The sequence below is a fragment of the Borostomias antarcticus genome, assembly GCF_949987555.1.
Source record: "Borostomias antarcticus genome assembly, chromosome: 11".
Lineage (NCBI taxonomy): Eukaryota > Metazoa > Chordata > Actinopteri > Stomiiformes > Stomiidae > Borostomias > Borostomias antarcticus.
Genome location: NC_140244.1, coordinates 12,715,103 through 12,787,191, shown reverse-complemented (window position 1 = coordinate 12,787,191; position 72,089 = coordinate 12,715,103). Strand labels below are relative to the sequence as shown.

At 44.8% G+C, this 72,089-nt stretch overlaps 2 protein-coding genes across 3 annotated transcripts; both read right to left on the bottom strand.

Annotated features, from left to right (window-relative positions):
• Window positions 1–2,492: 2,492 nt before the first annotated feature.
• LOC311315408 (alpha-1,3-galactosyltransferase 2-like) lies at window positions 2,493–11,022 on the bottom strand (the record flags this gene model as incomplete). The annotated part of the gene is made up of 4 exons (XM_084446077.1): window positions 2,493–3,189; window positions 3,469–3,606; window positions 9,814–9,912; window positions 10,973–11,022. 4 exons carry the CDS (start codon window positions 11,020–11,022, stop codon window positions 2,493–2,495), a joined length of 984 nt encoding a protein of 327 aa, XP_084302203.1.
• A 35,036-nt stretch (window positions 11,023–46,058) lies between these two features.
• On the bottom strand, window positions 46,059–59,770 carry tmcc1b (transmembrane and coiled-coil domain family 1b). Of its 2 annotated transcripts, XM_084445576.1 has the most exons (8): window positions 59,726–59,770; window positions 57,449–57,625; window positions 54,954–54,995; window positions 52,368–53,162; window positions 50,475–50,894; window positions 49,627–50,114; window positions 49,036–49,171; window positions 46,059–46,402 (listed from the first exon to the last, which is right to left on the bottom strand). In XM_084445576.1, the coding sequence occupies exons 4-8, from the start codon at window positions 52,962–52,964 to the stop codon at window positions 46,088–46,090; spliced, it is 1,956 nt and encodes a 651-aa protein (XP_084301702.1). In that variant the 5' UTR covers window positions 52,965–53,162; window positions 54,954–54,995; window positions 57,449–57,625; window positions 59,726–59,770; the 3' UTR covers window positions 46,059–46,087. The 2 variants fall into 2 exon arrangements, with proteins under 2 accessions (XP_084301702.1, XP_084301701.1); XM_084445575.1 differs by lacking the exons at window positions 54,954–54,995; window positions 57,449–57,625; window positions 59,726–59,770 and adding an exon at window positions 53,898–54,672 and having other exon boundaries at window positions 52,368–53,829.
• Window positions 59,771–72,089: the final 12,319 nt, after the last annotated feature.

Here is a 72,089-nt window from a genome sequence, read left to right as displayed (position 1 = left end):
TGATCTGGAGCTCAGAGTCAGTTCAGTAACCTGCTGTCTTGTTGAATTCAGAAACCCAGGACTTGAAACGAACAATGTTAATCATGGAGTAAATGTATTATACAGTACTGTAATGTCAATGTAATTTTATTTATATAGCACAATTCATACAAATCAATGTAATTTTATTTATATAGCACAATTCATACAAATCAATGTAATTTTATTGATATAGCACAATTCATACAAATCAATGTAATTTTATTTATATAGCACAATTCATACAAATCAATGTAGCATGGTACTTTACATAAAAGGAGATGGATAAAAACATAAATCATGTAAACACAACATGCAGCAAAGTTGTCCTAGCTAGCTAATGTTCTCTTCAGGCTATGGCAGTTAATAATTTAAGATGAGCTTACTATTCATCTATGGCAGTTACTAACTTTAGATAAGTTAGTAACGGTGTGATGATGAAGGAGAGATGCACATCTTCATATGTCACATGCAAGTATACAGTACAGTATTCAATCACAGTACAGTGTACAATCACAGTACAGTGTTCAATCAGTGCAGTGTACAATCACAGTACATTATTCTGTCTATCTATCTATCTATCTATCTATCTATCTATCTATCTATCTATCTATCTATCTATCTAGCCTACAGTAGATGCAGGGAACTAGCTCTACCCGAAACGTTATGTCAGTACATAACATTTATTTCCCAAAATACAGATAGTCATAGAAACTCTCTGGTGAAATCTTCTCATCTTTTCACAATAGATCAATATAATTACTATGCCAGTCAAGAATGCCTTCATCCAAGCCAGTTGGGCACATTGCATATGATCTTAGTATACAGTAATATCTGATGAGGTACTTGATCCATAGGTATGATCCCTACTGCGAGACCCTACCAGGACCACTCAACACTCACTGTATCCATCCTTGTGGAACTTGAGGCCCAGACGCTGAAAAGCGAAATTTTGCACTTAAATAGCACATATCCACCAATATCCACTCAGTTATTATGTTATCCACTAGCCTGGCTTCAACACCCTGATCACGTGATCTCACATGCTGTTTGTCTAGTGGAGAGAAATCACATGATCAGTGTTGCCATGCTAGGCTAGTGGATATCAGTGGATATGTGCTATTTAAGTGCATAGTGTTGCTTTTTATATAAAAGATGGGCTGGTACAACTGGTACACAGAGAAAACGCTTTCATCTTTTGAAAAATGTCTTCACTGAAAGTAACGAAATAATATTGTCTGTAGATGCAGTAATGTAGACAGAGTGACAAAAGTCTAAGGCACAATGAATGGTTCCTGGCAGGGCAGTGTACCGGGGTATAGCGCCGAATAGTATACCCACCTGGACCAGGGCTAGTTCATTACAATGGCTCCTGAACTACAAATGCTAGTCCAGAGCCATTTTTTCACAATTGAAACTGTTCCTCAGGAGCTACAAGGGATGAAAATGCTGAGTTTGAGATAAGAAACTGTGGCGAATGTGGAGTATCTCAATATTGCTCTTATGATCGTGGGAGAACTTCTCACTGCGGATAAAACATACAGGCAAACCACTTGCATTAGCTATGACTGCGTTAGCTATGACTGCATTAGTTATAACTGCGTTAACTATGACTGTGTTAGCTATGACTGCGTTAGCTATGACTGTGTTAGCTATGACTGCATTAGTTATAATTGCGTTAACTATGACTGTGTTAGCTATGACTGTGTTAGCTATGACTGTGTTAGCTATGACTGCATTAGTTATAACTGCGTTAACTATAACTGTGTTAGCTATGATTGCGTCACAGTCGGTCCATTCTTATTTTTTCTTGTGGATATTGTATTCCTGAATCGCACCTCTTATAATTCACTCAAATCTTGAATTGTCAAATCTTTACAAGTTGGCGCTGGGCCTCGTAGAGAAGAAAATTTCCAGTGGCAGCCTGCTAACCTTCACTAACCTCTTTATTCCACCAGCATGTTTGTGTCGGACAGGCTATTTTAATGACAACAATTTAGACTTAATTCAGCTGGTCTCAGATCTGTTTATTCAAACCGATGTTATCAGTGGTTTTGTATTATTCGGCTACTAATTGTAAATTGGTATCACTTATTTCTAAATTTGCATGGGAGGCACCAACCATGAGTAGTCAAGGAGCCAAATGTGGCTCCAGAGTAGGGGTTTCACAGACTAGTCGATAGTCAAATAGTCGACTATCAAACCACTAGTTGACCTTGTGCATTGCCGGTCATTTTCTAAAATAAAATTTAAAAATCCCCCTAATTATGTTTATAGTTTTTTGTGCCATTGGGCACTGCTGTGGATAGTTCATCTTCGTCGTTTCAGCGTTTTTTAATTCTACATTTAAAAAAAGGTTATGACTGTTGTTATTGGGTTAAAAAAACAATCGTGGTAAACCCCCAATTAATCGACTAGTCGACTACTTTGGCGGAGTAGTCGATGACTAGTAGAATTCAGTAGTCCTGAATGCCCTACTCCAGATTATCCCTGAGGCTGTCATACTTCTTCTCTGCCCAGAGCAGACGTGTGACCCGGATGTCGCTGCGCTGGCCGATCTCGCTGGCCCAGCAGTACTCGGGCGACAGCAGCTTGCTGGGCTTGTTGAGCCATAGGTACTTGTTGAGGTGACTCTCGTCATGCCACAGCGCCTCCACCCCTCTGCTCTTGTCCTCCATGATGGCCTGGTGGCAGCTCTCCGCCAGCCATCGTACGCTCCGCCACGTGCCCCCGAACACGGCCGCGTGGTAGTAGAAGTCCCCGTCCTCGTTCTTCATGTAGGCCCTGGAGCCGGGGTTGCGGTCGTAAGTGAACGCCGTCCGTGGCTCGTGGTAGTAGTAGGCATGGAGCAACGCCACCGACGTCCCCAGCGCCTCCGAGCCGAACCTCCCCACAAACAACTGGTCGACGTCCAAGCAGAAGACATGGCTGCTGCTGTGTTGGATGTGGGAGTCGATGGCGTCGGCGATGGCCCTCATGCGCATCATGGAGACGTCCTGCCAGCGGGCGTGCCTCTGGATGTTCATAACCTTCAGCATGCGTCCCAGGGCCAGCGGGAAGACAGGCACTTTGGAGGGGGTGTCGGTGAACACGTAGTAGGTCACAGGAAGACCCACCATGAAATGTTTCTCGGCAGAGAGCAGGAAGTCCTTCAGGTACGTGTCCAGATACCTGGGAGGTTTGAGATTGAGAGATCAGATTGAGCTGGTTTTGTTACAGTATCGCTATAACTGGACTGTGTAGAATGTTTGAGGCAATGGAAGTTGTATTCATTGGTGACTGGTATTCACAAGCCTGAGCTGAAAGGCATGATGAACACCTACCAGTTCCCTGATAACCAAACACTGAATTGTACTGAAAAGGTACAGGTCATGACCTGAAAGCCACTAAAGATCTTAGTCATCCAGAATAGCTTCTGTAAAGGAATGAAGGTCACACAGGAGACCCGACCTGCCCACAGCGAAGACGGTGAGAGCCACGGAGGAGTTTCTCCTCCTGTGTTCCCGGTCGTAGAGGTCGGGGTCAAACACGCCCTCCCAGATGATAGGCGCCCCCCAGTCAGTGCATGTCTGGATGTCCAGTCTTGACCTGCAGTGAGGAATGCACACAGTGACCCGGGGGTCACAACTAGCCCACAGGTGCTACACGGCTTTCATTGTACAGGTCATTTCATTGTTTTCATGGGGGCCTTTCATTTGACATGGCACATAATGACAATAAGCCATCCTTGAATCCTTCAGAAGCAGGTTAATAATTAATTATTTTGGAAAGTATACTGTATATAGAGAGAAAAAGTAAGGAAACAGTAATTCATATAGAAAGGTGGCTAGTGAAAGAATCTGATCTGAATCTAGTGTACACACCTCCAAGCAAATCAGAAAGCTGCAGGGTAAGAAAGCAGAGTATGAAATAGAAAACACAAACAACGCTTCATTTCACTCATTTTCTCTGTACCACTTTCACATTAGTTTCAAATGTAAAGTGCATTACAAATACTCACTCATTCTTGAAACATAATGATTCACAAATGATTCAAACAGAAAAGGGTGTGGCAAACTGGAACTGGCCTATGTTAAGATCATTAATGCTGAATACAATATTAAGATCATCAATTTAAATACGCTATAGAAATGGCTGTTATGGCTTCTTATATAGGCCAACTAAACAGACCCGTCGCTAGAGCTCAGTCGTAAGTAGGGCATATGAACTGCATAATTATTAACTATTTTTGATAATACGATATGCTGTTGTCAGACACATGGGTTAAAGCAACAACTAAAATCCTGCGACAGAAAGACTGCCCGAGCAAGCGAAGCCGTCCCTCCCGAGCAAGCGAAGCCGTCCCTCCCGATTTGCGGGGTTTTTTCAAAGCATGCCCTGACGGGAGGTTTCTAGGCACCAACAGGGCTCTTGAGCAGTGGCATTTTATGTTTAAAAAACAACAACAACAAACAAAAACATACAGGAAAACTACAGTAGCCTAAATGGGAGCAGGGTTAGGGTTAGTGCAATACTGTGCACTGCACGATCGGCAATTACACCCGCACAGGAAAACTCGTCCTACTGGCTGCTGACTAGCTAGCTAACTAGATTAGCCTCAGGTCACCAGTCTCTCCTCGGGGAGAAGAGCCGTCTATTTACTTCACTGCCTTAAGCCCGCCCCTTCTTCCGGCTCGAGCCTGTAGAGCCCGCCTCCTACTTCCGCTTGCTTTATTTTTCCTTAACCGGTAACTTTACGCATCTCTTAGTTCTCCTTGCATCTTATTTTACAGTTTTCTTCGGTGTTATGCCTGGTGATGCCATCGCGAATGTTATCTACTTGAAACTTCACCATGTGCAGCCTACAGTAAAAACATTACAGACCGGAAGATTATGCGATGCGTCATCATAGGCGCTTCCACTCTAGACCATGGATGTACTGTATTAAAGGAGTAGTAAAGGGAAAATGCATGTTTAACCCTAACCTGCATTACAGCTAGAAAAATAATATCTCACTAGACCAATTTTTTCCTACCATAGAGTGCCTGAAAAGTATTCACCCACCCTTGGACTTTTTCCACATTTCAGCGTGAATACAACATGGAATGAAAATTGATTTAACACTAATATTTTTCTTAATTAGAAAAAAAGTACATAATTGAGTATTCTCCCCCTTTGCGACTAATAATGATGATATATTTTAATGACCAGAATTTCTCCCGTTTGTAAACTGACACATACTAATTATAGCATACTGAGCTCTCTCGTTCTCCCTCCGACTGATACTGGTTTCCACACATTGTGGTAGATGTCCTCTGCAGCACAGCTCAGCTTGACTCCCAACTGAAATCATACTTGAGTAACTTCCTTTTTCAGTAAAGAGAAAAAAACGCACCATTGTTTCTTAATGGCTTCATTTATAAGGAAACTAAAGTTTGTATTTTTAATTAAACAGAAAAATACTATGATTAATAAATAAATGTAATTTCCTATAGGAACATACATGTCATCTGCAACAGCGTATGCCTTAACCCACGTCAAATGACTGTATGTGTGAACTATATATATGGCTAATAAACATCTTGAATCTGTGGGTGCCTGTTTGGGGTGGGCCAGGCCACCTATGGCCCACCCATAGTGACAGCCATAGGTGGTGTGGGGTAGCCTTTGTCAGCTCGTTACACTGCGTTGAAATCTTCATGAATCAGTCAACTTCGGTGGAGTGGGCGTATTTTAAAGTCTAGACCCAGGCTTAGGGTGGATTTTCCAAAATATGCCAGGGGTACAGAGCTCAAAAAAGGTTGAGAGCCTTTGTTCTAGAGCATCCAGGAGCTAGCCTGGGTTTAAGGACACCTGTGCTACGCCGCGATCCTCACTGCGTCTGAAGCACGTCTCTAAGCGCATGGCCAATCAGTGATCCCAGAAGTAGAGAGCACAGATCTGCATTCTATGACCAATTCCACCACAGACTCCCTACGGCATGACCAACTGTGTCAGAGTTGGACATATGACCTATAGCCACCATTCAGTTGGGACTTATAATAAAAACACCTGACTTAGGCTCAGGAGTGAAATAAATATCCCCACTCATCCACTATGGCAGCCGGTTCTATACCTGTATCTCGAGTACGAACTGAGGAACTGAGTGAATCTACCCCCTCCCCCTCCCCCCGCCCCCTCCACCTTCCCCCGCTTCTCTTGATTTTGAACAGTTACACTGTGGTTTCCGGGGTTAGAGGCAGTTGAATTAGTCAAGTAGAAAAACACCTCAACAGCAGATAGAGAGGAGTAGAAGTTGGAGATTAGAGAAGTTATTTTCAGGTCATTTCATTATTACATTATTTCCTGAATATTTATTGAGAATGGCCTACTGCAATTTCAGGGAGGCATCTATATGGTTCTCCTGCTTTAATGGAGGTGCCACAGTGGTCACTGGACATATTTTCATAGGCTGGAGCCCCTTCAAGTACCTGAAACACAAGGAAACATACAGTACTGCAATACAAAATGCAACCTACAGTACAGTTTAGACTGTATCAACAGCACACAGTTTACAAAAAAACCTTTCTGTGTTCAGGGGAAAAGTTAGCAATACAGTATGTAGAAAAATGGTTTCGCAACCAAGTATACTGACAGTGTCCTTTTCTACTCTTACTTCACAGAAACCCTGCATACCGGTATAAATCACATGTTTATTGAAGTCTAAAACAGCCCTACAGGTGGTGGTGTTGGTGGTGTTAACAGGGTTAGGGTTAAGTGGTGTTGACAGGGTTAGGTTTAGATGGTGTTGACAGGGTTGGGGTTAGATGGTGGTGTTGACAGGGTTAGGGTTAAGTGGTGTTGACAGGGTTAGGGTTAGATGGTGTTGACAGGGTTGGGGTTAGATGGTGGTGTTGACAGGGTTAGGGTTAAGTGGTGTTGACAGGGTTAGGGTTAGATGGTGGTGTTGACAGGGTTGGGGTTAGATGGTGTTGACAGGGTTAGGGTTAAGTGGTGTTGACAGGGTTAGGGTTAGATGGTGTTGACAGGGTTGGGGATAGATGGTGGTGTTGACAGGGTTAGGGTTAAGTGGTGTTGACAGGGTTAGGGTTAGATAGTGGTGTTGACAGGGTTGGGGTTAGATGGTGTTGACAGGGTTAGGGTTAAGGGGTGTTGACAGGGTTGGGGTTAGATGGTGGTGTTGACAGGGTTAGGGTTAAGTGGTGTTGACAGGGTTAGGGTTGGCTGACCTGACAGATGGAGGGAGATACTTGACCAGGAGGAGCACAAGGCCAAGGAGGACAAACGTTCCAAAACACTTTGCCTTGTGCCTACTGGAGCGGAGAGAAGATGGTTCAGGTCATGTAGGCTACTGCAAACATGAACATTAAAACCTCCTGTCTTTAAATCCTACGGGTTATACCTCATGGTTGTAAGGAAAGTCGATTTGTGGCGTGTCTTGTTGGTTTACGGAGATGAAGATGTCAGACTTGGTTTCGGCACCCTGGAGTGAGATGAAGGTACGGAGCAGGAGGGCCTGGAACATCATGATGATCACATTCTGACTATGCAGTGGATTACAGTCAATTACAGTTAGAAAAATAATATCTCACTAGACCAATTTTTTCCTACCATAGAGTGCCTAAAAAGTATTCACCCACCCTTGGACTTTTTCCACATTTCAGCGTGAATACAACATGGAATGAAAATTGATTTAACACTAAGTATTGTACTTTATAATGTCAAAGTGAAAAAAATATTTTTCTTAATTAGAAAAAAAAGTACATAATTGAGTATTCTCCCCCTTTGCGACACAACTAAATAAGATCTTTAATACATTTTCAGAAGTGACATAATTACTTTTCCACCTGTATGCAATTGATCTATTTCACATGATTTCAGAATAAATGCACATGTCCTTGGGTGATCTCACGTTGGTTAGTGCGTCCCAAACTAAGATGAATGGAGCAATACAGAGACATTCTGAAGGAACATGCTGCAGTCTGCAAGAGACCTGGGATTTTGGAGAAGATTCGTCTTCCAGCAGGACAATAACCACAACACTATTGACTGTCTCGGACATCAAGTTTGTACAGTAAGATTTATTCCCTCAGCTTGCCCTATTGAACCATATCAACTGTAAGCCTATGTATGCTATTATATTAATTGTATGTCTATGTTAAATGTGTATCATGCTCTGTATGCACTGTATGTATTGTATAGGAACCTGCCGGAAACCAGTTTGTAAACTGTCAGGCCAGTCTGTTTGTGACTGTAATGTTACTATTGGACTTTTCCTATTAACATTTTTGACAAATTTGAGAAAACAAAGCCACTAGTTTAAAAACAATAAAGTCAATATCCTGGAATGACCCAGTCAAAGCCCAGACGTCTATCCAATTGAGAATCTGTAGCAAGACGTAAAAATTGCTGTTCACCAACGGCACCCATCCAACTTCATGGAGCATGAGAGCAATTTAGCAAAGAAGAACGTGAAGATACTTGCAACCAGATGTTCTACCCCTGCTGACACGCACGATGAATACTTTTTATAGGCAATACGCAGTTCACATTACATTTAATTGCGCCGATTTAAAATCCAAACGTTGCTGAAATAATGTTTTATCGTTTGACAAAACTGAAAAACAGTAGCCGCAATCAAATCAGAAAGACGGAATGCATAGACCTATGCATTGTAACACAGCTGCCAAAAACAAAAGTTGTCCTCACCTCACATGCAGCTGAAGTTATCCAGTGATTTATATAAATTATGATTGTTTCAATAAATAAGATATGCCAGCTTTAATTCCAATTAAATCCATCGTGGTGCCCCAATGACCATTTCCGCACGGACTTGTGAGCGCATCTACACTACATGACAAGACAGTAGCCTACTGGCGAGTCACACTGCCAACCCAAGTTAGAGAAATTAGGTGAAGAAGAGCCGCGCCGTGTTGGGAAATAATTGTGCGTTCGTTTGTGGTCGGAGGTGGCAAGTCGCAAGTGGCAAAATACCTACCTCCGACCTGTGTGCATTCGAGCTATAGCGAATGATATGATTGATATCGATAGGCAGCCACAGAAAAATAGCGAATAGTTCCGGCCGAGAGGAAAGGGCAGGTGCACACCCTTGTTACGCTCACGGCGGAAATGTTTGGTAAGACAATATATCTTAATCCACAATATTTAATGGTTGGCAAATCATCCAGCCATGCAATAAGGTTTTCTGTTTTGTATGTAGTCGAAGCTGTTCTACGGCGTCGTTGTGGAGTCTGTTTGATGCCGATTATTGGTATTGTATACCGTTGAGTCCAGCATAGCAGGTATGCAAGTTTTAATATTTAATTAATGATGGAAGATGAATGTTAATGATTTTATAATCAAGTAGATTATTAAAGAGATGTTTTGTATGTTTCAGGAAGCTACAGATTCATTCTGCTGCTCTTACTGTTGAGTCCCTTATTAAGCATTAAAGTTTATTTTTCTGGTATATTGTGTTCTAGTCCGCCTGGCATCTGTGGCTGGTATTGAGGCAAAATATCTGGGGTTGCCTCTGTGGGCGGACTAGTTTATTTTCTTTATTTTTGTTGTTTGTTTTTGTGTTGTTAGTCGCCACTTCCCCCAGAGCCGTAGGCCTACAGGGTGAGCTGTGCGCGAGGAGAGCTGGATGGCTGGATAGACTCAAGAGAATCTTGACACTGTGTGTGTGCATACTAGCCTTTGTGGCATCTGATTTCCAGTGTGTTTTGTTCCAGTGTGGATTGCTCACGTGTGACAAGTGTGAAACAGTTTGGAGTGGTGTGCGGTGAACTAAATAGTAAATTTCTCTTGTTATACCTCTGAAACGCATCCCTCAGCTCCTCGGTCCACACGATGGCCCCCGAGGAAGTGCGCCCAGCTGCAGCGGCCTCGAGAGGGGTCAGGTATGCAGAGCACCTTGGGAGTACACGGGAGAGAACCTTATATGCGCCGACAAAGGATCTCATGCGGCCGACTGTGTCCGGTGTGGGGCAGGAGGCCAGAGTGTTTACACGGTGAGGACTAGCAGCGAGGGTGCCAGAGCTTCCAATTTTCGAAGCTATTTATAGTCTCAGTCTTTGACAGGCACCACTGCTTCGGTGCTCGGTGACTAGACATTTCCTGTTGTGTTTGGGCGAACGTGCTGTCATAATGACGGACCACACTATGTCGGCATCAGTAACGTCCTCGATGTAGTAGGGAGACTTCACGTGAAGGGGAAAGCATGAGTAGGCTATAACTCCCGACGCTGTCACCACGCCAGTTGAGGCTGTATTATAATAACTGAGCCGAGACACGAACAGAGACAGTTCAATGGCGTTTATATAGAACATGGACCAGAGAGTTACTAATGGAGGTCAACCCAGGACAACCCGCACGAGAATCGCGCGATAACCTAACAACATGTACCATACGGTATTGGCGCTACATTTGGCGTTGTCGACAGGGATACATACAGATTTTTTTTCTTCTCTTTTTTTATGTGCCAAGGTGAGTTGAGTATAGAGTAGCCTAATAATATGGTGGGAAGTGGTTGATATTGATTGTGAATAATTAGAATGTGGAAAGGGACAGTAAGAGCAGTGGGGGGATTGGTGGGACGGCTGTTGAGTGTATCCAAGTGTCTTGTCTTCTGTTCAAGCCTATTCTACAGGCAAAGACAATGGCAGAGCCCACACGCGAAGCAATGGAGGAACGCATTCGTGAACTGGAACAACAACAACTACAGAGACTGCAACCTACACCTGGAACTTCCAATACTGAGGTTGTGTCCTCTTCGGCTGGAGCTGAGAGAAGGGAGGTGGTTTATGTCCAACAGGACCGTAAGGTACCTAAATTCTCAGGGAAGTTGGACAAGCCAGACTCTTTCACAGTAGAAGAATGGATTGATGAAATGAACCATTTTGTTGTTAATAAACCGATAAGTGAAAAAGAGAAGGCTCATATAGTGTATAATCATCTAGAGGGTGCAGCTCACATTGAGATAAAGTTTCTGCCCTCAGAGGCCAAAGAGAGTGCGAAAGCCATATTTGATGTGTTGAGGGAAGTTTATGGTTGTTTACATTCCCATGTGTCCCTACAACGTAGGTTCTTTAATCGTAAGAAACAAGAAGGGGAGTCCCTCCTTGATTATTCACATGCGTTAATGGGTTTGATGGATCAGATTGTAAAAACTGATGAGCAGGCTAATGCTAAATCACAGAAAGATCTGCGTGATCAATTCTGTGATGGAGTGAGAGACCTCAGTCTACGTACCAGGCTACAGGATTTAGTGCAACTAAACCCCCGATGGACCATCCGTGAGGCCAGAAAAGAGGCTATTCACTGGACGGCTCAGTGTGAGAGTCAACCTTTCAAACATAAGTACAGCAACCCCCGTCCAGTGTCTAGTGAGGTCCAGGCTCAATCAGCTGGTACAGCCTCAGGTGTAAGCCAGTCTGAGTATGCAGAACTAAAAGCTCTAATGCAAGCGCAGCTAGAGTTGGTGACTAAAGCGCTAGGGCCCTTAAAAGGAAATCCCAGCAGTAACTCACTTTCTAGACCCAAGAGAACCCCAGGCAGTTAACCTGTGTGTTTAAGTTGTGACCAGGTAGGTCACATAGCACGCTACTGCCCCAATCCAGTCCCTCCTAAGCAGACACAGGTAGTCCGAGAAGAGGAAGGGGTCCAATCGCAGACATCTATGCCTTCGGAAAACTTCCAGCATGCAGAGCCACATGCTGGAAGGAAGGTTGTTAGGCTCGGACTCGAGTAACCTGTCTAAACTTGTGGGTAACTGTCCAGTAGTAGAAGTTACCATGGGAGGAGTGAAAGTGAAGTGTTTATTAGATACAGGGTCTATGGTCACGACCATAACTGAGAGTTGCTTTAATAATCATTTTGCAAATGTGCTCAAGGGTTCTTTACAAGACTGTGGGTGGTTGGGGCTCAAGGCAGCCAATGGTTTAGACATCCCTTATCTGGGTTACCTTGAATTGGACATTACTATTATGGGGAAAAGTATGCCACGCCGGGGTGTTCTTGTTGTTAATGATTCAGCTGATCCTCATATGAAGAACCAGAAAACTGTTACCCCTGGTGTGTTGGGGATGAATGTGATCACTGGTTTTTATCATGAATTGTTTGAACTGCATGGCCCTAATCTCTTTGAAGCCCCCTCCGTGCAGTCTGCTGCCCCGGGATGGAGACGAGCCCTCAGACATTGCCAGATGGCTCAGGCTGTAGCAAATCCATCCGAAGCCCACAAAGTCAGGGTACAGGGTAAGACTCCGATTTGTGTTGCAGCTGGCACATTAACCCTGGTTCCTGTCACCTGCCCAAAAGTTCCTTCACAAAAACAGGTTGAATTTTTGGTAGAACCACTAGGGTTTGATGAGGGTGTTCTTCCGGATGGGCTGCTAATTTCCCCTGCCCTAGTGTTAGCAGAAAGAGGAGTAGCTTACATTCCAGTCACCAACATACATCACTCTGATGTCTGGTTAACCCCTCGTAGGGTCATGACAACAGTACAGGTTGTAGACTTGGTGGTCAAAAGTGACCCTCAAGTAGAAATTCTGGTAGATGGGGATTCTCAAGAGTGTACAGCCTATGTGTCTTCTCAAATAGCGAACCCTTGTGGGAATTTAGACTTTGACACCCTTCCTTTGGGAGGCCTGAGTAGCATGGAGCAGCTCCAAGCCAAGGCCCTTCTATTAAAATACAGCTCATTGTTTGCTAAGAGTGAGACTGATGTTGGGTGTACTAATTTGATCACACATGAGATTCCCCTCCTAGATGAGGCCCTAGTGCGCCAGCCTTACCGCCGGATCCCTCCTTCCCAGTATGAGATAGTTAGAGCCCATATAAAACAGCTATTGGAAAGCCAAATAATTAGGGAAAGTATTAGTCCCTACTCATCCCCCATTGTACTGGTGCAGAAGAAAGATGGAAGTATGAGGATGTGCGTTGACTTTCGGCAACTAAATGCAAGAACCAGAAAGGATGCTTATCCCTTGCAGAGAATTGAAGAGTCCCTGGATGCACTCACCGGGGCTAAGTGGTTCAGTACCATTGATTTGGTCAGTGGGTATAGCCAAGTAAAGATGGCAGAAAAAGACAAAGCAAAGACTGCATTCTGTACACCCTTTGGCTTGTTTGAGTTTAACCGTATGCCCTTTGGATTATGTAATGCTCCCAGTACATTTCAACGTCTCATGGAGCGCATGTTTGGAGACTGTCGTTATCAGTCTGTGCTGTTGTACTTGGATGATGTTATTGTGTTCTCAAATTTAGTACGACAGCACCGTGAGAGATTGGAAGAGGTATTCTCCAGATTACAGCAGCAGGGGCTGAAGATTAAACTCTCTAAGTGTCAGTTCTTTCAGAAACGAGTGAAGTATCTGGGTCATGTCTCCCCTGAAGGCGTTGCCACTGATCCAGATAAAGTGGCGGCTGTGAGAGAGAAGAAGACCCCGACCAACCTAGCAGAGCTCCGATCATTTCTAGGATTTTCTAGTTATTATCGGCGATTTATTGCAGGCTTTGCCAAAATGGCTGCCCCGCTTCATTGGGTGGTGGCCCAGCTAAGCAGTCCCGGTAGGAAGGGCAAGACTCCCAAGAAACCACTGATGTCCGCCTGGACCCCAGAGTGTGAGACATGTTTTCACCAGCTTAGGGAAGCATTGATTTCAGCGCCTGTGTTGGCATATGCAGACTTTCAGAAACCTTTTGAAATTGATGCAAGCCATGGAGGTCTAGGGGCAGTGCTCTCCCAAGAGCAGGGAGGGAAACTCAGACCTGTAGCTTTTGCTAGTAGAGGGCTTAAACCTAGAGGAACATGGATAAGTATAGCTCTATGAAGCTTGAGTTCCTTGCCCTTAAGTGGGCTGTTACAGAAAAGTTTAGAGAGCACTTGTTAGGGGTCCCAATACGGTATACACTGATAACAACCCCCTATGTCACCTAAACACAGCAAAACTGGGTGCCCTCACTCTGAAGTACCGTCCAGGATCTAGGAATGGGAATGCGGATGCCCTATCCCGACAGTACGTGGAACCAAGGGTGTCAGAGGAGGAGATGCCCAGTGGAAATGAAGAACGGGGGGAAGGATCTGGGTACTCAGTGCAAAATCTCTGCTCTCCCTGGCTGCTCGCAGGCTGACTTGACCAAATTGCAGAGGTTAGATGCAGTCATTGGGCCGCTGCTGACTCATTGGAAGAGTGCGCGGGCCCCAGAACCTTCAGAGAGAGAGCACTTGAGTGGGGAGACAAGGGAGCTTATTCGCCAATGGGGGCGTTTGGAGGAGAGGGAGTCTGTGCTTTACAGACGGATCTATGCCCCTGATGGAGGCAAGGAGATTCACCAAGTCCTATTGCCCCAGTGTCTCAAACAAAACATCTTATCTAATCTCCACGACCACCATGGGCACCCAGGGGTAGAACGCACCTTACAACTGGTACGGGCCCGCTGCTATTGGCCAAACATGTCCAAAGATGTGGAGAAGTGGTGTCGGGACTGTGAAAGGTGCATTTTTGCTAAGGCAGTGCAGCCGAAGGTTGTAGTGGAGATCGGTGGGTGGGTTTTGGTGTCCTTCCAGTCCCTGTGGGTTGGGTTTATAATATGGGTTGGGGTTGGGACAGGATCTGATCTATAAGGCAAGGGGTCAAGGTTGGAGTGAAAGGATGAACATGTGGAGATTTGGGGTATAGTCCCATAAAGTCATCCCCACCCGGTCTTCAATCCCAGTCTCCAGGGTGGGAGTCCAATGCTCTCACCACTACTCTACTTGTGCAGTGGAGATCAGCGGGTTGATTTTGGTATCCTTCTTGATTTTGGTGTGCTGGGACTACTGCCTCTTGTGGCGCCAACAGAGAAATGCAGGCTAACATAACATCCGCAATAACGGAGGGAGTGATAACCGGACGAACGCTATACTAGGTGCGCTGGCTTACAGCCACGCACAAAAAACATCAATACATTAAGCTCATTCCTCCATCACCATCTAAAGCTGTGCCAGTCAACAGTCAGTCTAATCACCGAAAATAAACCACATGTAAGCGTAGAGCGACTGGTGCATCACATCCCATACAAAAATGAATTACTATAGGATTTGAAGTGTCCTACTCCTATTGTAATGAGGACTGTCTGTCTATAATGCAGTAGCATACCGTGGGGTCTTGCACAGGGTCTTCTCCGACATTGTTATTACTCCCAATGCCCCCCAACCCCCCCGCACACCCCGTACACACACACGCAGATAGGGAGAGAAACTATGCATGGACCACATCGTTGACACCAAACCTGTACTAGATTATCAAGTAGACATCAGGGGCTCATTATGATGCAGTTTCAGATTTGTGAAACCTTCATCCTATTTGTGGAAGCCAGAAAAAGGGCGATTTCACTCTTTTTTCCCCCCCTTTTAAACCACAGATCGACCAGGTCCAAATTTTTTTTCCAAATCAAAAACCACATGACTTACACCTGTCAAACCTGTGCTAGATTATCAAGTAGACACCAGACACTCATTGAAATGCAGTTTCAGATTTGTGAAATCTTTGTCCTATTTGTGAAAGCCAGAAAAAGGGCAATTTCACTCTTCTTTTTTTACCCATTTAGACCACATTAGACTAGGTCCAGATCAAAAACTACATGACTTACACCTGTCAAACCTGTACTAGACACCAGACACTTATGAATGAAAAATCTTACTTGGTTTAGTTTAGATTTCAAGAACACGCTGAGTGGTCGATCAAGCTGGTTTCAAACAAAGACAACAGGTTTATTCTGATGTTACGATTTGCAAAGCAGACTCTGCACAGGAAGTGAATCCTAGCAAGAGTGGGGGACTCTGGATCGAAAGTGATAGCTTATATCGAGAAAAAGGAAGTGACATCCAGTTTCAGGATGAAGAGGACAGGGAAGTGATGTCACACAGGAACAATTTGTAGTTTTAACAGACTGATTCTAGGGGAACGAACTACAAAGTTAGAACAACAGTCAGGTAGGAAAACAAAGAAAAGAACAAATTGGGGGGTAACACATTGGTGAACAATTTCCCCGGTTTTGTGGATTAAACATCCACAACTATATATATATATATATATATATATATATATATAAAGAATCAACAATGTGGATAATCAAATTAAGAAATATCATAAAAATAATCAAACAAATTTAGTAAAAACCTAATGCTACACATTTCAGTTGAAAAACCCTTAATTTCAAATTAGAAATACATCAGATTAAGTCTCAAAATATTCCAAATCCTCATTTCCAATGGCACAGACTTGACTAAGGTCTCGAGTTGAATGAAGATCTAATTTAACTTTTTCTTTTAACATTAATGCAGCAATGGGCATATCTGCAACAGTATTCAAACACTTTCCAATACACTTAAGAACAATTCCAAAAATAATAATGATCAAAATAATAACCATAAAATGATACCCATAGATCTGAGAGTATTTCCAGAACTTGAAAAAGCATTATCAAAAATTCCCCAAGCATTCCATTTATGAATAGTATTTAAGATTTGAATACCTTTCTTGTTTGCTTCATGGAACTCTGTTGATGTAGCATTTGGATCTGCATTTGGGTGTGATCAACCTTCTTAATCATGGGAATTAAATGAGCAAGATAACATCCATATTACACTGTTGCAATTTAAAGTTGAATAAGCCGTTTCCCTACATATCAAAAATATGCCTCTTGGAATGGCTCTCTGAACCTGGATATAACATCTAATAAATAAGATTAGATCATTAATTTGTCCTAATCTGTGTGTTTATCTGAAAATCTCAATACATGCTGTAGCATATTGAAGAGGTCACTTTGAATTGTCTAACTCGCTTTTGAAGTTCAGATTCCTGTGGGTGCAATTCTGTTAGGCTTTAACGATGCAATCGACAATTTTATTTTTGAATCCAGAAGTGATAATAGAATTCCTCTAAGGAACTTTGGTACAAGCTAACCTAGTACTCAGTGCATGATTGTCTGCTTGGCTTGAATATTGTGGATTAATTTTGGTCCGGCTATTTCAGAAAACTGTGTACCCTTGAATAGAACAAGGTGAGATTATGGTTCTCATTAACCTCTAGTGTCAACCCTGTTTAGAATAGTCTCTTCTATATCTGTATAGGAGTTACTCAGTCCATCTACTTTTTACATGAAAATGACAAGCAAAGGATTGTCCAGGAGTGGATGAAATATGAGTAGCTAAACCTTGCCAATCATAATGTGATTATCTGCTTGGGTTAAAGGAATTTGGTAAAATATGGGTGCAGAGGTACTAAGAGGTAGATCATTTTCAAATCCAATAGTTAGAGTAGTTAGAGCAGAGTAGCAAAATCTCTGACTATACTAATAGCTTCATTAGGATGTGTCTTTTCATGTGCAATTGACTTAGTTGATGTAGTTACAGTAGGTGCAGAGCAGTTAAACATGGTACCCTGAGGATAGTCTGGAACAGATCTACAAATGTCAACTCCATAATTATGAATTTTCAATACCCGCATAACATCTCTAGTCAAAACACACCAATAAGGCAACTTATTCAGTCAGTTACAACAGTAGAACCTGGAAATTGATTGTTGCTTTCGAATCTTATATAAACAAAATGTAGTGTCGTCCATCCATCTTCGTCCATCGAATAGACCCAACAGTTAAGTGGAGTGTAGTGTTCAACCAGACAAACACATATTTCTGTGGTGTGATCATCATGTCTTCTTCATTCGCTCCATTACTTCAGTTTCAGGAGAAAAATGAATTGAGTTACTTTGGTGTCCTAGTGAGTGGGGTGTATTTTATGAGACCATGGCTGTGGAGCTTGTCCACGTTGCCATAACAACGATCATGGGAGGGAGGTGACAGGCAAGGTCACTTCTTTCAATAGCTCCTCCTCAGAGGAAGCCACAGTGTGGTGGCCCATGGCGTTGGCCCTTGAACTTGCATCTGTGGTGGCCCACTGCTCCTTCGTCTGCGACGCCCCGGCAACGGCTCTCATGGACCCATGAAGTCCTCTCAGCTACTCTGACAGCCATCTGCGTGGTGAGTAGAATCTGGTACGGCCCGAGGTCACTGATCAGGACCCAATCCCCAGGCTTGATGTGATGCAGGAACTCCTCTTTCGCGTCAGGAATGGTTCGCTTCTGTTGAAAATATCTTGAGAACATCGTTAAGTGCAAACCAATATTCTATCATACCTTTCTTCATGGCATGAGACTGATCCTGCTTTGGGGAAACGGTGTTAGTCATTTTCATAGGTCGTCCAGTAAGGATGCATACATCTGTGTTGTTTGGTATTTTCTGTGTTCTCATGTTGTTTTTATTTTGTATCGCTTGTTGTGTTTAATGTACTCTGACCTGCCAAGGGGACTGCAAATGCAAATTAGCTTGAAGGTAGAATCTGGTACAGTGCATTATATGTTGTCATAGTAGGCTATGCGTAATGGATATGTTTTAACTGTACGCTGTCCCTTTAATAAATTAAAAAAAAAAAAAAAAAAGCCAGTGTAGTGATTTTAAGGCTGGTGTGATGTGTGCCCTTCGTCTAGTCTTAGTGAGGACTCGTGCTGCAGCATTCTGTATCATTTGTAGCTTAGAGATTGCTTTCTTTGGTAGGCCTGATAGTAGAGCATTGCAGTAGTCCAGCCTGCTTGTGATGAAAGCATGCATTAGGCTTTCGGTGTCAGCCTGAGAGAGAAAGGGTTGCACTTTGGCAATGTTCCTTAGGTGGTAAAAAGATGTCTTTGTAATATTCTTGATGTGGTTTTCGAAATTAAGATCTGAGTCAAGTATGACACCTAGGTTTTGTATTCATTCCACTAGGTTTTGTATTCCAGTATGCCACTATAAACTAGATTCAAGCGAAGTACCAGATTTCAGCAAACCTCAGACCGAGCAGGGCCTCAGGGTAAAATTCTACCAGCTACGATAGCATCTCCAAGGTTGAACCATCGTGACTTCGAAGTCACCACGCGTCTGTGTGCTCGGCCCAAAACATGCTGAAACCAAGAAGTCGCCCCAAACATGCACGTCGCCAAATTAAAAAGAAAAATCTTACTTGGTTTAGTTTAGATTTCAAGAACACGCTGAGTGGTCGATCAAGCTGGTTTCAAACAAAGACAATAGGTTTATTCGGATGTTACGATTTGCAAAGCGGACTCTGCACAGGAAGTGAATCCTAGCAAGAGTGGGGGACTCTGGATCGAAAGTGACAGGCCCTTTTCGAATCCAGCTCCTCTTCCCTCGCCCTATGCACTCCCCCTCGGTTTGCGCGTCCACGCGGAGGCCACGCCATATTAAGTGCCATCCGAAACCAATTAGCACCGAGTGGAAGTGGCCTATAACACCCTCGGTAGCGAGTCTGCACCGATGCAGGCTCGATTCACATGTGCAGCTGTGTTTATTGTCCGAAATGGAAGACGCGCCGTACAAATGTAAGTTCCTCACAAATTATACGACATTAGCATTGTATTTCGCATCAAATACCGTTCTCCAGTTCAGAAAACAGTAGATTATGTTTATTTGATTGTAATGTAAAGTGGTGGATATTTACCGGGACTGTTGTTCAGACTAAACAGCTGATCAAACTGAGAATGGAAAATGAAAAGTTGTCCACAAAAAAACGAAACAGCACTAAAGAAGCTTGGGAGTTAGTATTATTTATTTTCATAGGTTTAGTCTATGAATGCCACTCACCACAAAACACATCTTTTTACACGTAATATAGACACCCAACAAGCAACATTTCGGTGAGATATAGGCCAAGTGACTTGTTTTTAGATAAATGCATCTTCTTCCAAACATTAAGCAAAGTTTCACTTGTTCCATTGGCAGATTTCACTGATTAGGCCTACAACCAAAAACACCTTAATGTTTAAGATTCCTTGAAAGAAGATTAATTGGGTGATTGTATCCCATAGGACTTGACAAATAATATGTAGGCCTACTTGGTAAGATGTGGAGTGATTGGATCGGCCACACAGCACTCATTCTGACCAAAACATTTAAACCATCTTCCCGGACATATTCTTAACAGCTTCATCATAAAAGAAATGAACCTGGAGGGTCAGGCAAGTCCAAAACAGGCCTCAAATAAAATTAAAAAAAATACACAGTAAATTTGTTTCACATAACATGAATATAGCCTTCTAGATGCTGCAGAGATCTCATGCCACTGTTTGTTTTAGGAGCTGAGAGCTCCACCAACTGGCTCTGGGACTGACCAGGGAGAGGAAACCCCTGCTACTTGGAGCTTCTATGATGGCATACATGAGGCAGTGGGGTCACATGCCTCATGCATGTCGAACCCCACCATCAAGGCCAGTCCAGATCCATCTTCCCTCCCGGGCACATCCAGGTCCAATCCACCGTCCCTCCCAGGCACATCCACGTCTGATCAACCATCCCTCGCAGGCACATCCACGTCCTGAACCCCCCCTCCCCTGCCAAAAAAGACGGGGGTCCATTGATGGGGGTTAATAATTTTCAGTTGTGATCGGTGATGCCCAATTTGCAGTTTTCAATATTATTTTATTTTCAATAAATAAGAATTGTGGCAATCCCTGTGTATCATTTATACAGAATCTGGAGACAAATATGTGCAATCTCTGGTTGTCATATTAGTGGTATGGTGTGCAATCTAAACTAGCCTATACTTCAGACCACAGGTGAACACAGCTCTGGAAAGGATGAGATCACAGCAAAATCCTGGTTTGCTAAGTATGGTTTACTATTTATAGATGTTTTTGACTAAGTGCACTTTCTATATACTACTCTTCCCCAAAATTTAGAATGTCAGACATTATTTGCAGAAAATAATGAGGACAAAGACAGGTTCATACGGCCAGCTTGTGCAGTTTTTATGGGCTTGTTTTAATAAACTGTAGGCTATAGCAACTTTCATTACAAGAATTGCAGCCCAAAGTGCTTCATAACAGTGAAGATGAAATGAGCATAAAATGGGCTTGTTTTAAATCAGGACAAACAAAATCACACCTGGGGCCTCATTTATCATTGAGGTACGCCTTCTTTTACACGGTCTTTTCCGCGATTTCAGGCGTACGCCATTCCCCCCCCCCCACAGCGCGATCTATCAAGCCGAAAGGGCGAAAATTTAGTCGCCTTTCTACGCGCTTTTGTAGGACACCTCTCAAGTAGCCGTACCGATTAACACGGTTTTCTACACCCCTTTTGAACACAGGGGGAACTGGCGACGCAGGTGGTGCGTCGGTGAATTACAATGTTTGATGGAGAGAATAAGAGCGACACTTCATGAACGCACAATCATGTAGGCTAATAGCCCAATTCAGCACCAACATATATCGCAATGCAAGATTAGACGTGTCCTCTAATCGGCTCATTCATGGTCCGATGTGGATTTGTTCCCCAAACTGAACCTATGCGCTGTCCCAAACCTTTCCGCGCTATATGTCACACACCTAATGCAGGCACTCCATCAAACGGCAATAATTGACCAATTAGATTGTCATTAATATGTGATCATGTGGACCTGTTTGCTGTTTGGTAAGCATATAAATGACAGTCCTCCTGTGCGTAATGCGAGCCTAAATGAATCCGGCGCTACTCGGCCTACTGGCCGAGATAGAACTCCAAAGAGGTGACGGCGATGGCGACTGCACCCACATAAGGGCACCATCAGTGAATGAATACGTCTATGTGAATCGCTAAAATGTGCACACTATAAATACCCAAATCATATGTGACATGCTCATCACAAGTGTAGCGGCACGGTGGCCTGGCTCCACGCATGACTCATTCATCCTGGCGCACAGCAGGGTAGGGGCTAGACTGGAGGCAGGCGCTGCGCGTGACGGCTGGCTTGTTGGTGTGTGCATAGCCAAGATACATATTCTTTGTCTTTTTTACTTTAATCTTTATTAGCATTTTCCATCCATACAACGCCAATACAATAAAACATAAAAACTTACAATAACAGCTTATGGGTACTTCCATCCATGCAGCTTTTTTTTCTTACTCAAATATGACAATTTTAATATTAGTGGTATCATCACACTTTCTTCTATAATCCATCCATTTTTCCCATCTCCCTTCAAACTTTCCTTCCTGCATCCTCAATGCATAAATAAATCTCATAAATCTCATCCACAACACCCACCACTGCTCCTTGGTTGGGGGTTCCACCTTATACCAAGCCCTCATTATTGTCTTTTTACTAGCAACCAATAGTACTTTCACTAGGTAACTGTCCCCTCCTTGTACATCATTCTGTTATGTTTGCCAAGATGTATATTCAAAGCTGATAAGAATGAGAACCAGTCAAGACCCCACCACAAAATGAGGACCCAAGCCCTCAGCCCCCTCCCCGTCATGAGGTTTACCAGCGGGGCCAAAGGGCCCACACTGAGGTCATGCGCCAGCTATGAAGACACAAACAAGTAAGGTTCACATTACTACCATTTTATTGTCTGTTGGTGGGTGACTGTGTGAGGTGTGTGAGTGCGTTTGTGAGTGAATGTGTGAGGTCCGTGAGTGTGGTAGTGAGTGACTGTGTGAGGTCCTTGAGTGTGGTAGTGAGTGACTGTGTGAGGTCCGTGAGTGTGGTAGTGAGTGACAGTGTGAGGTCCGTGACAGCATGTGTGAGGGAATGAAGTGCAGTGAGGATGTCCTGTTGGCTCTGGTGGTGTAGTGTGGTGACCTACACCAACTGCTGCACAACTGCCCCACAACTGCCCCAATCCCTTCTGCCATGTCCCTCTGGGCCTCTAGGGTCATGAGCCTCCAGCACAGCGTCTGAGAGGAAGCCCAGCCCTCAGGGACCCTTGAGGCAGGGACGCTGGCAGCCGGAGGTGGAGGCGTGGGCGGTGGAGATGGAGACGGAGGCGCTGGAGATGGCACTGGAGGTGGAGGCCGGTGCGCTGGAGGTGGAGGCACTGGAGGTCGTGGCGCTGGATGTAGAGGCTGCAACCGGCGGGGGCACGACCATCAGGTCAAGGACCACTGCAGACTCCCCCTCCTCTGAGTCCCACCCCACGTCAGAGTCTGGAGAAACAATTTCAGTCATTTTCTTTGAGTTTGTCTGTTAACTTGATTATGCATTAAACATTTCATTGTGTAGCCATATTCAATTGATATGTTTTTCTGTTGGCAGCCAAATTAATGCTTAAGTGTGATTTACCGGGTGATTTGGATGAGAGTCTTAATTTCCCAGAGGGGAAAATGTTTAATGTGGTCTAACATTATGAAGTGGTCATCTGTGTTATCGTTCCCTGTTTTTGGTCCTAAATCAATCATAGCCTACCACAGAATGTGTGGAATGTTTGCTTTCCTCACAGCCACATAATACAGAATGTCCGTGTAGCCTACGCCACATACAGGATGCACGAAACGTACAGTAGGCTACCTAAACTGTAGGAGCAATCAGACAAATGTAGGCTCGTACAAATAGCTTACCTTCCGAAGATGATTTTCTTTCCTCGCGTGGACCTCACCAACAAGCACATGCACCTCCGTCTCCGAAAAGTTTCTCTTCTTTCCGCGTTTTTCCATAAACGTATTTGTCTTTCCTATGCTCCACGCTATATTATGTCGGTTCCTTCCGGGGTATCCACGTTGTGCGCTGTCATAGTTTTGACCATGGCCCAGTCCCAATGTCCCCCCTAAACCCTCAAGCCCTGAGCCCTCACAGACTTATTGACGTCACCTGGTAAAGTGGTTGAGTGCGAGAGGCTGCAAGGGCTCGAATTGGTATAAAAGGGAATGGGACAGCACTTGTGACATCACATTACGTTGACGTGAAAACATATTTCTTACTATTGTGGGCGTGGGGCTTTTTTTAAATCAATTTTTAAATTGTACATGTTTTTCTTGTAGGCCTTCGTGTAAATTAATTTTGGCTGAGTCAAATCCCCTTTACATTATCAGAACTCTCTGTGTTACCCTCAAAACATTTGTTCAACTTGAAATCATTTCATTTTGTGGTCATATGCGAACTACATTACTGCCTGTGATTCTCGTTTGTGATGAATCCAAAAGTATAAACTTAAGAATGATAATATATTATGTATACACATTCCTGCACCTCACAACTCTTTCCATAGGCCTATTCATGTTGGAAATCTCAATTCAAAGAACACTGCACCGAAATGGGTAATTAATGTCATACTGCTTTTAACAGGGCAATCATATGATTTAGAGCAACAGAAATCGATGTAAATTATAACCATAGCCTACATATTTTTAATCAAATCACATTATACAAACCCATGGGGTTAATAACCCATACTTAAAAATAATGAAACCAAAATAATTATAAGGCTACTTGTGCAGATAAGCAAGTCCAGCTGAAAACATGAAAACATATTTTGTTCTGTAACGTGAACGTTACGGTTGGTTGATCTGTCCGTGCTTGTTTATTGGCTGTTCTTCAGGTAACCCCGTGTTTCACGTCACGACGCTATGAACTGTGGGTAATTCCCTTGGGCTAAGTCTGCAGAAATGCAGACTTACGGAAGGGGCCATAAAGGGCTCAAAATGGCTGCCGGAGAGCCCTCACGCACTTGCCGAGTTGACATTGGGACACCCCTAAGCCCTCGCGGACTTCGCGGGAGCGCGCTCTTAAGTCTGCGAGTCTGCAAGGGTGGACATTGGGACTGGGCCCATATATGGTTGAATTGGGGCGTGGAGAGGGCGGAACACGAGGCGCGTGCACGTCCGCTCTCTTCTACGACAACGTCGGATTTTTCCATGGATGTATTAATAGAACTGGATACAGCCACTCCATTCACTGACCACTATCAACAATGAAGCCCTATTGAACCGCGCCATCTTGGCAAATTTGTAGTCATTTGACCATTTCCGGTGACTTTTGTACTTGCGCAGTTGTGCTTTTCTGGCCTTCCGGTGACTTTTGTACTTGCGCAGTTGTGCTTTTCTGTCCTACGCGCGTCCACGTCCGCTTCTAGCTATCGAATGGCCGACTGGTGTAAGATGGATAGCCTAACGTTAGAGAGATAAATGTAGTCTATGGTTATGTTAATAAAGCTAACAATGATGTTGTAACATGCATGCAGCACTGCCGATCTGAACGATTGATTCATTATTACCATGGATCGGTATTGGGATTGATCAAGGGGGGGTGTGAAATAGCAGCCACGAACTCAGCGGGTTATCCGAGATGCGGTAGCAGCGGCCAAAGCTCCTGCTGGCGGGGAGTGAAGCTTTTCAACTCGCTTGTCACTGGCTCCCTGGAGGAATTTAGCCTGGCTGCAATAACGTTATCGCGAACGGAATGAATACTATCTACTAGCAAACAAAACATGTTCAGATATAATTAACCTGTTAAAACTAAGATGCCTGGATGAAAAAATAATTTCTCCAATGGATATATTTTACAAAAACAGGTTAATATGCAAGCCGGTTTTCATTGCTAAATCAAAGCGGGGAGAGCCGGGAACGTGCGTGGACGCGCGTAGGACAGAAAAGCACAACTGCGCAAGTACAAAGGTCACCGGAAATAGCAAAATGACTACAAATCTAGCCAAGATGGCGCGGTTCAATAGGCCTTCACTTTAGATTTCGAATCCTGGGGGCTTGGATTTTTCATTGGGGAATCGGCGCAGCAGCGTGTACGCCATGTTTGATAGATCCGAAAAGCGTGTAAATATTCTCGTCGTACGCGACATTTCGCCTTTTCCTCGTTTTCGTCGTACGCCCTCTTTTACACCTGAATTTACACGCTCTTTGATAAATGAGGCCCCTGCTTTGTTTCTGATGCAAATAAAAACAAAAATACAAACAAAGAATACACTATTACAAATAATCATGCTGAAGCAGTGGAAAAATGACAAATATTTTATTGACAATAGGCCTTATAGCCTAATAATAATGAATTAGGGTAAAGGTGAAATGAATAGGTAAGAGTTCTTAAAATGATGTATAACTATAATTTAATGCCTTGCCTTGGCCATATTGTCATTTGGATATTTCCACTTAGGACCTAGGTAGGCTATCTGATATAGGCAATCCTCATAAGCTGTAACAAGGAAGATGCAGTACTAACGATGCCTCATCCATGCGATGCCTCTACCACTGCAAAGTGCTGTTGACGCGAAACCATGGTAACCATTGTGGTTTGTGTTTCCTGTTTCCGTTGGAGTGAGGGGAGTGCGTCCCTAAGGTTTTTATACCCTACACCCTAATCAAGGGAACTACATTCAGCTGTGAGGGGACTACAAAACGGAGTGCACTCGGTGACTGAGTGGGGAGTGGGGATTCAGAAAGGGCCATGCTGTGAACGAGCCTCGGGGACGCTGGGCGCGCATTCATGAGTCCTGCGAACTTGGCGGAAAATACATCACCATAGGAAGACCCGCCCTACTCTGACTCTGATTGGATAGTTTTAAGGAAGTCATATGTAATGACGTTGGCTAATATTTGCTATGCTTTTTTAGCAATGAAGCTGCTATCATCTTGCATGATTCCATGCCCGCATTATTTCACATCAAGTTTTAAAAATGTTGCATGTTAATTTGACATGGGACGTAGCCTAGCCTGTGATGCGCAACGCATATCTCCTCAGTAGGCTACCCAAAGCAGCTCTGACTATAATGTAGGCTATTCTAGATTGTAAGGCTAGCCTACTATTGGTTTTATGTCAATGAATTGAGAAGCTGCTTGATGCCTTCGTGAAGTTTACAGTGTCCCAGTCCAAACCCATCCTGCTGTGAGTTGGGATATGGCTCATGAGAGGCGCAAATCCGTTGGGGGAAAAATCTCCGTGGAGAGAGGATCCGCTCGCAGTAGAAATGATAGTCACTCAACCACTATGTGCTTGAAATAACTGAAGTTTAATAAATAGGCCATCACACACATAGGCCTATGAAAAAATATATACAACAGTTATCTTATTTGGTGATAGGCTAATTTCAGAAAATAAAAAAATAATAAAAAATAAAAAAGAGGAACTAAAACATTCAACCCCGCATATTCCATTGCATAATCATTGCATTTTTTGTATGTAAGAAAACAAGAAACGGCACACTCGGCCTCCAGTAGAGTAGCCTACTGAGGCGATAGGCTAGGCTACGTCTGATCCATGTCAAGTTTATGCAACATTTTTTAAACTTGATGTGAAAAAATGTGCGCATATTATTTTGCCCTTTTGGCATTAAATCATGCTATGGCATAATCACATTTATCTTTCGCGTTTCGCGGGGAACATAGGACCCGGGGAACATAGAACCCTTTTTTGGGGGGAACATAGGACCCGGGGAATATAGGGATGATCCCTATATGGGCTAGGTAGCTATGCTAACGGTAGCTAATGCTAACGGCTTAGGGTTAACTAAGTTAACGCTAGTTAGTTAATGCTAACGTTGCGTTCGGAGGTTTCAGATGTATTTCAATTTTAACTTAATGTTGAGCATGCTCAATGTGCATTGCTCATACATTCATTAGTCTGTAATCTTGTCTGGCGTTATTTAGCTATAGTGGGCTGATGCTTGCTGCTGCTACTATAGCATTTGCCACAGTATAAATCAAATTAATCAAGCATGGTTATTGTTATTACCTGAAGGCATTATTACCATTGCAAGTAAGCATGCCATGTATATGCCATGCCTGAAAATCAAAATTAATATTGTAATTCTTCCCCATCATAGCTCATTGTACACTGATATAATCATTCTCCTTGCTTTTGCTAATACTCATCTCTTTTATCAAACTTTATGCTTGGAAAGAAATCTGGGTGTCATTCGGCACTAGTGCTCATCCAGGCTGTTGCCATCTCCCGCCTGGACTCCTGCAACTCTCTACTTGCTGCCATCCTGCAGCGTTGGCCATCAGACTCCTGGAGAAAGCTACTGCTCACCTGGTGTTCAACAGCCCCATGCTCTTCCACACAACTTCCCTACTCCATTCTCTGCACTGGCTCCCTGTAGCAGCTCCCATCCATTTTGGACTCTGGTGCAAGCCTACAGGGCAAATGAACAGCTCCCTCCTACCTCCAGGCTGTGGTCAAGCTCTGCTGCCTTGAGGTGATTGGTTCCCCAGTTGCTCCAAGCCCCCCTGTGGCAGATTGTTGCGGCCATGGCTCTTTTCTGTCCTGGCCTCACAGTGGTGGAATGAACTGTCCACTAACGTCAGAACAGAGGCAAGAATACATACTGTTCATAGCGAGCCTAGTTATTATTGATTAACTTGGACTGTTTCCTCTCTCCTTGTCAGTCATTAAAATATGACTGACAAGGATAAATTATGTGTTTCACAATACTTATGTATAACATTTCATGATTTTGTCTCAGACCATTTCTGAAACAATCATCGGTGTCGGTATACATTTCCCTTCAATGTTATTTCTTGCCCATTTGTAACCATTTAACTACCAGACTACAAAAGAATTGCACACCTATAGTATTTTCTAATGGTGAATATTATTATTAGGGGCCAGGCAGCGTAGCTGCCGGAACCCTATTGTATTTGCCTATATTATTATTATTATTATTATTATTGGGGGCCAAGCAGCGAAGCTGCGTAGGCCACCACTAAGTTTCTACCTTTTCTTATTTCTTTATTCCTCTGCCATTGTAGTCTATGGCAGCCCATAGAAGCTTATGGTAGAAAGTTATGAAAATTGGCACACTCATTCGGGACAGTGCCCTGACCCTCCTCACCAAGTCTCATGTCCACACCTCACCCTCTCTAGCGCCACCAACGTGTCAAAGTTGGAGGTGCATTTATGCATGCAGCTTTTCTTCAGCAAGTCCAATTTTCAAACTTCAGGTGTCTTTCAATTCCTTGGCTTAAGCCGGATTCAACGCACTCTATGACGTCATTGTGGCCATCTTGGCTTCTCCGCCATTTTGAATGATGTGCAAAACCCTTAAAATGTATCTCCTCCTAGGAACTTTCACCAATCTGCACGGACATCGGTGGATGTCATCTATACACCAATGTCTACAAAGGATGTACAGGGATTTTTGATTATCTATTGCGTTCGCTCGTGACAGCCAATCAAAATTGGCAGAAAAGCTGCAAAACAGGAACTGGGGTCATATCTCAGTAATGTTTTAATCTATCAAAACCACATTTGGCACACTCATTCGGGACATATTCATGACATCTGTCACCAAGCCTCATGTTGACATCTCGTGCACTCTAGCGCCACCAGCGTGTCAAAGTTGGAGTTGCGTTTATGCCAGTTACTTTTGAACTGTATGTCCAATCTTCAAAATTATGGTAGCAATGGATTCCCTGGCTCATGCTGAGTTCAAAACACCCCATGGTTTTATTATTACTTCATTTGTTTGATTGCAGAATGAAAGGAACACTTTTTGTCTTCTGCACAATTTCACCAGTTTCAGAGTGCTGAAAGGCGCATTTTGGAAAAAGTCACACATTTTCTAAACTGCCATCCCTCTTCCAATTCTCACAGCTCATACACATTTTACATATCAAAACGTTCACACGACTCTTGGGATTAATAAAATCAAAAAAGCTAAGCTCTTCGATGTATATTTTTCACTCTGTGACAGTTCGAATAATGACTCCCCCCCCTCCATTGAAATCAATGGAGCCACGCTCTAGAAAATCTCTCTTCGCTCTAGAATCTCTAACTGTTTCTAACTCTTCACCTCTCCTACACGTCTGAAGACCGAAGGACATTTTATACATGGAAATGTTCGCGTGATTGTCTGGATTCTGAAGAAGTAAATAGTTGAGCTATGCTATGTATACTTTTCGCTGTGTGCCAATTTAAACAACGACACCCCCCCTCTCACTCTACCGAGAGGAAGCAACCCTACCAGGTGATATTAATTAAGTGCTCAGGACTCAGACACACGGGGTTAGGGAAGGCTCACATGCCTTGTGGACTAGGGTGGTTCACCTTCGCAACAGCCTGCGTAGCACAGTGGTTAGCGTGTCGGCCTTGCAAGCAGCAGGTACAGAGATCGAATCCCGTTCAACCATGTCTGACTTCCGAAAATCTCGGGCCCATCCTTGACCCTTGTCAAACATGTCACCACGTCAGTCTAGCTGATTCCTTGTCTGCTTGCAGTTAAACAGCTTGGCCCCCACATTCCTGCTTGCAGGTATATTTATGATTATTATTATTCTCCATCTTCCACTGAAGTCTAACTTCCCATGGACAAAAAATCACCAAAATGTGCACATAGCTCCAGTACTATATCCAAAGTCCTCAACCTGCATTGTAGGTCAATAAACCTGAAGGTGGCGCTACAGCAACAGTCTAAAGTTTAAAACTTAAAAAAATCATAACAAATCAGCCATAGGTGCTATCACTGTAAAACCACCACGTGAATGTAGTCCCAAGTGAGACAAAACTTTCATACACTTTGACCTTGCAGGAATTTTGAAGTCCATCACTCTGATTTATTCATAAACTGTAAAACCTATCAAACATATCTCCTCCCACATTTTTTGTTCAATTGACACCAAAATTAATATACTGTATCTACAGACTGTCCTTACCAAAGGATCCTCACAGATTTTTGAAATATGAAAAATTGAGCCCACAGCACATCAAAAAGTTTCACTGTTAACAGTTTTGTATACAGTTCCTATTAATTCTCGCCAAATCAATGTCTGATCATCCTCATAAAAAGTGACAACATTGGCCACATATCCAAGATGTAGTATGATTTCTTTCAGAATTTTATCTCAAAAATTGAATTTTTTAAAATATGTTTAATTCTGTCCTCTGAAACCAACACTTCATACAGAGAAAACTACGTTACCCACAATCCAACGCAAGCTCCACGAATCTGAGACATCGCTGTTGGCAACCCTACCCCACCCCCGCCGAGGATTACAATGACTAAATCGATTGATTGGCAACTGACTGAGTACACAGCTGCTGAAGTTAATGTTCAATTATGAAAAAAAAGCTAACAAAACCTGTAACCCACATTTTTCAATCAATTAACACTAAAGTTGCTACACTGGATCTTCAAACTGTCATTCACAAACTCATTGACCAGATTATTGAATTATCAAAATTGATCTTACAATGCATCAAAATGTTTTACTTATTATTATTATTCTCCATCTTCCACTGAAGTCTAACTTCCCGTGGACAAAAAATCACCAAAATTTGCACAAAGCTCCAGTACTATACCCAAAGTCCTCAACCTGCATTGTAGGTCAATAAACCTGAAGGTGGCGCTACAGCAACAGTCTAAAGTTTAAAACTTTAAAAAAATCATAACAAATCAGCCATAGGTGCTATCACTGTAAAACCACCACGTGAATGTAGTCCCAAGTGAGACAAAACTTTCATATGCTTTGACCTTGCAGGAATTTTGAAGTCCATCACTCTGATTTCTTCATAAACTGTAAAACCTATCAAACCTATCTCCTCCCACATTTTTTGTTCAATTGACACCAAAATTGATATACTGTATCTACAGACGGTCTGTACCAAACGATCCTCACAGATTATTGAAATATGAAAAATTGAGCCCACAGCACATCAAAAGGTTTTACTGTAAACAGTTCTGTATACAGTTCCTATTAATTCTCGCCAAATCAATGTCTGATCATCCTCATAAAAAGTGACAACATTGACCACATATCGAAGATGTAGTGTGATTTATTTCAGAATTTTATCTCAAAAATTGAATTTTTAAAAATATGTTTAATTCTGTCCTCTGAAACCAACACTACATACAGAGAAAACGACATTACCCACAATCCAACGCAAGCTCCGGAGACATCGCTGTTGGCAACCCTACCCAGCCCCCGCCGAGGATTACAATGACTAAATCGATTGATTGGCAACTGACTGAGTACACAGCTGCTGAAGTTAATGTTCAATTATGAAGAAAAGCAAACAAAACCTGTAAAAATGAATAAACATATCTCATCCCACATTTTTCAATCAATTAACACCACACAACTTGCTCCACTGGATGTTCAGACTGTAATTCACAAACTCATTGACCAGATTGTTGAATTATCAAAATCGAGCTTACAATGCATCAAAATGTTTTACAAATGTTTTACGATACGATACGAATGTACAAAATTAACATTGGAATGTCAACTTTCTTGATGTCCTCCTATTCGCTCGCTTATTGCTCCTAAACTTGTCGGAAATTGCCTGGCCCCGCCTCATCGCTGCGAAGCAGCTTTAATTATTATTATTTTTTTTACAAGGTATAGCCTACTTCTCCACTTTCTCATAATGTTGGTATGAAATGGCAGTCAAACTATGCAATGATGTTCCACACTGTTTCCACCCAAATTCCCAACAAATGTGGCCACCACACTGTTCAGGACATTCACAGGTCTTGCTTTCAGGGATCGGTAAAAGAAAGGGACATGGTTCCTCCATAATGTGCTAAGGCTCTGCTTAGATAAAAGACTTGGTCATCAGAAAGTATCACAAAGACAAAGTGATCGCAAAACGACAATTAAAAACATGTCACTAACTGACCAACTTGACATGCAAGAAAACTGTCATGCCTTTGCACTGTCCTGTCCTGCTCCCTGTCCTGTGTCTACAACAGTGTATGCCTTAACCCTAGTCAAATTTCTAGTATATGTAAACTATATACATGGCAGATGCTTGACTCATACAAACTACTTTAACTCAATTTCAATAAACAACTCCAAAATATGGCAGACAGAAGAGCTGAACAGACTAGGTACATCACTGGATGATCTTACAGAGAACCAAGGGAAATTGACTGGTATTAATGCTAAGGGTAATGAGGGATGAGGTGCAGCTGGGCAGGGCGGAGACAGGTGGCAGGGGATGCAGGAGATGGGAAGGTGAGAAGGCAACAACCAAGCATGAACTGGAACTGGACCACTGGCTCCCCTTGACTGTCCAACCCATCTATCAGTGCCAGCAGAGTGGAAACGATAGAGCCAGAGAGTGAGAGAGAGAGAGACAAATGCAACGCAAGGTTAGTTTAGTTCCAATCGCCCATGAGCAACATCAATCAAGTACGCAGCCAAGCTGAAGAACCGAGTTACACCGGAGGCGGAGCGAGGCGGTGGCTCCGTGACAGACAGACCTCACCTGTGTATCTGGTCCTGTCTGCTGGAGCGTACTGGGGCCAGCCGGTCTATCTTGTGGAAGAAGATGAAGGAGGGTCTCATTAGGTTGGCCTAATACATAGGCGCATAGTTTAAGCTGGGCTAGACAGGCATGTTATCCTCCCCTACCGATCAGATAACTTTCCACCAGCTTACCCCTACTGTCCACAGATAGCCTACTGTCATCTTTAAGATCTCTATAAAATCCTACAAAGAACTAAACCTATACAAACAGGGATGAGAACAATAGACGGGACATCAACACTAATTTGTGCCTAATTAAAAGGACCACTTAACTGTCCAATGGTCAGTTATGGTTACTGCTAGAATGGATCATCCAGAGGGAGGGGGGCCTGAACTCTGCTACACGTCACCAAATGCTCACAGCAGAATTGTTTGGCAGCCAGAATACACATGGGCATCGAGTATTGAGCGTTCGCCTGTGAGCCTCCAGGAGAGCGTGCCTGAGCAGGGGTATTGTGATATGTGGACGGCACCCACTCAGCACCATCCCAGCAGCTCCACTGGAATAAGACGCCCCACCCAGAGCAGGGAAGCAGTAGAGCACTCCTAGTTCCCCGGTCCCGAACTTCTCCCCTAGGCTGGCTGTCTTCGCCACAGCCTGGATGAGCACAAGCGCCGAATGACACCCAGATTTCTTTCCTAGCATAAAGTTTGATAAAAGAGATGAGTATTAGCAAAAGCAAGGAGAATGAAATGGTTATATCAGGGTACAATGAGCTATGAAGGGGAAGAATTACAATATTAATTTAGATTTTCAGGCATGGCATATACATGGCATGCTTACTTGCAATGGTAATAATGCCTACAGGTAATAACAATAACCATGCTTGATTAATTTGATGTATAATGTGGCAAATGCTATAGTAGCAGCAGCAAGCATCAGCCCACTATAGCTAAATAACGCCAGACACAAGATTACAGACTGTAATCAATGTATGAACAATGTTACATTGAGCATGCTCAACATTAAGTTAAAATTGAAATACATCTGAAACCTCCAAACGTAACGTTATCATTAACTAACTAATGTTAACTTGGTTAACCCTAAGCCGTTAGCATTAGCTACCGTTAGCATAGCTACCTAGCCTATACAGTATCAATATAGTTGGCCGATTCTCTGAATTCGGTGCACATTGGATTGTCTGGGTTTTGAAAAAAATACCACAAATAATTGTGTTTCTGAACATTGCATCTGATAAAGGACTATTTAAACCTCTGAGAAAATACTTTTCCCCACCTTAGGCATGAAATCCCAAACATTATTAGGCATTTCTTCGTCACCTAAGTTGTTTTGAATTCAACCCCGTAACGGACAACTTGATCCCTGTGTGAATATAATTCAAAAACATATTCAAACTAATTTGTGCAGAATATTGGTAATCATCTCTCCCTTGTTTAAAATAACTTATTATAATTAGATTTTATTTTATTTTAAATATTAACAATTTGACCGTCAAGTAGGATATGGCAACTTTATGTAGAAACGGTCTTCATATATTATGAAAATATGCATTAACTTTAAGATCCGATTAGGCTTTCATATATTTTCTGGTTGTCCTCTACATTCTACATACAGTTCAACAAACATTTATCTAATATTTCTTATTATTATCCAAAAATGTATGAAAAACTATCAAATAACAGTGTTGAACTCACTGTAACAGGGTTGAACTCACTGTAACAGGGTTGAAGTGACAATCAATATTTCAATTCTGTATGCATTTATTTGCCTAAGAAATTAATGACACCATTTAATCAAATTGAAATTGATTTTAATGAATTCATTAAAACAGACAACAGGAAAAAACTGACTACACTATAGTATTTACATAGTATGCATAGTATTTACATAGTAATTAATTGTAACTACTATGTAATAAATGCATTCATTACTATGTAATTACACAGTAGTTAAAAACACTTAATTTAAAGTGTTACCCAGTTCACATATATCTTTCCAACTGAATTGACTTAAGAACTGTCCAACTTTCAACCACGTAACAATAATTCAACCCCATAACAATGTTTTTTGTTATGGGTTTGAATGTTACGGGGTTGAAGATTTTAGCTAAAAGTAGCCATAAGTCCATAATTAGCTAGGGTATGTTGCACCACTTGGCATTAGGAAATCATGAAATTAATATATTTTTCAACACTATTGTTTGTTTTTTCCTAAACAATAGTTAACTATCATTTATTTATGTAATAGTGTTGAAAGGTTGAGCTTGACGATGTCAATCTGACAGTAAAAACAATGAAATATAGGTAAGAAATATGCTTACACTTAACTCTCTTTACAGCATGACCTTGAAAAGACTTGAGTGATGTCACTTCCTGAATGCTGAGGATGTTGGACTGAAGCATTATTTTTTAAAAGGGGGGAAATTGGTATGCTGTTATGGGGTTGAACTAAACTGGGGGACATGATTAAATAGTGCTATTTCATAAAGAGTTAATGTATTTTTTTCTGATTTCTTTTATTTTGGTTAAAGTAGACAGCCAAGTGATTATATTAGCAGAAAAAACTTGGGTTTAATTACAATTTTTATTAGTTTTAGATTCAATGAAAAAGTAGCTTTGGTCAGTGGGGGCAGCACATTTGGCTGTCATCTACTCCTAAGCAACCCATAAAAATTTTTAAAACATATTTTATTTTTATTTTGTGTGTGTGTTATAATCTAAAGACACGTGGATCTATCCATTTATTGCTTTAAAATGCCTTTTATGGGTTACATTATTTTAAAATCTTTGAGGTAAATCTGTGGGACGTAAAGTGCACCGAATTCAGAGAATCCTATAGGAAATGTACATTAGGTATATGTTAGCTAAGTTATTCAACATTGACCCACTTACCCTCTAGATCTTTTCCAACAATTTCCTAAAGTAACCACATGTCATGATCATTTGCATCATAGACATAAGCTGAATCCCAATCTGTGTGCGCAAACCACCCTTGCGGGCCCTCGCACTTGCGGCCTGAGGCCTGAGCACTTAATTGACGTCATCTGGAAGGGCCAGAGAGTGCAGAGCCGTGAATTAAATGGGACAGCACTTCCAGCGGCGTGCCAACGATTCCCAAGCCAGTTTAGCTCAATGCCCCTCCCACTTCGTTTTCATTGGCTGCCGCGCCCCTCCGACGCAGAGGCTGCTCTGACGCTCCCCTCAGCTCTCCGCTCGGCTCTGCAAATTGACCGATTGACGTCTGTTTTAATTTAATAATAATTACAAAATTATGTTGGGTGGGATATGTTTGCAGCATGTGGATTTCAAGATAAATGTTGTGTTATCTGCAAATGTCATCATTTATGTGTGATGCACTCGGATCATGACTCGGATGCACTCAAGCACTGTGTCACATGAGATGTGGTGGGCTGTGGATATTTTCTCCTCCTAATGCCGCATTCCAGATAGGATTTTGAGCCCGTAAGTTACGACTTCAAGTCACGACTCACGACTTCATAGCGTTCCAGGCAAACTGTCTGAATGCGTGGCATTCTGGATAAATGTAAACAAGCCGATATGGTAAAAGCTTGAAATTTGGCACATTGTCAGAGCTGGCAAGCTAAACATTGTATGCCTAATTTTGCTATGCTAAGAAATCGTACGTTACATTTTATTTATTGACATCATCGACTTTTCGCCGTTTGCATGGTCACGTTTAGGTTTACCTTAATGTTAGCTAGCTAGCACTAGCTATCTCTTGTCAACATATTTGGGCATCATTACAAACAAATAGCAGATTGTAGTGCTTAATCGTTTGTATTATTTTGATTACAACGTACAAATTTACTTTACGTTGCCCTAAAGTTATCTTTGTCGCCATACCCATGGGGGCTGCCATCTTGCTTAGAGGGCTGTGTGACGTCAGAGAGCGCAACTGGGAGTACATCGATCTGGTACGAGTTCACGGGTGGGAAGTTACGGGTTTGACTGCCATTCCAGTGCATTTTCACGTGTAGAAGGTCGGAAAAACACAAGTTAGGGGTTGCCTGGAACGTGCCATAAGTCCGCAAAATTGCGGACTTTCGGTAAGTGCGGTTAAAGTGCGCAAAATGGCGGCAGTGGCGCACTTGTGGACCTAGCAATTACGTTTTGGGACTACCCTGAGCCCTTGTGGACTTAGCGGGAATGCGCATGTAAGGCCGCGAGTGCTCTGCACTTGTGCGCGATTTGGGATTCAGCGATTTGGGATTCAGCTAATATATACGTTCATATCTATGATTTGCATGATCAGAGCAGCTTCATTGCTAAAAGCATAGCAAATGTTAGCCGACGTCATTACATATGACTTCCTTAAAACTATCCAATCAGAGGCAGAGTAGGGCGGGTCTTCCTATGGTGACGTGTTTTCCACCAATTCGCAGGACTCATGAATGCGCGCCCAGCGTCCCCGAGGCACGTTCACAGCATGTTTCTCAAATGGGCTCGATACAGGTATTGGTGGCTTCAAAAACAAAGAAAATGCATTGATTTAAAAGTTTATACTGATTAGATTGGTCTCTTATGCTGAATGATAACAACATGTTGTTTTCCTTTTCTAGCCCTATCTATCATAATCCACAAATCATGGGAAATAAAGGTCTTGGGCCGCATGCCATCACGTGACTTGCAATACCGAGCTTTAGCCACTACGTCAAATGGCTTCATGCGCCAGTGAGCAACATTCATTGAAATGAATAGGCAGCCATTTTCAATGTCGTCTCCAGTTTATATTATATCTCCATGGGCTTCACTCTTTCGAGCAGTCAGTAAATGGAGTGAGCCTATCCAGTTCTATTAATACATCCATGGTGTACATGCAGCGCCGTTGTTTAGCGGTGAAAGGTGATGATGATTATAAGCAGGGCCCACAAAAAAAAAACAAGAGGTCCCTCTTTCTATGGCGAAATTATTCTGTATGTAGATCAGTCACACTAATGCTGCATCAGAATTCAAATTAAGCCACAAATAATGCAATACAGATGAAAAAATGTTACCTTCCTGAGCAATATCCCTTCTTAAATGGTTTTGTCCATGCCATGGTTCATGCTTGGCCAGTCTCACCTCTTTTGACATTAACGTCACTATACGGCTGGCTGTCAAATACTAGCAAGTATTTGGCTAATTGTAGTGGAATTGCTGAATGACAGTTTATCATTTAATCTTTATGCTTACACATCAACTCATTTCCATGTATGTGAATAAAGTTAATTCCAGTTATTTACAAAATATCACGTCTCTGTCCATTTTTGGAAAAGGCTAATCATTTCTGTCAAATGATCACTCAAGTTTTATCACCCCACAACTATTTTGAGTGACTATTGTGAAAAGCGCTATATACATAAAATGCATTATTATTATGCATAGGATGTTGTGCTATGGTCATTTTCATTAATACATTTGATTAATCAAATTTGCAGTAATTCGCCGTTTTTTTCGCGTTTGGAAAAACAGTATATGGAAGTGAATGAGCCAGTTAGCCATCAGCTGCATTCACTCCGATGTATTTCCAAACGCGAAAAAAACGGCAGTGAAAAACAATCGGAGTCTGGTAATTATGAGTTTGTAACCCCGATAGTGTATTCAGCCTGTTATTTTGACTATTTTGGTTCTTGAAGTGGTGTTTTTACAGCGAACTTTTAACATTGAAGGCAACGGGCACTTACGCATCCGCACCCCTCATTACGTCAGACTGACCAATATGGCAGCTGAGGTGAATAAGGCAAATAGGGCTCAAGCCCCCAGGATTCGAAATCTAAAGTGAAGGCCTATTGAACCGCGCCATCTTGGCTAGATTTGTAGTCATTTTGCTATTTCCGGTGACTTTTGTACCTTCGCAGTTGTGCTTTTCTGTCCTACGCGCGTCCACGACAAAGTTCACGTTTATGTGAAATGTAGACGCACGTTCCCGGCTCTCCCCGCTTTGATTTAGCAATGAAAACCGGCTTGCATATTAACCTGTTTTTGTAAAATATATCCATTGGAGAAATTATTTTTTCATCCAGGCATCTTAGTTTAACAGGTTAATTATAGCTGAAGATGTTTTGTTTGCTAGTAGATGGTATTCATTCCGTTCGCGATAACGTTATTGCAGCCAGGCTAAATTCCTCCAGGGAGCCAGTGACAAGCGAGTTGAAAAGCTTCACTCCCCGCCAGCAGGAGCTTTGGCCGCTGCTACCGCATCTCGGATAACCCGCTGAGTTCGTGGCTGCTATTTCACATTCGCCCTTGATCAATCCCAATACCGATCCATGGTAATAATGAATCAATCGTTCAGATAGGCAGTGCTGCATGCATGTTACAACATCATTGTTAGCTTTATTAACATAACCATAGACTACATTTATCTCTCTAACATTAGGCTATCCATCTTACACCAGTCGGCCATTCGATAGCTAGAAGCAGTCAACGCCAACGTTGACCGTGGACGTGGACGCGCATAGGACAGAAAAGCACAACTGCGCAAGTACAAAAGTCACCGGAAGGCCAGAAAAAAACCAACTGCGCAAGTACAAAAGTCACCGGAAATAGTCAAATGACTACAAATTTGCCAAGATGGCGCGGTTCAATAGGGCTTCATTGTTGATAGCGGTCAGTGAATGGAGTGGCTGTATCCAGTTCTATTAATACATCCATGATAGGGCTTCACTTTAGATTTCGAATCCTGGGGGCCTGGTCGCGCCACTATTTGCTAACGTTAGCCCATAAAACGGTCCCATGGATGGCATCCAACGAGGAAACCCCAACTGACGGGGCAAAGTGCGAATATTTAAGTGAGTTGCTCAGATCCTCAGCCTTCATTACAGTTCTCGCCTGTGTTTTGTAATTTGTTGTATTTTTGAACTGCTGATGCACAAAGGTTCAGGCAGTATAAATAAATGTTGCATCTACAGTGTGCCTTTGCTATATCTCTTGTTTCACTATCTACTGAAACATACTTTCAGCCGTAATGTCTATTATTCTGTAATGGGCTGTAGCAATTCTGGTGTATGCTATGTATAGCCTAATGGATTAATAAGAGGCGGTTATATTTCAAAAATCATAATGGGATCAGAGCAGCACATTCAAATAACAAGACCAGGAGACCTGGCTCCTGCCAGACCCAGAAGACCATTTAAAGACCTTCAGGCCTTTGATGTACCAGCTGTGGGTCATGTTCAGAACATGTGACCTCTCCTCAATTTTCTCCCTCAAGCTCTACTTTTCTGGGTTGTTATCCACAAAGCATCAGCCATGAGCTGATCTTTAATGTTGATCACCTCTCTGGCCTGAGCTCCCGTCAGCACAGGTGAAGTCATCTGTTCTCAACAAATTCCACCCAGGGGCCTCATTTATCATTGTGCATACACCCTTTTTCATTTACATCTGATTTTTGTACTTGCTTTTCTCCGCAAATAATGTGATGTATCATGCCAAAACTCAATGGGAAATATTGTGAGATATATACACAATATTTCCCATCGAGTTTTGTCATGATACATCACATTATTTGCGGAGAAAAGCAAGTACAAAAATCAGGTTTAAATGAAATAGGGTGTATCCACAATGATAAATGAGGCCCCAGGTGCGTAGACTATGGTAGAAACACCTCGCAAAAGACAGACACAGACCGACAAAGCCTCCTGGCTGACCGGAAAAAAAAAGAACTAAAAAAAGAACTATGAATTTTTTTATTTTTTGGGAATGAACTTAGTTCATAATTTGACATTTTGAACTTGAACTTGAACTAGTTCGTTTTGAAAATTGTGAACTGAACCTGAACTAGTTCGTTTTAAAATGTTTAGAACTAATAGAAGTCTGCTTTGGTGAGGGACCTCTGGCGTTTTGGGCATCCTCCAAAATCCTCGCAGCAAAATATGATGAAATGCTTTGTTGACCCCGTTTCATTGCTAATTCTTGCTAGTAGAGTAGGCGCTTGGTTGACAGTTGGCATGCCAATCAAACGTGCGGCTAGCTGTTGTAAATCATATTTTTCAAATAGCTAGTGTAGTTTTTCTAAATTGCGCCATCTATTTTCGGGCACAGGAATTGTAGCTATATTCAGTCTGACCAGAAGCAGGGATAACCAGGCGAGGTCCAGCCTGGCTTATGTGTGTTGGCTGGCTTGTTTCTGTGCGGGACTGGTAGGACGGTAATGTCTGATAAATAAAGATGGGTCTTGTCACCTGGACACATCAGTTCCAATGCTTCCAATGCTAATCCAGCACAATAAGAGCGGGATAGCCAATTAGCTCATGGGCTCACAACAACTAGCAGCAGCTTCCATAACATTAATGGTAGCGGTCAGTGGCTAAAGCAGTTACACTGATGATAACATAAAGTCATCCTTACCAGGAACCCCGGTCTCCTGGGTGGGAGTCCAATGCTCTCACCACTACTCTACTTGTGCAGTGGAGATCGGCGGGTGGGTTTTGGTGTCCTTCTTCCAGTCCCTAGTGTGGGTTGGGGTTAGAATATGGGTTGGGGTGGGACAGGATCTGATCTATAAGGCAAGGGGTAAAGGTTGGAGTGAAAGGATGAACATGTGGAGGTTTGGGGTATAGTCCCATAAAGTCATCCCCACCGGGTCTTCAACCCCAGTCTCCAGGGTGGGAGTCCAATGCTCTCACCACTACTCTACTTGTGCAGTGGAGATCGGCGGGTTGATTTTGGTGTCCTTCTTGATTTTGGTGTGCTGGGACTACTGCCTCTTGTCGTGCCAACAGAGAAATGCAGGTCAACATTGTCCGCAGTAACGGAAGGAGGGAGGGAGGGAGTGATAACCGGACGAACGCTATTATAGGTGCGCTGGCTTACAGCCACGCACAAAAAAGCATCAATACATTAAGCTCATTTCTCCATCACCACCTAAAGCTGTGCCAGTCAACAGTCAGTCTAATCACTGAAAATAAACCACATAGGCGTAGAGCGACTGGTGCATCACATCCTATACAAAAATGAATTACTATAGGATTTGAAGTGTCCTACTCCTATTGTAATGACTGTCTGTCTATAATGCAGTAGCGTACCGTGGGGTCTTGCACAGGGTCTTCTCCGACATTATTACTCCCAATGCCCCCCAACCCCCCCCCCGGAAGTGGAAGTGTTGAGGCATTATGGGCGGTCTCCTTTTAATCCTAATCTGAAATTGCAGGAAACAGTAGGTTGTATAGGACAGTTTAGAGGGCTTTTATTTTTAAATGCTACATCAGAATGTCCTGAAAATAACTGGGTGACACCCTGAGGTGGTCTACTAGTACTCTGAAGTGGAAGTGTTGAGGCATTATGGGCGGTCTCCTTTTAATCCTAATCTGAAATTGCAGGAAACAGTAGGTCGTATAGCACAGTTTAGAGGGCCTTTATTTTGAAATGCCACATCAGAATGTCCTGAAAATCACTGGGATATACCCAGAGCCAGGGGAGGTCTGCTAGCTCTCTGGATTGGAGTAGGGGATGGGCGATTTCCTTTCATTTCTAATCTGAATATTAAGGAAATATAGTTATGACAATTTAGAGGTCCTTTATTTTGAAATGCCACAGCACAACCGCCTTTCACTTCTTTAATCAAACCATAGTTATTTGACTTCACTACCTGTTGGTGAACGCCACGGTGTCAAGTCAAGTCCTTACAAGAGAAAAAACGATTTACCGTAATGACGCTAATGTTTGCGCAAAGGGGAATTGGCTGTGGCCCACATGACTTGTATTTCCGAATTGAAGGCTGGCTTACAGCCAACACACAAAAACGTATCCCCACCGGCGATAAAATGAATGATCAGAGGAGGGGATATCAAAACCAGAGGGGGGGAAATCCCCCCCATCTCCCCCAGCAATTCGCACGCTGTTCAAAGCTATCGCCCCACGGCCGGGTTGCGAGATTACTTTTCGCAACCCAGTTTAGCAAGAACACCATAGAGTTTAGGGTTAGGGTCTTCCTTAACCCTAAACTCAATGGTGTTATCGATAAACTGGGATGCGCAAAAACGTAGACGCGGCCGGGTTGAGTAGACTGACGTCCTTACCTAAATGTCAACACCTGTTGTGATTAACCACGTGATTTGCAGCAGTCGGGGGAAGCATAAAATCAGACTTTTGAGTGGTTGAGAATAGTGGTGCATATTTTAAGGATTACATTTTAATCGGTCCTGATTTTGAATCTATTGTGTGAGAATGCCTCCTAAAAAAGCAACCCCTCAGGAAGTTACGTCCTCCGATGCGGCACCAAAGGGTCAGAAAACTAGTAAGACAACTCCAGGTGTGCACGCGGTATTGGTTTGACGTTTTGAAAATTCTCTAGATCGAAATATCTCTTTTCTATGCTAAGTTTGTGAGTTTCTTTGTCGCAGGAGGCTCAAATAATGAACCGTCGCGGAAAATTTCATCTAATCCTCCTACCATGGTGATGGTGAAAGAAGCCGTGAGAGAGCTGGACTCTCGGAAAGGCGTCTCCTCACAGGCGATACGCAAATACATGAAGGAGAAATACCCGTCTATTGATTTGGTGAGGTCCAAGTATCTGGTTCGCAGAGCGCTGACCAAAGCTCTCGAGAGCGGGGTGTTGGTGAGGCCAGCTAACTCTACTGTAGTCAGTGGGGTTCAAGGAAGGTTTCGGGTAAGGCCGTGTGCTTTAGACCTATACACTCGTGATTGTACCCTTCCTATAGAATCCTACTGCTATCCTTTGTTGACGAAACCATTTAGTTTTGTTGATTTTAAACGTTGCCTCTTCAGCTTGCGGTGAAGGGTAAAGCCAAGGAGCCCAAGTCTAAAACAACTGAGAACATGGATCCCAATGTGGCCAAAGCTCCAAAAGCTGCCAAGGCCAGAGTCAAGAAGGCCAAGGATCCGGAATATGGTAGGACTGCTTGCCACATCTAGCTCCAGAAGCTGGACAATGTGGTCAAAACACCACGCGTAGGCTATTGTTAAGGGTTTGGGGAGAGCATTTCAGTCCACCCTTGCATCATGAGCATTTTGTTTGGTTCTGCTCCTAGGTACCGAGAAGCCGCCTCCTGTGAAGCAGGAAGACAAGGCCTTGAAGGTGGGACCCATCCCTTATGTATTTTATTGGCACTAGGCCTATATGGACTGGTTTCGGTGGTGAAGCTTTCCTTGCCCTTGACATTAATAATAATAACTTTAACATAATTTGCACAAACCTAATGGCAGCGGTGGAACCTAACCTGCCGCTCTGTTTTCAGGATGCAAAACCCAAGACGTCTTCAAAAGGTGCGGCTACCTCGAAGGTCGCTCCCGCCAAGAAGCCCAAGGCGAAGAGGTCTGGAGAGGGGGAGGTTGGGGAGCCCAAGGCACCACGGAAGACTTCAAAAGTGGCCGCCAAGGGCGATGAGGAGGAAGCTCCAAAAAAGGTCACCAAAGCACAGAAAAAACAGGATGACAAAGGTGACGCAGCTGCCCCCAAAAAAGCTAAGGGGAAACGAAAGAATGCGACAACTAAGTGACTGCACTTCTGTGGGTTTTAATCATATACAATGCACTGTTGGTATGTTTTGAATAAAGTTTTTTTTGTTGGAGAAGTTGTCTGGTTCAGATCATCTTAATGGTTTGGAATAGTCGTGTTGAGTGAACTAGTTATTGTATTATAACTTGTATTGTATTCTATTATTTGGTTGCTGTTTGGAAGGGAAGGGATATTTCACCTAAACATTTATCTAGGACAGAATATTTAATGGCTTAATGTATTGCTATAGCACCCCCGTGTGGCCAGTCCTGTACATTAGTGAAGCCTACTGATGCACAAGCAAAGCACCAATGGGCTGAAAAATACAACTGTAATCACACCCAAACCAGCCCGTTAGCCCAGTACCCATGTAGACCGAGGTAAAGTGGAGCAGTGAAAGAAATATGGTGATTCAATCCAAATCAAAGCGAAAGCCATGACACTTCCTTCACCTGTCAAACCCACATGATTAGGGATTGATTTGGTACAGACTGATATAAACAAGTTCTTCACTCATGCAGTCATTTTTAAAACAGCATGTTTATTTGTCTTCAAAAATAAAAAATAAACTAAAAAGTATTACTATTTCATCGTCACTAATAGAAACAGTACGGAAGCACTGACAGTCTTTGAGCATTTTTAAAGCTCTTCAAGTATGTTCATTCAGTTCATAGATTTAGTTATTTGATCATTAGGGGCCAGGCCAGCAGGGTGGGAGGGGCTAGCTGGCCAGAAAGGGGCAGGACCAGGTCAGGCCCTCCCAAACTGATTGGCTCTCCAGCTGTCCTGGTCCAATCAGATCCAGTGTTGCAAACTCAGCTCAATCAACAGAAACAAGTCAAGAACCCATCACTTGCTTGATCCAGTGATGAATATGTGTCTGCCTCTGTAGCAGAGTAGCGAGCAGCAAGGGAGTGGAGGAACACTGAGGAGAGAACAACAGCTCAGAAAGAGAGGAAAGTGTTGCTGTTAGAAAGAGTTGAGAGGGAACAGGGGGGTAGAGATGAGAATTACTGATGAGAGAACAACACAACACATTAGAAGGAAAGTGCTGGATTTTGCAATTAGAGATGAAAGGGAAGGGTGAGATCAGAGATGGGAATTAGCTCATTACCCTTCAATTCAACTCCAGAATAGCAGAGAACTATTGATGAACTGTATTAATAACAGCAGTGACATTGAAACAAAACCACTTGAGTCAAATCTAAACAATAAAACTGGGTATTACACTTTCTGCAATGGGAATACATCAACATCTTCCACGTGTAAACTAATTCACTCTTCGAAGAGAGGAAATCAAGTGTGTGCATTGTTCCTCGGCTCCTCCTTCTTCAGCTAAGCCCCGCCCCTTTGTGCTGCTGCCACAGTTGCACCAGAGGTGAGCTGGGTGAGATCCCCCCCCGCCAAAAAAAACTCTTTAGTGCACCCTAGCGTCCTCCCTCCTCCTCAGAACTCACTGGAGACGCCACAGCAGCAGCCTGGCGACGTCTTCTCCAAGGCCTTCTGGGAAAGATCTGAAGGAGGGGGACACCAGGGACGATTTGGAGAACACTCACCCCCTCCCCCAACCCCCGTTCCCCTGTCCCTCAGCTGTTATTGAAAACAATCTCCCCCTGCAGGTCATCTGGGGTGCAGTAGGAAGCGGTCCAGGTACTGCGACATGGCCTCCCAGTTCCTCCAGAGGAAGGCCAGCAGGATGACCAGCAGCAGGGTGGAGAGCGAGCGCGAGCGCGTCTTCATCAGCGGGACCACGCAGTTAGCCACAGTGGAGACGAACACCAGCAGCACGGCCATGAGTGCCAGCAGCACGTTGATGAGCTTGCCCAGCAGCGTGCGCGCCGTGGCGTTATCCAGGCCCTCCAGCTGGACCACCTGCTGCTGCTGCTGCTGCAGCTCCATCTTGGAGATGCGCGTCTGACATGCCTCCAGCGCCTCCTGCAGGGGGGGAGGGGCAAGGTTAGTGTGAGGACGGTCACATTTGTGAGGACGGCTGTGAGGACGGTCACATTTGTTAAAGGAGTAGTAAAGGGAAAATGCATGTTTATCCCTGTTTTAAGGTTACTTATGATCATATACAATGGTTCAGATCAAAACGTTGACAAAGCTAGCATTTTCAAGAAAGTTGATAATTGCTCTACCACCGTTTTGGTCATACAATGGATGTGGATGGATCATTCAAAATCATTCAAAAACATGTTGAACTCTCGATTTCAAAGACAAGAAACTCACCTAGGTGTTAGTTGGCGTTCTGACATAATTCGCCATAAAGTAAGATTCTAGTTCATCTGGAAAGGCTTTTTAAAATATTTAGCATAGAACTATTTAGTCGCAGCTAGGGATGTGCACGGTTAACCGAGTACCCGAGTAGGCGATCTGCTAGTCGGAAAATAAACACTACTCGGTTAATCTAAAGGCTATACAATATGGCATGTTTGGCCGTGAAAGCGCGCATTTCTGAGCGCCTGTGCCCTTCTTCAATTGTTACCAAAGAGGATAGAGCGTTGGCGGCTGCCTGGAGAAAAGCGCTGTATACGGAGTCTTTTTTCGAGCGCTCCGGCTTTTTGAAAACATTGCCATCTCAACTTTTCAGAAAGGCGCTGCCAACGTCACTGCGGCTCTTTCAGGCAACCAATGATCAGATATTATAGGGCATGACTCGTCAGCTGTCTGGGGATCCCGGGGGACCCCCCTGCCTGGCTATTAAACGGAATATCTGAAAGTGCACCGATCGTAAAAATAATAAATTCAGCCAGCTGTCAGGGGCAGTGATGACTGATTACTAGTTGACTACTGTCTAGCCAGCTAACTGGTTACGTTTTAAAAGCTATATTTATTTACTTGGACACAGTTCTTGGGTGCAAAGTTAAGTGGTCACGAAAACTAGCAATAATTAGCCCATGGGCTTGCTAATGCTAGATGTCCTAGGTTCGGTTTTCCATACTGTTAAGCATTTTCGGATCAAACTACACCGTGGTTTTGCATAGTGTTAAAGCATTTTATGGATCGAGCCTCGGACTTTCACAGCGTAGGTAGCCTATGAGAGAACTAGTGAGTATAGCCTTAAGCCTATATATATGCCACTTCATTTGTTTTGTTTTGACAATTAAACGCTGGTACCGGGTCTTTGATTTTTTTTATCTGCATACTGTGCATAGTAGGCAGTGGTGTGAGTGGACTTTGTACTCTGGCTCCACGCAGCACTCCCATCATTTTGCGGTAGGCTAATCATGTTGGTAATGAGGTGGTGCTGAAAAAGACAGCGAGTACCAGCACAGGCCCATGCGCGTAGCCTACTCCTATAGTTTTCCAGCCTGCCATAAATAAATATTGAATGAATGAATGAATGGCCTATTTTTCAATAAATCTATTTAGTTTTGCATGGACATTTCTCTAATGAAGGCTTGACGCCGAAACATCCATTATTGTCCAATAAATTGGAAATAGGCAGTGAGTGCCACGGTGCTTTTTAGATAACGCAAAAAATTAATTCACTTGTTATCCGGCATTGGCAGTAAAGGCTTGGTTTAATACTTAATTTTGATTAGTAAATTAGAGGTCTGGTTGCATATTGTAGGCTTAGAGTTTTCAGTGTAGCCTAACGATAATAGGCTATGAGCTGGGCAGTGCATCCACATTAAAAGGCTGTGTTTTTAGATTCCGATAGCTTCATGAAAACCTGTGGGTTATTCAATCTGATGATAAGTAATGCATCCAACCACACATCGGCTTTTAAATATGTTTATTTGCAAGGGCATGGACGAGACATGAAAGCACCGCTACGGTAATAACGGCGGAAAAAAACGTATTCCCCTCCGAGGGGGCCGGGGTTAAATGCGCTTTTTTTGAGTAATCTTATTTTTGAGTAGTCCTAATCGGTTACTCGAGTAGGATCAGGTTAGGTTACTCGGTTTTAAAATTAGTCGAAATTCCCATCCCTAGTCGCAGCACATACGTGTGTAAACATCTGCAAACTAGGTGGCCTAGCAATATAAACAATAAAAGCCGCTACCGTAAGTAGTTCCGCTTCCTGAATCCCCTCTGCGGATTGATCTACACGTCTACAACGGCCGCTTCAATACAAGTCAATGGATTTCATAAAATGATAAATACAACCCTACAGGATTCATACTTTTCGGCGAATTTGATGTCAGAACACCAACGGACACCAATTACACCCTCGGTGAGCTTCTTGTCTTTGAAATCGAGAGTTTAACATGTTTTTGAATGATTTTTCAAGATGCCCATCCACATCCATTGTATGAACAAAACGGTGGTAGAGCAATTATCAACTTTCTCGAAAATGCTAGCTTTGTCAACGTTTTGATCTGAACCATTGTATATGATTATAAGTAACCTTAAAACAGGGCTAAACATGCATTTTCCCTTTACTACTTCTTTAAGGTCACATGTAAAAGACGCCATTATCGTGATACAACACAAGTGGATCATATAGTCGTGTATGAGATAGAATCTTATTTTCTTCCAAGTGCTGGAAGGCAGTCCACCACAAAATACAGAACTGAGCAGAGATTCAAAACTACAATACTCCAGGTGTTGGCGTGACGAACCTGAATGTCTCTGGCTCGTTCGTAAGACTGGTAGGCGATCTTCTCCTCCATGCTGGCCAGCTCCTGTTTCAGGTTCAGGATCTCGTTCTGGTGGAGCTCAGTTAAGTCGTTGAGCTGCTCTTCCAAACGTTCACACCTGGGAACAAAACGGAGGTCAGGGACAACTGGTAAATGGACTAAACTTACTTTTATTCAATGCGCTTAACAATGGCCTCTCATTCACACACCAATGACGGCAGCTGCCATGCAAGGTGCTAACCTGCTCATTGGGAGCAATTTGGGGTTCAGTGTCTTGCCCAAGGACACTTCGACATGTGGACAGGAGGAAGTGGACAAGAGGAAGGAGCCGGGAATCAAACCACCGACCCTACGATCATTGGACAGCCCGCCCTACCTCCTGAGCCACAGCCGTCCGACAGCTCACACACAATGCAGCAGACGAGCTGTTTGTTGTTGCCGTGTTTGATGATAGCGTCATTTGAACTGAAAAACGCCTTTCTGAAGTGAATAGGGGTGTCTTAAAAGTATCTTCCCTAAATACTTGGTGGTAAATGTAGGCATGTTGTGAATGTACGTGGCGCACTGCGCTACCTGTATCTCTCCTCTTGCAGGGCCTGCATGATCATGGAGTAGTCCCTCTGGTAGTGGTCCTTCAGGTTGTCAAAGGACCCCTCCAGCCGACTCTGGCTGTCCCGGAGGTCCTGGAGCTCGTGGAGCAGCGCGTCGAAGCCCGAGCTCTGGCCGTGCTCCAGCGTGTTTCCCCTGGAGCTGGGCGGGCCCCCGGGGGCCCCCGTGGTGCTGTTGGCCCCCACAGAGCCCGAGGTGGCGCTGGAGCAGTCGTCCTCGCTGCCATACTTAGGGCTGGACTGCATCTGGCCACCGCCCCCCAGGGCCCTGGACGCCCCGCCCGCCGTCCCCTCCTCCCCCTGGGCCTCGTCCAGGGAGTCCTTGAGGGCAGCGATGTTGTCGGCGCTGCCGAACTTGTTGCGGATGAGGGAGGCGATCTCCCGGGGCTTGGACGCCACGGCCCCGGCTGCAGAGTGCGTGGCGTGGGAGAAGCTGGAGAAGCCACCTGTCATCTGCAGGGGGCAGAGTTGAGCAGAAACAGGTGAGTCACCGCAGGGCTAGCCTGGTCCTCATGATCAAATTCAATCACAGGACATTTAGCCTGGAAATGGCGCAGCGTGCATCTGGTATGGGTGGGAAGTGGACTTCATGAGGAATGCCATTGTCTGAATTTGTCTAGTGCTAGTCTAATCACAGGACTGCGATATGTGCTTCTGAAAGGTGGTCCCATGCCCATGACACTGTTACCAGGCTAACAAACCTCTACCCTTAACAATCTACATGTTCAGACACTGACACCACAATACGCAACACACACACGGATCAACACTGACTCCAAAAGCGTTTTCTTGTCAGAGCACACAGAGACAAACCTTGGCCCCTACGTCTTTGAGTCCCTGGTGCATGTCTCGGAACACGTCTTTGGGCTGGCGCGGGATGCCGTTGTGCTCCACCTCCCGGAGCTTCCTGTGGTAGTGCTCCAACTTCCTCTGGAGCTGCTGGATGGTCTGGGCCGACTTCTGGTTCTTCTTCTCGAACACCTGCTTGATTCGGGCGCTCTGCTGCTTGTCGGCGTTGTTGGCCAGCTTCAGGTACTCGGCCACGTTGTCGTCGCGTGCCGTCTGCTCGATCTTGATCTGCTCCGTGAGCTTGAGGATCTTCTGCTGGAGCTGGGCCACCGCCTGCTTGGTGCGCTGGGGGTCGGGGGTGCCATCCACGCCGTCGTAGCCGTCGGCGCCGCAGGGCAGGGCGCTGGGCGACACGGCGGCGCCCGAGCCCTCAAAACGCTCCAGCTGACCAGTGTGGGTGGCGGGGAGAAAGAGAGAGAGAGAGAGAGAGAGAGAATGAACATGGAAGGAGGATGGGATAGAAGAAAAATAAATAAATTAGCTGATTAGGATACGAAAGCCTTTACGAGTTAGTAGATAGCACAGTATCTCACAGTAACTCTCCTAAAGAGGGGAATCATACAAGAAAAAGAACAAAGTAAAATAACGTATAAACCCGTCACACATCTTCATGATGACGATAGGGGGCGTGGCCTGTGTGAAAATGATGTGTTGAGTCACTGAATGACAGTCTAGACGGCTGTGGTCTGATGGCTGCACTCATGTGGGAGTGTTGTTGTGTTGCCTGAAGAGCTTACCCTCAGCCTAACTGACCGATAGGTACTTATTGATCAGAAGCTTTGGTCGTTACGATTAAGCATTGCAGACAATATACTGGGTCTTCCCCTCACACGAACAGTGGCCATAGTTCACTAACATGGTCATGAAACACTACTGCTATGGGGTACACGTCAGCCAGTTGTCAAACAAGTCAAAGACTACGCGTGTGTACTATGTAACAGGCTTTGTGGCTTGATCATTACATATAAACACGTGAGCAGCCAGAGATAAAACGCAGTATTTGCATACAGAACGCCTTAACATTTCAGCAGCGTTGAGTGACATGACAGAGGACACTGGTACCAGCGCCCAGAGAGCCACGTTGCTCAGACTCTGAGCTTGGTTCGGCCCTGCAAGTGCTCACTGACCTGAAGTACACTCAAGAGACAGTGGCGGCTAAATATAGAAAGGCTTAGAGCCCATAGTGACCGATGCACACAGGCAATCTCTGATCTGATAACATGGCCAGCTCAGCTCCACTTCCCCTTTCACTCTCTCTCCAATCTGATGGCCTTTTATGTCATAAAGCGCATTTCATTTAAACATTTAAAGATGCATGTTGCACCATTTCAACATTTCCTTGATACCAATTATATACAGTATTGGAGGCAAAATGTAAAATAAATAGGCCTACAAACAATTGTGGTTAACGTACAGTGTAGGCATCTTTTCCTTTTTTTCGACGCCATCAACTTTCAGAAATGGTATATGTTATGTTATAACAGTGTTTATAATCTGGAACGTGTTACCCACCCACGCAGCGCAGCTGTGTCCGCCTGGCTCAGGTTCAACTACATTTCTGCTGGTAGTTTTAAGCTCCATTAGATGATCTTTACAAAAAACATGTTTTTTAAACAGTGAAAGTGACATTGGCCATTTTGCCTATTCCCCCCCCCCCATCATCCCTGAGATGCACCATTCACACACCTTATGAACCCAAAACTGAAGATGGGCATCAGGGTAAATCGAGCGGAAAGCACGTCTTAACTGCGGTTCATCTCCATGTGTGCTCTCCGGGGGGGTCTGTCTGTCTGTGTGGCCGGACTCTGGCGGGCGGGTCCTGGTGGGGGGGTGGGGGGGCCCTAGCTGGACACTCACCCTGTCCTGCTCCTCGGTGGACTGGTACCCCGAGGTCAGCAGCACGTCGGCCAGGGCGGGGCTGCTGGGCGTATCCGTGGTGGAGGAGGAGCGCGGCCGGCCCACCTGCAGCAGCAGGGCCTCCTGGGTGCTGCGGCGGTGGATCTGGGGGCTGCCCTTCTGGGGGGGGTCGCCGGCCGCGGCCGCCTTGCTGCGCCGGCTCTGCAGGCTGGTCCCTCGCTTCATGGTGGGGGGGGCGCTGCGGATCTGCAGCAGGACGCGGCTCAGAGCTGCGGGTGGGGGGGCGCAAGCGGCGTGGGGGTCAGAGTCCGGGGCGCCGGCCGCGGGGGCGTCCCCGACCTCCGGCCCTGAATCCGGGGGCTGGAGGGGAGGGGCCCCCGCGGAGGCGGCGTCGTGCGGGGAGACGGAGGACCGGCGGCGCTGCGGCTGGAAGAGCTGCTTCAGGCCGTGACCCAGCGCCCCCATGTTCTCCAGGGCATTTTGGGTAATTTTGGACAGGCCGTGCTCCGGTTCGGATGCCCTCCTGCCAACCTCCGGCTCCGCCCGGCCCCCGGCGTCCGGCTCCTCGGGACTCTGCTCAATACCAGCCTGATCCATCAGGGGGCGCCAGGCCCCCGGGGAGCGGAGGGGTGGGGGACGCTCAACCCTGGGGCGGGGGGCGGGGGTCTAGCTACGGCCCCCGCCGCCACACACCCCCCCTCGGAGAAGGTCGGTTCAGAGCCAGGAAGCAGGGTGGGCGGCGCGCAGTGGGGCCCTGCGAGTGTGCATGCATCTGCGGATTGGCTCAAAGGCATGCTCGTCAACCACAGGAAGGAAGAGAACAGGGATTATGACATGCAGCAGTGAGGGATGACAAGATAAGCAGCAGAAGCAAAACATAACATCATCAAAGCAAGAGCAGTGCCTGGGCTGGCTCTGAGACATGGAAGCTCCACTTTGGAGCCTGGCTCATTTTCAAATTTTCAGGCCCAAGGATTTGTGTATTATATCAATTAAAATAGCCTGAATAGAAACTAAATGTTTCCAGAAAGCCATGAGTTCCTCCATAGCCAATCAACATGTCTTAGAGGACCAGACCCACAACAATGACAAACAAAATACCAACACTACTTTACTAATAAAGAAGGAATTCTACAGCAATGGAGAGTGCCAGGCAAAAAAACTGATAGGTCTACATTTCCAAAAATGATTTCTGAAATGCTTGAATTTATTTCAAATTGGATACCATCCACGGATACTGTGGCACTTGAGGCATATTATTAAAGGACAATGCTCGTTTTTGACAACCTGGACCTTATTTACGAGATATTATAAGACGTTTGACTCACCGAGATCAGTTTGGTGTAGTTCGGAGGCATGTAGAAGAAATTTAAAATCCAGCGCGAGCCAGTATATCTGTTACGGTCAATGTGAGAAAACGGGGAATGTGAGCTTTTCCCGGTTATTGCGCACATTCCCCGACCTCGCGGGGAATGTAGGAGAAACATGTGCGTTTCTCACATCTCCCGGGTAATGTGCACATTCCCCGACCTTGCGGGAGATGTGAGAAATTGGTTAGTATTTCTCACATCTCCCGTACGGTCGGAGATTGTGCACATTAACCGGGAAATGCTTACAATTCCCGACCTTGCGGTAAATCTAGGAAAGCGCAACCGTATGCAAAACTTCTGCGCAGCCGGGTGGTGGGAGAAGGCTTATGTGACGCCTCAGAGGGCGTGCACCATAAGAGGCACCCACGGTAGTTGGGCTATCGTTACTGGCGCACACCTGCAGCGCGCAATTGTTGCTCCAGCATGCTATGTGCATGTGTGCTGGAGCAAGTGAGGAAGCTTTTTGTTTCTAAAGATCATATTACAGAGGCATGTGAAAAACACAACAGGCCTATGCTCTATGTAAGATTTTTAGAAACTGCATTCTAAGTGCTGCAACCACCGCCATTACATGGATATACTGGCTCGCGCTGGATTTTAAATTTCTTCTACATGCCTCCGAACTACACCAAAGCGATCTCGGTGAGTCAAACGTCTTATAATATGTCGTAAATAAGGTCCAGGTTGTCAAAAACGAGCATTGTCCTTTAAAATGCATGTTTAGGCATTGAAGCAATTCAGATATTTTTCGTGCATATAAGTGGATGGTTATGCTCCGTCAAGAGTAGTGAGGATCTGGATGAGGGTTACTGGTGTATGAAGGATGATGAGCGATGGGAAGCTAGTGTGGAGTCACTGCTCTTATCTGACTCAAGCCAGTAGTTACACCACAATCTGACTGAAGAGCTTTGGCCTCAAAGTAAAATCTCAGTGTGTGCTGGCCACGGGGGTGACCAGGGCTACGAACTCCACAGGTTCTTCAGGGCTCAGGCGCATCACTTTGTATAAAGACACTTTTAATTATCAAAAAGATAGAGAATGAGCTAGAGAGAGCTAAAAAAAAAAAAAAAAAAAAAAGATAGAAAGAGGGAGAAAACAGAACGAGAGAAAGAGAGACAGAAGGAGAGAGGGGAGAGAGAGGGAAGATAGAGAGAGAGGGGGAGAGAGAGAGAGAGAGAGAGAGAGAGAGAGAGAGAGAGAGGGAGAAGCATCTTACCATTCGTCCAGCCTCCTCTTCTGACTCACAGTACAGGTTTGGCTGCAGAGGAGGAGGTCAACACAAGACCAACATTTACATCAACTGAAGCCAACTGGATGAAGCCTGATGCTGTGTGTATTTGATACTGATACACACGGACTTCTTCTCAATCTGTGATGTACAAATCAGGCTACTGTCATTAACCTAATGGCATTACGTAAACAAATGCATCTCTCTGTCTATGTACCTATCTATATCTATAATATATGTGTATATATATGTGTGTGTGTGTGTGTGTGTATGTGTATATATATATATAATTTGTGTTAAAAAAAAAAATAAACGTGTTAAGGTTTCACGAGTGTTAACACATTAACAGCTCTAATACATGTATGTATATTAAAAAGAATTAGAGGGAGAAACTTAGGGATCAATCCAATATGACACCAGCCATCCCAATCATTCTACAATTGTTTCTAGAGTGACAGATGGATTATCTAAGTATTCTTCTGCAACCTGTATTTTTAGAAATTCAATTTCATTCAGGAGAAATAAGATAACTGATTGGACCACAAACTGCCATTTTATTTCCTGATGGTAATTCTGTAAAGAGGAATCCAGTTTAAAATCTGAGATGGGTGTTTTTATGGCTGTTAGTCAGAATATATACAACAACAAAAAAGAACAAGATGAGCAATTTCTGATTTCTGAGCAATTAAATTATAATGACTTGATGAACAAAGCCTTGGTCAAGACTGCGTTATGTGGTTTGTTTATTTCAAGGACTTTTTAAGCACTTTGTTAAAAAGAGGCTATTTTCAAGTTATACCAAGACTTGATTTCCCCCCCCTCAAAATTTAAGCACTTACAGCACCTTGTGCAAACCCTGTAATAAATGTAGTGAGGGATAAAACTAAGTACTTAAGCTGCAAAGAGAGACACAGAGAGCTTCTGAGACGCCGACGGTCAGACACTGTCAACAAGCTGATGAGGCCCCTGATGTATAGTAGTACGCAAGCTAAGAGCCAGCTAGTCACTGACAGACAGCAAGAACACGCCAATCAATCAGAGATCTCAGAAGCAACCATCCAATCAGCACTATAACCCTAACCCGCCCCCCCCCCCCCCCCCCCCCACACACACTCACACACACACACACACACACACTGACCTGCTCAGCAGCTAGATGTATGACACCCACAAGGCTGACACGATCTCATATAACACCCAGTGTTGCGTAGGCCCATCTTCTTACCATGACAGAAACCTCAACACGAACCAATAACAGTATTACACCCAGCGTCTTACCTCACCCAGCTTAGATCATCCTTTCTTTTCTCCTCCGCACACAGAGAAGCTATGCTAGCAGCCCAGACTGCACTCCCACCTAATCACTAACCACTTACTGTACCGCGTCACTTGTACGGAAAATGCCTAAAATCTGCCGGAAAATACACCAGAAACCACTATCAAGACTGGCCTGACGCTCAAGCCAAAATGTCTGACTCCAGCTGGGCTGAGGCGTCAGGCAGCAAGTGAATACAGATGAACAGAGGAGCAGGTACACAGGTGCACCCAGAGGGTGACAGTGACATGCGTGTCACACACCGAGGCCTGGGGGGTAATTTACACAGAGCTGCAGGGATGCATCTAGCTGTGTTGTCCATGCATTATTAAGTGGACAAACAGAGGAGTGACTCCGAGACTCAGCACAGCTATTGTGTGTCACTGTCAACAAGCCAGCCGCAGCCTGAAGAGTCCAAAAAACATTCTCTAACACCACAGGCTGCCACACCCTTCTCTCTATCACACACACAGAGAGATAGCGTTTACACAACAAGACAGAAGAGGTTGAGGCGAGATCTAGGACAAGACCCAGGCGCTTTTGCTGCAGCGGTTTCTAACAGAGGTGATGTGTACACTACTTCCGTATATCGACGGGCCATGAACACAGATTTATAGCCTACACACACACACACACACACACACACACACACACACACACACACACACACACACACACACACACACACACAGCATGGCAGCAGAGGACAGCCACATCCTCCTGTAGGGCATAGTCTGTCTGAACTCTGAAGTGGGTCAGCCAGCACTCATTCCCCTACCTAACCTTTCACAAGGTCACACAAGCTACAGTGTGTGTGTGTGTGTGTGACGTGTGTGTGTGTGACGTGTGTAGCTACTGTGTGTGTTAATAAAAAAACTGCTGCACAAAATTGTTACTTGTGACCCTGTTCTAAATCTTTACTACTGTGGTCAACATGATGAACTAGATAACAAAAACCAGACTCAAAGGCCACTTCAGCGTAACCCCGTAGCTGCGCCCTAACACAAAAATATGCTGTGTCATCACCCTACGCACTCATCCACCCAAGTTAATTTACCAAGAGGGACAGTCTCTGCTTTCTGACATATGAAACGTTAGCTTACTTGGGGGTGGGGGGGTGGTGGGGAGATGCAACTCAGCATTATATAGCCCCCACCAGGGCACGTACCTTCAGACTGGATCATCAGCAGGCCTTCTGTGATTTCTCTCTGCATAGGGAAAGGCTTTAGTATTCCAAAGGAGTTTCAAACAGCACTTCCTCTGGTAGGGCTGAACAAACGATACGGGCGGGCTTTCCTCCCAACCTCAGTCAGCTGTTTCCATGGACATTTTGTAATATCACATGCTACAGTGAGAGAAATAGGAGAAAGACAGCGTGTAAGAGCAGGTCTTCATGATTTACGTAATTGCGATTGTTCCAAGTAGGCCATCGCTGAAAACCACACACAAGTCTTAGTGTGAAGAAAATCTGGCTACATTAACCAACAACAAATGGGCAGTTATTATTCCTGTATAACTTGCTACAGTAGCTTAACCTGCTACAGGCATCACATCCATAACATGAACAATCCCTGATATATCCATAACATGCTGTTATAGTTGCCATTAATGGGATTGTACACCCAGTCATTGATTGACGAAGTAGCCTACTTAAACAAATTAATAATTGCATTATGCACACTTTTAAAAGTTCTTCCTAGGGAGAAAGCTGGAGCACACCCTCTCTAGGCGAGGTGCCGACTAACGGTGGGATAACTAAAAGAAAGAAAGAAAGCCGCACACTCTAGGTCTCCTTGAGTATAAATAATTTAATGCACCATGTTGATCACCTACGCGTTTCGGCCTGTAGCCGTCAGGGTGGACACGTGCACACTTTTAGCATTTTTGCATTCTGTCATAGCCAGAAATCACAATGGTTCAAGTTAAAATTTGAGCTATTGTTAATATTCTAAAACGTCATGCTTATTGACAAGTCAATTGTGAACCTATTCATCAAACTCAGATCCACAGTCAGCTGCCCGGTGAAATGGAGGATTGCTCCTTCTAACCGTTTGAACAACCGAAATACCTCAGTTGCCACTTTATTAGGTACATCTGTGTTAGTTGAGGCAAATAGCATGCTCCTCCACCCGCGAATCGCCTGGCTGCTGCTGCTCAACATAGGCATGTAGAGATGATGAAGAGGTTTAGGCTAGGTTTCTAGGTAGGCTAGGCTAGTTGTTGTTCGACCAAACGTTAGAATGGGCAAAGCTTGTTCATCGTGTGCTTGTTTACGCCTCTCATCCTAGCTGGATAGTAAAATGCAATCCAAGCACAATTAATCTCGCAGCTATAACCAAGTTTGGCATATATGTCACTGCACTTACTCTAGCTTGGCGGTCAATAAGTCGCCTGTTAGCTAACGTGATGTGCCAGGCAATTCAGGCAAGAATCTCACCCGGCGCATCACGACACTGCAGCGTCTGAACTGAACACCAGCGCTGCTCTGCTCAGCTAGCCCGACCCTGCAGGTGACCAGGACCCAGGGCGTTACCATCAGATCATTCAGTGTTGGGATTGGGGAAGGCTACTGTAGTCTGGCTCTAAAGTATTTTCCACCACCAGTTTAGCTAACGTTAACAGTAAGGCTGCTGCAATGTTGAATCTTGTAACACATGCATCGTACACTGACACACCCATGCATGCAGACGATTCAAAATCTAGCTTTGGCAGATAAACGTCTGTTAGCACCTTAACGCCAGCTACGGTTAGATTTAGGCTAGCTAGTGTCTCAGTTGTATTGTTATAGATACTGTAACGTTAAGTTAATGATAATTAAATTATCATTCAAATGAGTTCGATTGATCTAGCTAGCGACATCAAATCGCATGTCGCTCAAAATGAATACGACTTAATGCTATTATCACGATTAAGTGTGATATGAAGCTAACGTTACAACCTGTCAGACTGCCTTCCAGGCACTAACGTTAGCTTAGCTAGCTAATGTTCCTGAACAGGTTGGTTTACAGCAGGGCACAACCTATTTAGTGGACTGGAGCAGTATGGTCGGAGACACAAACCTAACACACCATAATACAAATTAAAAGTTAATGATTGACAATTTCATTTTTCACTGCCATAGTGCTAGCTACATTATTTAAACTCCACGAAGAACCAATTTTATTCAATTACCGTTAGCTACACAACCAATCAAAACAGAACCACCAATGAATTGTCAGCCTTCCAGGGAATAGCCTGAGCCGTTGTAACGTTAGCTTGCTATAACGTATCTAGCTAGACTATCGTTAGCTTGACGGCTAGCTAGCTAAGCTAACCACATTAGGTTAAACAGTTCGACATCCAAGTTCATGACCAGAACACTCCTTTCAGAATACATAACAGCAAGTCGTCACCGCACATTTATAATATTCGTTATATTACGGAGTATTTCCAGGCATCAACTTACTCGGCTGTAGAGCTTCGTGTTGACCGTTCATTTTAACGATGGAACACTCCCACGATGACGTCAGGGAGCGTGTTCAGACGTAGGGCTGAATGAGGCAGGCCTAGATAGTACTGTATGATCCTTCGCGTCTCACCTCCATGAAATTAACCAGGCCAGATCCAGCCTGGCTTATGTGCGTGGCTGGCTTATTTCTGTTCAGGACTGGTAGGACGAAAGCTAGTCATGCCACTGAAATAGCTGTGAATTGAAATTACATTAAAGGACAATGCTCGTTTTTTACAACCTGGACCTTATTTACGACATATTATAAGACGTTTGACTCACCGAGATCACTTTGGTGTAGTTCGGAGGCATGTAGAAGAAATTTAAAATCCAGCGCGAGCCAGTATATCCATGTAATGGCGGTGGTCGGGGCACTTAGAATGCAGTTTCTAAAAATCTATTTTCTGCCGCGAAACGGTTGTTTTCATCAATCTGTCTTGATGAATCGCTAGTTGTGCTTACATAGAGCATAGGCCTGTTGTGGTTTTCACATGCCATGATCTTTAGAAACGTCTTTCGAAACGAAATAGCTTCCTCACTTGCTCCAGCACAGCGCGCAATCGTTGCTCCAGCACGCTGTGCGCATGCGTGCTGGAGCAAGTGAGGAAGCTATTTCGTGTCTAAAGACGTTTCTAAAGATCATATTACAGAGGCATGTGAAAAACCACAACAGGCCTATATGCTCTATGTAAGCACAACTAGCGATTCATCAAGACAGATTGATGCGGCAGAAAATAGATTTTTAGAAACTGCATTGTAAGTGCCCCGACCACCGCCATTACATGGATATAGCCTACTGGCTCGCGCTGGATTTTAAATTTCTTCTACATGCCTCCGAACTACCCCAAAGTGATCTCGGTGAGTCAAACGTCTTATAATATGTCGTAAATAAGGTCCAGGTTGTCAAAAACGAGCATTATCCTTTAATGCCTGATAAATTAAGATGTGTCTTGTCGCCTGGACATAAATTCCAATGCTAATCCAGCACAATAAGAGTGGGATAGCCAGTTAGCTCATGAGTTCACAACTAGCAGTTTGCATTTCATTAATTGGGGTTAGAATAAGGGTTGGGACAGTATCTGACCTATAAGGCAAGGGGTAATTATTATTTTATTTTTTTAACCTTTATTTAACCAGATAAAAAGCATTGAGATAAAATCTCTTTTACAATACTGACCTGGCCAAGAAGGCAGCAAAGTTTCACATAGAAAGACACAAGGACATATAAAATACAGAGAACAACACAACTAAATATACAAAAGGTGTAGACCACGTGGGAACAATAAGAAATTAAGGTGTATTACTACATGAGCAGCTGGTGGTAAGGACTTCTGATAATTTCAGTTTAAAACTGGCTAAAGGAATAAGTGCCATCAGTTTGAGGCTTGACTGAAGGTCATTCCAAGACCAAGGACCAGAATAAAAAAGGCTCCTTTTCCCAGCCTCAGTCCGCACAGCAGGTACCTGGAACCGTATCCAGGCACTGGATCTGAGGTTGTGAGAGTCACAAACTGGTACAAAACTGGGCCGCGTTTCCCAGAGGCATCGTTAAGGCATCGTAGCGCTACGTGCTTCTTAAGAACGTCGTTAGGTCCACCTCTAGGTGGCGATTCGTTTCCCAGAACCTTCTTAAGCCAAGGTATACCTTGGCTACGAAGGCTCTGGGAAACAGCTCCACCCAAGGTACATCGGAAATCGCCCTTACGATGTACCTTCCGAAGATACATCGTTAGCCCTCCTTGGAGCCGAAGCACTGTTTCCCATAGCCTTCTTAGCCAAGGTATACCATAGCCAAGGGATACGTTACGAAGGGCGGTCGGACCCCATCGTAAGCTGTCCCTTGGCGATGCGCTCCGTTCATCCCGTTATAGTTTTAGCTCGATTAGAGCAAAATTACACTTTTAAAAAGGAGAGTTGCAATACAGCGCACATCTATCTATCCTACCTGCGCGATTCACATCTTTAGTGTACACAAAATACAATTAACTTGAATGATGAAAATAATGTCATGGAGCCTACAGAACACATCATGGGAATGTTGTTTTTAAAACTTTTATTGAGCCAAGCAACATATACGGACTATCCATAGCCTAATATAATCCACTTTGTGAACAACAACATTTTCTTATGTAAAGGGATCATTTGATGATATAAATTTTCTGTCTGTCTTTATATATTGTCAGACAGATATCCTGGCGAATTGATTAATCCAATGAGGCCATCTAGATGAATAGTCAAATATCCTCACACACGCTCCAGAATATTGTAGAAAGCCTTCCCAGAACAGTGGAGGCTGTTATAGCTGCACAGCGGGGACCAACTCCATATGATGCCTATTCATTTAGAATGGGATGTCATGAAAGTTGTAATGTGTAGGTGGCCCAATACTGTTGTCCTTATAGTGTACTTTGCTAACAGATTCACAGTATTTAGTGATCTTACAAATGTTGTTTGTTATATTGTGTGCCTTCTTCAAAACCTCTACTGTTGTAATGTGGCAAGAAACGACAAATATACAGGATAAAGGGAACTTGTTTAATATTGGTCGGGAAAAAACATGGGCAGGTTTGTTCTTCAGACTTTTGTCCTGTAACAGGCTGTCTTTTTCCAGGGTGGGGTTGTTAGACCCATGCCCAACCCCCAACCTGGAGGGCCAGTTGTTGCTTTTGGTCTGGCCTCTACCCTGAACCTGCCCGGCATGGTTGAACCTGCTGGGGGGTGACCCCCCACCAATATAGCCTTCATGGTCATGGAGGCACACAAGCCTTCCCATCACGACAAGGTAGCAACACCTAGGAAGGATGAGTGGTGTGGTGAGTGTATGTAGTGTGTGTGCGCAGTGTACTGTAGTGGGTGGGCAGTGTGTGGTAAGTGTGTGTGGTGAGTGTGTGCAGTGTGTCTCAGGCATCTGCATCATCTGCAAGGGAGGAAAATTCAATTAGCGACATTGAATGGAATGCATGCAGTGTGGGAATAGACAGAGTATACAATATACACACTTAGCCTACCTGGAGTTGGCAGAATGATGGGCACTGATATGAAGGGCCACACAAACTGTGCCTCCGCTAGGGCCTGCTGCCTGTTCTGCAGGTCCAGCCTCTCCACCTCCAGGAGCTCCTCGCTGCAGTCGCACCTCGCATCCGTGGTGTTCAGCTGCCTCTCACGGGGGGCGGGGGGGGGACGTCATGGGGTGCGTGGGGGGTGAGCGTATCGACGGGGTGGAGCAGTCTGACTGTGCTGGGGTCTCCTCTCCAGAGGACTGGGAGGCTTGGGGTGATTCAGCTGAGGACTGGGAGGCTTGGGGTGATTCAGCTGAGGGCTGGATGTTGGAGGGGCCCTCTCCAGACTCCAAATCAAGGCCACCAGTGATGCCTTGGGAGGCTGTGAGGCCGATGATCGATAGGGCCTTCTCCTCCTCCGGGGTGAGGGAAGGCACGGTGCTCTGCCTCTCGGCGCACTGCCACCCCCCGGCTTTTGGCCTGACTGGCGAAGTCCTGCCATTTCTTGCTGACGACTGTCCACTCCCTGGGTGGCCCAGGAGTGGAAGCAGCCATCCGCACTGCAATGCTTGCCCATGCAGTCTTCTTCAATGGGCTATATGCACAACTCCAGTAGGCTACTTCCTGAAATTAGACATGCTTCTTTATTTCCTGTCTTACACTATTGGATGAAATGATTATTCAGGTGTGCCTGATCATTGTGCTGCAGTCAGGCACACCTGAATAATCATTTCATCCAAAGTGTAGGACAGGAAATAGAGAAGCATGTCTAATTTCAGGAAGTAGCCTACTGGAGTTGTGCATACAGTAGGCCCTACTGGTATCCGCCAAACAGGACGGCCTTCGGCTGCTCCACCTCGTCCAGCATGATCACTAGTTATTCTTTGGTGAACGCTATCACACGATTCCTCTTCATATCTGCCATGTCGCTCAATGTGTGCAGTTACCCTTGTATTTTTTATAGGCCACATGTGCCAATACCGGTGCCTGATAGATTCAATTAGTCATCGTATCCGCGCGAATTATAACGTGGGAATGCTACTTGCCCACAGGGGCAATTTATATGGGCATTATACCTTTGTTTGTATGATAACTAAATCAGTGGTTATTTTGCTATCATCATTGCCTATCATCATTAAAGTACTTTATCCTGGCCTTTCAAGACATCCTCGACGGGGCTTAAATGTCCCGATCCGATCCATGCTCTTTCTTGGATATTTTATTTGATGTAATGTAATTTGATTTATGAATTGGGAATATCACGAGGTCTCGCTTTGTCTCTTAAATACATTAGCAGATAAGCTTTCGGAGGCATAGCTTCCTTTTTGGTAATATTTAGACTGAAATAAAATAATTAAGACAGCACGTATTATATTGGCATGTCATTTCTGTGACTTTACGAATGGCCATCGATGTGTGCGGCATCGATTCATTCTTTTTTCAGCACCGCGCCCAGGGACAGCTCCTCTAACGATGTATCTTCAGGGATAGTAGGCTACTATCAAGGGATAGTCTGGGAAACACTCGTAGGAAAAACTGTCCCTTCGCCAAGGTATACCTTGAGAAGCGTCGTAGCACGGAGAAGTTCGGCGAATCTGGGAAACGCGGCCCTGGAACATACGTACCGAGGGAGCTTGCCTAAAATGGCCTTATAGAATAATATAAACCAGTGTTGCATCCTGCGCATAGTGAGGGCCATCCAGTTAGGCTATACAGTGTGCAATGATGAGTCCTATAAGGTGCGTTTGATATATATCTCAGTGCAGCATGGTAGAGTGGGTCAAGTTTGGCCAAAACAGTGGGACAGGCAAATCTATAGATGGTATCGCCGTAATCAAGCTGGGACAGGAATAAGCCAGAGACCAACCTTTTACGAGAACATGTTGAAAAACAAGCTTTAAGTCTGTAAAGGAAGCCAAGAGTAAATTTCAGTTTCTTAGTTAGGGCTTCAATATGATGTTTAAAGTTTAGATTTCTGTCGAAAAGTAAAGCAACAGGTAAAGGTCGGAGTGAAAGGTTGAACATGTGGAGGTGTGGGGTATAGTCCCATAAGGTCATCCCCACCGGGTCTTGAACCCCGGTCTTCCAGGTGGGAGTCCAATGCTCGACTACTACTCTACTTGTGCAGTGAAGGTGGGTGGGTTGATTGTGGTGACCTTCTTGATTTTGGTGTGCTGGGACTATTGCCTCTTGCGGTACCAACAGAGGGATGGAGGCCAACATTGTCGGGAGGGAGTGATAACCCAAACGCTATACTAGCTGCGCGGCTGGCCGGCCACACAAACTAATCCCACAATGTAATATATTTGCCTTCTACAAAATTAACGAAGCATGCAGTCACTGTTTTGAATAATGGAAAGCAGGCTCAATTTCTAACATTTCATACTGCATTCCCATCAAGTACCAAGTGGTCTAACTAACATGAACAACCTCAAGTAAAAACACACAATACCACTGAGTTTTTATTTTATTAGCTTTGACGATTTCAAAAGTATTTTGTGGTCCACAAGCAATGGCGGATCAGTGCTGAAAAAAAGGAGCAACGTTAAAACATAACGCCATTAATTTTCAGTTAGGTTAAAATGTCACATCTTACTTGAAGTCACATATTACCTGAAGTTCACTTTTTTTCGGGTCAGGGTGCTGCTTTGGATGGTGACCGGCTGCAGGCCACTGTGCACCCCAGCTGCCAGACTCAAACCAGGGTGGTGGAATCACAGGGAGCGGCTCAGCCGCAGCATGTGGATGGGCAGACTTGTAAGCTGGTTGAGGGGGAAGGAACCCTCCACCAGGGGCTGGGTAGTAGTACAGATATTTAACGGGGTCTTTAGAAGGGTCATACCTAGGAGGGTCATACCTGGGAGGGTCATGCCTGGGAGGGTGCATATGAGGGTACACATGAGGCCATTTAGGAGGGTCTTTAGCATGCTCGTACTTGGCAGGGTGCACGTGAGGCCTTTTAGGAGGGTCTTTAGCATGCTCGTGCTTGGCAGGATGCACGTGAGGCCTTTTAGGAGGGTCTTTAGCATGCTCGTGCTTGGCAGGATGCACGTGAGGCCTTTTAGGAGGGTCTTTAGCATGCTCATGCTTGGCAGGGTGCACGTGAGGCCTTTTAGGAGGGTCTTTAGCATGCTCGTGCTTGGCAGGGTGCACTGGCGGACATTTAGCAGGGGCTTTAGCATTGTCATGCTTTACAGGATGCGCAGGAGGACATTTATCAGGGTCTTTGGCTGGGTCCTGCTTGGCTGGGTCCTGCGGTTTTGAAGGGACTGGGAGGGACATTTGAAACTGTGGGTACGAGGGCATCTGAGAGAACTGCCAGTAAGGGGGCATCGGAAGGAACTGGGGGAACTGGGGGGGTGCATAAGGGATCTCAACAGGGTCTGGAAAAGTGCCCTTGGTGGTTGTGGGGGCAGCAGGTTTAGGAGTGGGGGCAGCAGGTTTAGGAGTGGCAGCAGGTGTAATGGGTTTTGGGGTTTCAACTGGGCTGGTTGCTGGAGGGCCTGGTTTCTGATAATGCGGGTACAGGGGCTGAGGGAACAGCCAGTAGGGGGGCATCTGAGGGTACTGGGGGGGCACCTGAGGGACCTTGACAGGGTCTGCAGGAGTGCCCTTGGTGGTTGTTGGGGAAGCAGGTTCAGGAACAGGGGCAGCAGGTTCAGGAGCGGGGGCAGCAGGTTCAGGAGCGGGGGCAGCAGGTTCAGGAGCGGGGGCAGCAGGTTCAGGAGCGGGGGCAGCAGGTTCAGGAGTGGGTTTTGGGGTTTCAACTGGGCTGGTTTCTGGTGGGCCTGGTTTCGCAAACCGTGGGTACAGGTGCTGAGGGAACAGCCAGTAGGGGGGCATCTGAGGGTAGTGCGGGGGCACCTGAGGGACCTTGACAGGGTCCACAGGAGTGCCCTTAGTGGTTGTGGGGGCAGCAGGTTTAGGAGTGGGGGCAGCAGGCTTAGGAGTGGGGGCAGCAGGCTTAGGAGTGGGGGCAACAGGTTTAATGGGTTCTGGGGTTTCAACTGGGCTGGTTTCTGGAGGGCCTGGTTTCGCAAACTGTGGGTACAGGTGCTGAGGGAACAGCCAGTAGGGGGGCATCTGAGGGTACTGGGGGGGCACCTGAGGGACCTTGACAGGGTCTGCAGGAGTGCCCTTGGTGGTTGTTGGGGAAGCAGGTTCAGGAGCGGGGGCAGCAGGTTCAGGAGCAGGGGCAGCAGGTTCAGGAGCGGGGGCAGCAGGTTCAGGAGCGGGGGCAGCAGGTTCAGGAGTGGGTTTTGGGGTTTCAACTGGGCTGGTTTCTGGTGGGCCTGGTTTCGCAAACTGTGGGTACAGGTGCTGAGGGAACAGCCAGTAGGGGGGCATCTGAGGGTAGTGCGGGGGCAGCTGAGGGACCTTGACAGGGTCCACAGGAGTGCCCTTAGTGGTTGTGGGGGCAGCAGGTTTAGGAGTGGGGGCAGCAGGCTTAGGAGTGGGGGCAGCAGGCTTAGGAGTGGGGGCAACAGGTTTAATGGGTTCTGGGGTTTCAACTGGGCTGGTTTCTGGAGGGCCTGGTTTCGCAAACTGTGGGTACAGGTGCTGAGGGAACAGCCAGTAGGGGGGCATCTGAGGGTACTGGGGGGGCACCTGAGGGACCTTGACAGGGTCTGCAGGAGTGCCCTTGGTGGTTGTTGGGGAAGCAGGTTCAGGAGCGGGGGCAGCAGGTTCAGGAGCAGGGGCAGCAGGTTCAGGAGCGGGGGCAGCAGGTTCAGGAGCGGGGGCAGCAGGTTCAGGAGCGGGGGCAGCAGGTTCAGGAGTGGGTTTTGGGGTTTCAACTGGGCTGGTTTCTGGTGGGCCTGGTTTCGCAAACTGTGGGTACAGGTGCTGAGGGAACAGCCAGTAGGGGGGCATCTGAGGGTAGTGCGGGGGCACCTGAGGGACCTTGACAGGGTCCACAGGAGTGCCCTTAGTGGTTGTGGGGGCAGCAGGTTTAGGAGTGGGGGCAGCAGGCTTAGGAGTGGGGGCAGCAGGCTTAGGAGTGGGGGCAACAGGTTTAATGGGTTCTGGGGTTTCAACTGGGCTGGTTTCTGGAGGGCCTGGTTTCGCAAACTGTGGGTACAGGTGCTGAGGGAACAGCCAGTAGGGGGGCATCTGAGGGTACTGGGGGGGCACCTGAGGGACCTTGACAGGGTCTGAAAATGTGCCCTTGGTGGTTGTTGGGGAAGCAGGTTCAGGAGTGGGGGCAGGTTTAATGGGTTCGGGGGTTTCAACTGGGCTGGTTTCTGGAGGGCCGTGTTTCGCAAACTGTGGATACAGGGGCTGAGGGAACAGCCAGTAGGGGGGCATCTGAGGGTAGTGTGGGGGCATCTGATGGATCTTGGCAGGGTCTGCAGGAGTTCCCTTAGTGGTTGTGGGGGCATCCGTTTTACTGGGTTTTGGAGTTGGGACTGGGCTGGGGTCCTTGGCTGCAGGCGCCTTTGCAGGTTGTGAGGCTGAAGACTCAGGTGCTGAAGGGCAGGACACTGCAAGTTGTCTTTCAGCCACCAGCAGCGAGAGCAAGTGTTCATTATCCTGAAAACAGTGAGTGAAGGGAGAGCTCATTTTGAGACCACAAGATGGTGCTGTTGACTATACCTTCATCTCTATGCATTGTACTGTCGACTATAAATCAACTCAATTTTATTCATAAAGCACATTTAAAACAACCAAGGTTGACCAAAGTGCTATACAACTTCAGAGCAACAAAAAACAGCACCCAACAGAACACTGCAAATATACCTTTATCTCCATGCAGGGTCCCCCGTAAGGTGCAGTTATGCTCAGTCCTGGTCCTCCAGATAGCGTCTCAACAGCAAATCCACAATGGAATGATCTCAGGGGCTCCCACACACCAGCCACTGAGCCACATCATAAGTTGACAGTTAAAATCTATACTGACAGTCATGAGTGCACTACCAGAATAGGCCAGAGTTAAGCAAACAGAATTTAAAACTATAGAACTGGAGATTTGAGTTTAGTCCACCATCATACACCAACAAATAATAATGTGACCTCATTCCAATGGGGACATGTCTTAAATGTTATAGGCCTGGTCTGAAATGGTATAGGCCTGGTCTTTGCTATAGGCTACCTTGTAACTTCAATTTGCTCAAAATACTAACCATTCACTTGCAATGCATCTGCTGTAACACCACCCAGCTTCAAAACCATTCCATTCAGGAAGCAAGAGATGGAGATTGGAGGAGGAGGTCCCACGGGACAAGACATTGTCATGGGTGACCCCCACAGACTAAGTGGAAGTACATATTGATCACCCTGTTGGAAAGTAGCAATTACATTCCATCAATAAGGTTATGTTCCAAAGGATAAACCACCCAACAGGTGCATGATTCAAAATTGATTAAACTCCACCTGCTGAGTGACATGGCAGCCCTGGTACGGTGCTACAAAGAGCAGGTCTCTGCGGGACCTTTTCACAGAGAAACCACAATGGGAGGGCATCTGGTTGACGGGAGTAAGGGACCCTTCACCTATAGGGACAAAAAAAAGGTACGTTACTGTATCATGTGGCTCAAGTGTACACCTACAATCTGCATCACTGAACCTTACCACCATCGACCAGTAAGGGGGGAGCTTTCACCCCCTTCACACGCAGCGTCATAGCGTCGTCGGTGCACTGCACAGAAGGCCGAATGCGTTTCAGTCTCGCATCCTGGTGCCAAACTGGAGAATAAAAAAACAAATACTTTTCTACGAGCACTTTAAAATTAAAGCACGGTTAGAATCCATACGAGTTAATACTCACAATGCGTTGATTTTGGTTGGTCAGTCTTGTAATTAGAGTCAAAGACAAGAGATCCTTGTTGAGTTGCGGAGCCCTCCGTGGCGCCGGATTCAGTGTCTGCAGTCTGTCCATAACAAACCGTTAAAACAGAGGTCAAAGTCGCCATCACGCAGTATAATAAATAATTGTTCCATAGCACCATTCCTTTCGACGGGTTTCGCATATTGGGAAGGGAAGCGGGAGACAACACAGACGCCTTCTATTTAAATGACTCGCTTAATTGGACCACCAATCCAATGTCGATACGCCTATAAACGAACCGGGTGTGCACTAGTGGAATCAACTAGAGCCAGGGTCATACCGCTCTCAACGGTTCTGCCTAGAGCGTACAGCCATTAGACTGACACATAAATACGATTTTAACTTTTTCATTGATTGCACAATTAGGCCTATATACCATCCACACATTTTAGTTGCTTAACACACAACATTAAAATGAAGTGTGCCTCTGATAGCCTAGTTTGTTACTTATACGTCTATTCTCATTATAGGCCTAAAATCACATCAGTCAGGTACTGAAGTAGCCTAGCTGGAGAATGAGCTATCTCTACTGTCCTCTTGTGCTGGTGTAATATTGACGGTATTGGTTAACCCTGATTAAAATCTCATGCTACAAACGGACACACATTATGCCACGTGTAGAAGAAGTCAGTGCAAATGAGAAAAACAAAATCTGAATATTGTCTAGGCCTATCTCTCAAGTCTAATCGTCCGTCCCATCACAGGTAGCCAAATTGTTTGGCCCGATAATGGCCCATATCTGGCAGGACGGAAGAACTGAGATTCTAAATAAATAGCATGACTTTATTTAAATCAAACTGGATGAGTGAAGCTGCTTCCTGCTGGTGTTAGACCTCTCATTGGTGCTCCAGGTTGGGGGCTATAGTGGCGGGGTCTGGTCAACAGCTGTAGGCTATCATCGAGAACGATCTATCTGCGTCCTCGCAGGCGGATCGGGTGTTCTGAAAAGTTGGCCTATCTCTTCAGGATGATCTACCACCCATTATATTACGGTATGTTTAATTCGTAGCGCATCCTGCCAGGTAGGAAATGAAGATCAACATTTCCTACCCGGGCAGGATGCGCTATCCATGAATTAAGCATAGCCTACTACATGGGTGGTAGATCATCCTGAGGAGGTAGGCCAACTTTTCAGAACACCCGATCCGCCTGCGAGTTATTATGTGTCAGTCTAATGGCTGTATGCTCTAAGCAACCCAGGAAGAATAGCCGTCACATTGGGTGATCGCTAATGGGGATCCGGAATAAACATTAAACCGTTGAGAGCAGTATCTCTATATGATGCTGGCTCTAGGGGATTCCACTAGTGCACGCCAGGTGCGTATCGACATTCGATTGGTCGTCCAATTAAGCGAGTCATTTAAATAGAAGGCGTCTGGGTTGTCTCCCGCTTCCCTTCCCAATATGCGAAAATCGTCGAAAGGAATGGTGCCATGGAACAATTATTTATTCTACTGCGTGATGGCGACTTTGACCTCTGTTTTAACGGTTTGTTATGGACAGACTGCAGACACTGAATCCGGCGCCACGGAGGGCTCCGTAACTCAACACGGATCTCTTGTCTTTGACTCTAATTACAAGACTGACCAACCCAAATCAACGCATTGTGAGTATTAACCAGGGTTGGGAAGGTTACTTTTAAAAAGTAATCCCTTAGTTACAAGTTACTTGTGAAAAATTGTAGTCAGTAACGTAATCCGATTACGACAATTTAAAAGTAAAGTAAGGGATTACTTTCAGTTACTTTTGGATTACTTTAAATAAAATGTAGCCTACTGTGTATTTCACCAGAAATCCTACATTATTTATTCTTTTTCTGTGTTCTAGAGCTGACAACATAGAACAGCAGTTGCCCAGCGCCTGCCCAGTTAGAGCAAGTTTTAGAGGTTAGGGTGCGTGTCATCTTGCCTTGGCTAGTTAATTGCAGTCTGCAAAACACTACACTCGTTGCTAATGTAGCTAACGGTGTAAACGTCGGAGCCAGCTCTAAACTCCAGCTCTAATGCGTTCTAAGCAGCTGTGATTGACGCTATTCAGCTATACAGCTTGCCAGTGGACACACAGCCTTATATATTATGGATAAAGCACCCACTGACCAGTTTTCCCAGGCAGTTAGTTATAGCTCTTGAATAACACCGACAGGCACTATTGAGTGAAAATAATCTGAATGGGCGCTTAGGTCTGGTTTTCTGATTGAACATTAGTGCTATACTGTAGAAGCCTACTAGGCTACTAGCTAATTTAGCTGTCAGTGGAAGTAAGGTTAATGTTAGCTACCCTAACGTTTGACATTAGCTAACGTTAACTTACCGGCAAATGCTTTTTCAGGTTGGACATAAGACATTTCGTTGGCTGGGAGGCATAGTTTACACTGTGCTGTAATATTGTTGTGGTTCTGTGACGGGTAAAAAAAAAAAAAAATGCTAGTATTTCCAGGATTTTAATGCACATTGCGGTATGCTGTCTGTCTGGCAGCTGTGGTTCAACGAGCACATCA

What these genes read in the sequence shown, in the direction of transcription:
- tmcc1b (XM_084445576.1), bottom strand. Translation starts at nt 52,964, where the DNA reads ATGGATCAGGCTGGTATTGAGCAGAGTCCCGAGGAGCCGGACGCCGGG. An exon ending in CCACCGAGGAGCAGGACAGG is followed by an intron (nt 50,895 to 52,367) that starts GTGAGTGTCCAG and finishes CACACTGGTCAG; the next exon opens with CTGGAGCGTTTTGAGGGCTC. An exon ending in AACGAGCCAGAGACATTCAG is followed by an intron (nt 46,403 to 49,035) that starts GTTCGTCACGCC and finishes CCCCCCCTGCAG; the next exon opens with GAGGCGCTGGAGGCATGTCA.